General features: G+C 28.7%; 5 protein-coding genes across 5 annotated transcripts; 4 read left to right on the top strand and 1 right to left on the bottom strand.

Moving 5' to 3' along the window:
* The first annotated feature begins 1369 nt into the window (after positions 1-1369).
* On the top strand, positions 1370-4700 carry LOC124941458 (pectin acetylesterase 12-like). Its single transcript, XM_047481791.1, has 12 exons — positions 1370-1811; positions 2072-2154; positions 2244-2373; positions 2455-2528; positions 2766-2852; positions 2925-3049; positions 3127-3187; positions 3337-3390; positions 3480-3557; positions 3638-3743; positions 4150-4295; positions 4363-4700. Exons 1-12 carry the CDS (start codon positions 1601-1603, stop codon positions 4471-4473), a joined length of 1266 nt encoding a protein of 421 aa, XP_047337747.1. The 5' UTR covers positions 1370-1600; the 3' UTR covers positions 4474-4700.
* Positions 4701-7664: 2964 nt separating this feature from the next.
* LOC124941459 (transcription factor MYB61-like) lies at positions 7665-9247 on the bottom strand. Its single transcript, XM_047481792.1, has 2 exons — positions 8789-9247; positions 7665-8705 (listed from the first exon to the last, which is right to left on the bottom strand). Exons 1-2 carry the CDS (start codon positions 9049-9051, stop codon positions 7970-7972), a joined length of 999 nt encoding a protein of 332 aa, XP_047337748.1. The 5' UTR covers positions 9052-9247; the 3' UTR covers positions 7665-7969.
* A 10680-nt stretch (positions 9248-19927) lies between these two features.
* LOC124942441 (hydrophobic protein RCI2A-like) lies at positions 19928-20825 on the top strand. The gene is made up of 3 exons (XM_047482955.1): positions 19928-20104; positions 20191-20311; positions 20564-20825. Exons 1-2 carry the CDS (start codon positions 20024-20026, stop codon positions 20272-20274), a joined length of 165 nt encoding a protein of 54 aa, XP_047338911.1. The 5' UTR covers positions 19928-20023; the 3' UTR covers positions 20275-20311; positions 20564-20825.
* A 497-nt stretch (positions 20826-21322) lies between these two features.
* On the top strand, positions 21323-21916 carry LOC124941551 (agamous-like MADS-box protein AGL80). The gene has a single exon (XM_047481891.1). The coding sequence runs from the start codon at positions 21323-21325 to the stop codon at positions 21914-21916; it is 594 nt and encodes a 197-aa protein (XP_047337847.1).
* Positions 21917-26888: 4972 nt separating this feature from the next.
* On the top strand, positions 26889-27450 carry LOC124941552 (agamous-like MADS-box protein AGL80). The gene is made up of 2 exons (XM_047481892.1): positions 26889-27098; positions 27169-27450. Exons 1-2 carry the CDS (start codon positions 26889-26891, stop codon positions 27448-27450), a joined length of 492 nt encoding a protein of 163 aa, XP_047337848.1.
* Positions 27451-72089: the final 44639 nt, after the last annotated feature.

The following is a 72089-nucleotide window of genomic DNA, read 5'->3' on the forward strand; positions in this document are numbered from 1 at the left end:
CTATTCACGAGAATACTGATTTGCATTAAATAACTTCAAGGCTCTATTTTAGTTGTTAGGTTTGTTTGATATGAATTATTTGAAATTGTTTTTCAATAATTTACTAGCTATCTACCAAATTATTATGTACTTCTTTCCCTTACATATAAAAATAAAATATACATATCAAAGCCTTTTCCATTATAACATTATTATTTATTTTGGTTTGTTATAATATATTTTAAAATTATTTGATTAAAATATATTTAAAATAAAACTAATTCAAACAAGACTTTAAATAAAGATATTTTAACTTAACACATAAACATGCATTTAAAATTAATAATTGAATTTAGAAATATATATATATATATATATATATGAAACTCAAATCAATATGTTTTTATAATATTCAACTACACTATTATTTTTGTTCGTAATTCTAATATATATATATATATATATATATTTTTTTTTTTTATGTTTTTAGACAAAAATATCTTAATATTTTATCATTTACAAAAATTGATATTTAAAATGTCGAATTATATATATATATTTTTAAATTTAGTAATTAACATTTTGAAATCATATTATCTTTTATTAATTTAGATAGTTAACATTTTGATCCGACTTTTTTTTTTAAATATTAATATGATAAATCAATATTTTTTAATTTAATAAGTTAATATATCGAATTAATATTTATTTTTCTTAATAAGAATCGATCATTAAACAAAAGTTCTAGACATTTAAACTATTCTAAAAAAATGTTACAAATCAATATTTTTAATATTTTTAATAATATAAATAATATATATTTAAATTATTTTTTTTATATATATTTTTTTTAATTGAAATTATAATTTTAAAATATAGTGATTTTATTGTATTTCAATATAATTATAATAAAATTATAAATATAATAAAATTATAATTATATTTCTAATGTTAATACCAATTCCAATTTCTAACTATCAAATAAGGGGATATAATAATTTGTTTCCAAATCTCTTTTACTCATCTTAATTGTTTCGACAGTGAGGGACAAAACAGTCCTTTTACAAAATAAAATAAAATAGTAATTACACTTTTATCCCAAAAATATAGAGTGGATGATTAAACATAAACTAAATAAAACATATCCTTAATCATATTTAACTAATGAATAAAAAAAAATGACTCAAATCTAGTTTTGTGCCTAGAGAATATAAAATCCTCTTTTTATATGTCTGGAAAACACTTTATGGTTGGTACTTTTTCACACTTTAGAAATCCAATAAATAACATAATCAATTCATCATCATCATCATCACGCGTTCTTGGCTCGGTGACACATATTCGAAACGTGAAAACACCGTCATTATAATCTATCAAAACCATTCCAAACAGTAAAAGAAAATACCCTTTCTTCAATTTCACCCAGATCCCCCTCTCTCTTGAAAGCTACCTCATTTGTCTTCATTACTTCATTTCCCTTCTTCCCCACCTTTCCTTTTTATGTTGTCTCTTCTAATTTCTTCATTCCCATTCAGTTTAGTATTTCTGTTTCCTCATTCAAATGCACTTTGATTCGTCTACATCTGCATAAATCTAGTGAGGATCTGATTCATCAGGGGAAATGGGGAAGAGGGTTGTTTTCAGTTGCTTATGGGGTTTATTGATTGGGTTTTTTCTCAGATTTGTTAATGGGTTTCAGTATACTAATCTAACAGAGCTTACATTAGACCCTTTTCATGGCGGCTCTGTTTACTCCGCCGCCGTTTATGGCGGTGGAAATCCTCTAATGGTGGGTCTTACTCTCATTCAAGGTGCTGCTTCTAAGGGCGCTGGTAATATTTCTCTCCTGTTTGTATATCTGCATTAGATTTGATCTACATTTGAGATTTCTTCATTGTGTTCTTGAAGATTAATGAATTATTGATGTTTTGGCATTGCATGTACTGTTATTGGTTGTTCTTAGTCACTTTCAGTTTAAATTTCTCACTACCCACTTGACAATAATTGATCTTATTACTGTAAACAGTTAAAAAACCTGATTTGGAAACCTATTCAATTATTGATAAATGATAATAGATGCATATGTATGCAGTTTGTTTGGATGGTACATTGCCTGGTTATCATATACACCGCGGTTATGGATCTGGTGCAAATAGTTGGCTTGTTCAATTGGAGGTTAGTTAGTTCAATTTCGTGTTTTAAAAATGTTTATAAGCCTCTTTGTTTTGTTTTCGTAATTGAGAATGAATCTTTGAATGGTAAAGGGTGGTGGGTGGTGTAACACCATTAGAAACTGCGTTTATCGAAAGAAGACTAGGCGTGGTTCGTCGAATTATATGGAAAAACAGTTAGCATTTGCGGGAATTCTTAGCAATAAGGCTGAAGAAAATCCAGGTCTTTTGTTTTTGATGTCCTGGTTTCAACTGTTAGTTAAATCTATTAGTTTGTTTTGTCTCAATCTGTTTTTTTCGACAGATTTCTTTAATTGGAACAGAGTAAAACTTCGTTATTGTGATGGCGCTTCATTTGCTGGAGATAGTGAAGACAAGGTTGGTTACCTCTTGTTTCGATGTTTGTTGTAGATTACAGTTATAAATATGTAATGAAAATAAAAGTATTTAGGTATTTTCAGATCGAGATTTTTGATTTAGTTAAGCCCTATGTCGGTTTCTTTGTTATCATGTTTCTCATTTTTTATTCTCATTAAGAACACCCCTTAAGTTTAGTCGTGCTAGTTTCTTAAATTAAAAAAAAAAAATCGGTTAAATTACAATTTGTTTTTTCAGGCTGCACAATTGCAGTTTAGAGGCCAACGGATATGGTCGGCTGCCATGGAAGAATTGATGTCGAAAGGGATGCGTTATGCCAACCAGGTTAGGCCTTCAATTTCGTCGAAATTATCATTTATTCTCTGATTTATTTGTATTTATTTTTCATTTTTTCAGGCTCTTCTTTCGGGTTGTTCTGCTGGTGGACTATCGGTTGTGCTACATTGTGACGAGTTTCGCAATTTATTTCCTAGAAATATTAAAGTGAAGTGTCTCAGCGATGCTGGCTTATTCTTGGACGCGTAAATATCTTTTTTATCCTTAAATCTTATGTAATTTATCGTAAATCATTTATGTTTTAACTGTTTTGAATTTGCAGAGTTGACGTTTCTGGTGGTCGAACTTTAAGGAACTTCTTTAACGGTGTAGTTAACTTGCAGGTATTCGAAATTCCAACACAAAAAGAATAATAATACTATTTCAATAAACTTTTCATTTTGTAAATGGTCCGGATGTAAAGACTCGAACACATTACCTGAGGACTTACCAATATTTCAAATAAACTAATCGATTTTTTCGCTTAAAACAGGGAGTGAAATATAATTTGCCTCGTGGTTGCACTAACCATCTCGATCCTACTTCAGTAAGCCTTCCATTTCTCGAATTGATTCCATTTCATTGTCTTATTTTCAATCCTCGAATATTTAGCGATGTGTTTGGTTTGTTTTCCAGTGTTTTTTCCCGGAGAACTTGATTAACAACGTCCAAACCCCACTTTTCATTCTCAATGCAGCCTATGATGCATGGCAGGTAATAATGAATGGTAGAACCATTTGTTGATAATAGTTTGAATTGTTTATTTGAAAACCTCGTTCTTGAATCTTGATCAGATCCAAGCTAGCTTGGCTCCTTCTTCGGCCGACCCTCGTGGCTACTGGAAATATTGCAGGCTGAACAATGCTCGTTGTTCATCATCACAGATCCAGTTCCTACAAGGTTATATTGCGCTTGTTTATATTGGTATTTTAGTTAATAATTTGATTTATACAATATTTTCAAATAATCCAAACCAAACTAGCAATACAAAAGTACACATTTTGCATTTGGTTTGTATAACAACTTTGAATTAGCAACCAAAAAAAATCAAAGTTGAATTTGTGTTTCGTCAAAAAAAATAATTTCATTAATTTAAAAAGTTATATTTTTTTTAAAATATTTTATTTGGATATTGATTTAGATGAAATAATGGTACGAGTAACGAGATATACTTTAATTATGTATATATTTTAACAAATTTAATAACATTTGTCCGTTCAAACTCAGCTTCACTTCTTCAACTCTCGATGTCTCAGTTGTTATTTAATGAATTAAAACCATTTTTTTTTGTTGATGTCCTATACAGCTTTCAGGAACCATATGTTGAGTTCGGTAAAGCGCTTCTCGTATTCGAGGCAAAATGGTTTGTTTATCAATTCGTGTTTTGCACATTGCCAAACCGAGAGACAAGACACATGGTTTTCCGATAACGCCCCTCTCATTGGAAACAAGGTATACCCTTAAACCCTAGGACTTACCCTTTGTTTTGGTTTCTGATTCGGTTCAAACTTATTTGTAGGGGATTGCATTAGCAGTTGGAGATTGGTATTTTGATAGGGCAGGATGCAAAGCAATTGATTGTCCATATCCATGTGACAGAACTTGTCACAACTTGGTTTTCAAATATTGATCCCCTCAAATTTCACTTTTTTTTTTTTTCAATTTGGACATTTTATTTATCAATTGGCTCAATTGATATATTACCATCTTATTTATAGAACTGATTCTATTGAAATTTGAAGCCAATAAAAACAACTATTGGCTAATATTTTGAATTACAGAGTTACTATACTTGTATTGGAATATTAATTATTATTGTAAGCTTTTAATATGCCAATGGAAATTATTTCTTTAGTATACTTGCAACTTTATTAATATTACAATTCAATATAATTATTGCAATAAGTAAAGTGATTAAATTAATTATCGTAACTTAATTTAAAAGAAAGAGATTGAAGTGAGTTGCACGTCAGGAAAAAAAGAATTATCGGGTCCCATTTCGGCCTCCATATTTGAATTTTGAAATATTGGAATTGCATTTGAATCTTATAATGTTATCTTTTTGAAAATTTGAAATAAGTCATTATAAATATTTAGATCTTGTTCACCAAATAAGAAAGTCTAAACTAAGTGCCAGCCCACAAAATAAATCAGATGGAGCTTGTTTTAATGTCAAAATCATTAGTGTTCCAAAGTCACATTATTATTGTTATTTTATATCAGTTAAATTCATAATTTAATTTTTAAACTAAGCTCATAAAGTCTTTAGGCACATTCAATTCTAATTTCTGAATAAGTCCCGATTAGGGCGACAAATGAGTCAAGTTGTTCGTAAACCATTCAGTCAAAACTCAATTTGAGTTTGACTTTAACCAAGTTCCAGTCGAGTTCGAGCCGACTCGTTTAATATTCGAGTCGAGCTTGAGTTCATATTATACTTGTTCGGTAACTTTCGAGATTTTTCAAACATATAATAAATAATATTTTTTTTATTTATTTATTTTAATATTAAAATTTAAAATAAATATTTTTTTTTTATAAATATTTAAAAATTTAATTTTAGTTCAAGTTTTTCGAGTCGAGTCGAACTTGTAGGTAAATAGTTGAGTTGAGCTCAAACTCAAATTTATAAACTCGTTTGAGTTCGAGTTCGAGCTGAGATAATAAATATTAGTCGAGCTTGAACTCGACTCATTTACAACCCTAGTTTCGACGAATGAATTCATGTTCTATATGTGGAGGACTACTGAAAGATGTATGAAACTAATATTTTTTTTAATAACTAATTTAAATTATTAAATATTTACAATAGAATGGTTGAAAGTTGAAACATGACCCTACACATATTTAATTTATTCATATTGAATTTAAGCTATTTAAAACATGAAACATAATTATATTTAGGTTTTTAATTAGATTGTTATTTAGATACATTATGTTATGTTTATTTAACATTTTATTTTTTCAAATGTTAGCCTTAAATGATCAACATGTATCCCTTAAAAGGGTCCGATACTATGTTGACCCGCCCGAAAAGAGTCCGGTCGGGTTTAGGCCTGGTGTTTTATGGGCCGACAAAGACATTGATTGCTTTGTCTAATTTCTTGACAATTATTTAGAGAGAGAAAGAGAGTGATCCTCTTTTTGCTACTTGCTCCGGTCACAATCTACTTGTCTTTCTCATCCTCCGTACGTTTACTTATTACTTTAATCTCTCTCTCTCCCTCTCTCTCTTCCTAGGATGTAAAGAATACTTGTTTTTTTATGCGTCAATTTTGATTTCGACACTCTTTTTGAGTCATAATTATACTTGTCTGTAGATTTCCCTTGTTAAAATTTAAGAAATGTGTAAAATTTCAGTTCTTTAGATGATTGCCCATTACCTATTTGATAAAATGCCTACCTGAAAAAAGAAAAGAAAATACCCATACTTGTATCAGTTTTATCCATCCATGGTTTGTCTTGAAATGAAACCTACCCTGTGTTCTTGGCAGGGATTGATTTGAAAATAATTTTTTTGATAATTTTGAAACCTACCCTCTTTCTCTGTCACCATATAATGAATTGGGGATATGATTTCTGTGAACATGTGCCAATCATATAAGCATGTGGGAGATCGGTTGCTTTGTCTCTGTTCACAGTCCTCTCATTGAGCAAATCATTTGCCAACTTAGCAAATCAAGTGACCTCAACCGCTTCCAGGCCCAACTAGTTAAATACTTTGTTCAAGATAAGATCGATATCATCTTGTAATATATAATATGACCTATGACCTATGATCTGACCCCCCCTCCCCTCATCCTTCCCTTCATAATGACACTACATTTGGTCCCATTTCTTTCTACCCTCAAAAAGTCAGACTCTTGTTCTTATTTGAAAACTCATAAAAACTTACATCAGTTCTCATGTTCTTATGCTACCATTCTTCCAATTAAGAGTTTCTTATGCATTTTGTAACTAATCACTTTAAAACTAAGTCTTTGCATTCATAGTATTGTTTCCGGTCTAGTTCTGTATCTTTTAAGGTTTAGGGACAGAGTGTCATAGTCATAATTCTAGATTATAATGTTGAAATCTCTGTTATCTGATTTGCTCAATAATATTCTCTCTTCATGGTGGACGTACCCAAGTTTATCTTGGTGAACCACAATAAATCCGTGTATTTCTTTATTGTTGTCACCTTCTTTTACCATCCGTTCTAACACATTCATTTACATGTTATGGAAACAAATAGATTTTGTTTATTTAAAATGAGATATGGAGACTATTAAGAATTGAACTTAATAATATGAAACTCACCATCCTGTTTGCTGACATCTCATCATAGAAGATTAAATGTAGGGCCTAAAGAAGAGTGTCTAATAATTTGCTTCACATGCATCCACGGTTGATACAACCATTCTTTTATATTTGTTAAATGAGTTTTCTTCAACATATATATATTCTATAGCTTTGCTCAACCGACATTCGAAGAGAGGTAAGTGATGATGGTAAAATTTTCAATTAATACACAATATTCCATTCTACTTTTATAATTAACAAGTCTTGAATTTTTTGTTATTTTTCTACAATGATATGATTGAGATATTTTCTTTCTTTATTTATTTATCACTAGAATACATGAATAATTTTCTTTGCCATCTCTTTCTTAAGTATCTGCATCAGCATCTCCCTATCATGGGGACCTCTGAAACTATATGCTCCCTTCCCGTTTATGGTAAAAGTTTAGTTTTTTAGTGAGAAAACACAGTAAAGTTCTTACTCACAATTATGAAATATTCCCTTCACATGGAATTTGAATTTGTTTAGGGTTATGACATATTTTACATAATTGAAAAGTAGTTTGAAGGTTTTCCCATGGCTCTACAACATTACAAAGAAATCGCAAAATGTAACACAACTTATCCAAATTTACAGAGAGAATTACAAACCTCACAAATCAAAAACAAAGTAGAAAATGTGATATGTGAAAACAGAGTTTAAACATGACTTTATTCTGAATTTTCTCCATGTCCATTCCTATAGCAACAAATGATGGATGGTATATATGATATATATACGAGAAAGATGGAGAATTTTTGTATCAGGATTATCTACAGACTGGAGAAGAACACCATGGAAACCAGCTAGGAATATTGGCCATATGTTGTGGCAAGTCTATTGAATTGCTTATTAAATATGTCAATTGATTGTTGCTGCTCCACGACTGGCCAAATATTACTTGATCCATGTATGGTTGATTGTGTTTCTGGTTTATCTCCGTTATAAATATCTTGAGGAGCTTGATTTTGAACTGCAGTTCCCAGTAAAAATGGGGTTTGGAGATATTCAGACCATTTGATGTCTTCTTCTTCGTTTTCAGGTTTTAAACAGTCTGCTGTCACAGTCCATGAGAAAGCAGCAGTATTGCTGCTACTTCCATTGCTGCTTGTACTGTTCCAATTTGGAACACCATTAACACTTATGGACCCCAATGAGGTAGTTGTAGCAGTAGTAGTAGTAGTTTCGGATGGAATTGTAGAAGGGAAAGTGAAGTCAGTAGAAGATGTGGAATTCTGATTGAAGAACAGGGTTGTGTTTGGATTCATGGAAAGTCCAATATTTGATTCATAATTGAACTGTTGTGGAATAGAGAAGAAGCCTGGAAAATCAGTCGCAGGAGATGACTTTTGAATGTCCACCACCGGAGATGGGTTTGTTGATTTCTCTAATAAATCATTCTCAATTAACTGATCAGAAATTGGCTTGTGGGTATTTGGATCAATTCCTCTTTGCCTGAGTTTCTTCTTGATAGAAGAATTCCAAAGATTCTTTATCTCATTATCAGTTCTTCCAGGCAATTGAGCCGCAATCTGAGACCACCTGAAAAAAAAACAAAAAAAAAATTAATCAAAGTTGCTTTCCTGCTCCTGCCAGCTTATATTATTAAGAAGAAGAAACAATACCTGTTGCCAAGAACAGTATGGAGTTCAATAATCTGAGTTTCTTCTTGTTGGGAGAATGTTCCTCTCTTTAAATCAGGTCTGAGGTAATTAATCCATCTTAATCTGCAACTTTTGCCACATCTTTGTAAAGCTGCAAGTTTAGGAACAGAGCTCCAGCAACCATGGCCGAATTTGGTTATGTGTTTTATAAGTTTCTCATCTTCTTCAGGAGACCACAGGCCTTTCCTTAGCTTCTGCTTGTAGCAACAAGAATGTCTGCCCATGTGGAAGAAGTGCAAATATTCTCACTATGGCTGACTGATTACAATGCTGGAAAACCAAAAGTGGAGATTCTTTGGAAATTCTATCTGTAGTAACTGTCACCAATGAAAGAAAAACAGAGGTCCCCTTGAAGAAGAAGGGGATTGAGAGAGAGAGAAAAAGAAGATGAAAATGAAGAGAGAGATTGGTGGAGATAAGGAAGGCTTAGAAAATGAAATAGCAGCCTTATAAGAAAGAAAATCAATTTATTAGGGAGGGAGGACCCTAAGCAACAATCCCTATTTGAAAAATGATTTTTTTTTTTTTGGTGATTGAGAATGTTATGATAGAATTTGGATTTGAATGGTTAAAATTTAAATTATGATTCTTATTGAAATCACTCTGATTAAAGTGTGAAATCTTGACATAGATTTCATCAAACAAATCTAACAATCTCCCCCATTATAAGAGATTGGAGAATCAAACTACTCCTTAAAGCTTCTTCCATTATGGATTATTTCAAATAAATTCTTACTAGATAGTATACATGTACCTATCCAAGGATAATTGGAATGCCATCACAAAAAATTTGGATGTGCCTAACAAATAAAATAAAAGAAAATTGTGAATGAAACCGTTGAATAAATATGAGCTCCTCCATTTGGTGAGAATAGGGAATTAAATTTTAAAAAGTATGAAATTAGGGAGATCAATTATAATCCGCCCCTTTCTATTAGAATTTTTTATTAGAATTTTTTTTTAGTACCGATAGTTGACTGGGATAGGGGCAGGTGATATTTGTGTTCCACTCCAATCTCACCTCGATTTCGATTTGGCCCTGTACACTATAAATCTAATTAAATATATAAAATCACAAATATATTTATTCGTTCTTTATATTTTATAAGAATTTTAAATTTATTTCTTTATAAATAAAAAATTCCATCAAAAATCTCGTTTTTTGGTTTGGAAGCTATTAATGGAGGAGTTTTAACAACTAACAAATTGAAAAAGAAATAATTTTATCTCGCTGGCAGATGCAACATTTGTTTGAAAAATGAAGAATTCATTAATCACATTCTTCTACATTGTGACCTTGCCAAGAGCATGTGGGCTCTTCTGCATAATCTTTTTCAATTTCAATAGGATACACCATCAAAAGTCGTTGATTTTTAGGTCAAATGGATTGAATTGTGCTCTAGCAACAAAATCGCGGACGACTGAATATCAATTCCCCTCATCATGTGGTAGACAATCTGAAAAGAAAGAAATAAAAGAGTTTTCGAAGGGAAAAATTATGGATACGAGCGTCTCAAAGGATTTATGTTATACACGTTCGTCTCAATCCAAAAAAGAGGAAAAAAGAGGAGCATGTACGAGATGCGATTTTTTTTTTATCTTATTGATATCTAAAATTCTTATGTTGTTTTCTTATTTATTATTTTATTTTTTACTTTCCTTTTGTAACACTTGAACGCATTTTGCGTTCTTTTTAATAAAACTTGACAATTTAATAAAAAAAAAGATTTTCAATATATTACGATATATATCATATTAAAAATTCGTTTATATAATTTTGTACTCTTTTATAAAATATGATATTAACGGTGCCTTGTAGAGATTTTCAAAATTGAATGGAACGAGTTTGGTAGTAAAAAAATTTTCCAAAATAAAACAGGACAGATAAATGTATTTTCCTCCCGACTAGTTTCATTGTTATCCCTATTACTAATGTTATCTTTTTAAACAGTTAATTTTTTTCAGAGTTGCTAGAGTTGCTAGTGTGGGGGAGTATTAACAATACTTTTTTAACCTAAGTCCGTGAGTACATTGTTAAAGTAAATTTGAGTTATTTGTATGTACAAAGTAAATAATTTATAAAGAAAAAATGATCCTTTTTTTTTTATTGACGAGGAGAATTAATGTATGATTAGAGTAGACTTTAAGATTAATTTCAAGAATAAAGTGTTTAAGACGTCTCTAGAAGTGGTCAACTTCTTAAATTTCAATAATCATTCATTTTCCTTATATTTAGTTTTGATAAAGAATTTTAACACGTGATGATTCATTTTCCTTATATTTAGTTTTGATAAAGAATTTTAACACGTGATGGTAATTGAAAATTGTCGGCTCAAGAGATTAAAATGTCGCGGATTTGATTCCCACTAGAAGCGCTGAGGATGAAAATAGAGGCTAAAGACTACGAAGATAATGTTAATTCTCCTTATTTATTTATTTTTTACTTTAATTGGGGGATGTTTCAACTTTCATGCCAAGATTCCTTGGAGCAAAATCAGCCCAAATATATGTAAAGGATAAAAGACTCCTTGAATGGTTGAGGGTTCTCATTAAATCTATTAATAATTAGTTTTACATTTATCAAAAACAAACTTGTGATCATAATATTAATGTTAATAAACTTTAATAAAAGACAAATTTTATGGTCTTGTTTAAAATACCATTTTTGTCGTCTAAGATAGAAGGATCATTCGGAGTGATAAACTCGAATTTGACAAAATTATTGGCGATTTCAATATGAAAATAATTGGAAATTAATAAAAGGAAAATAAAATAAGAGTATATATATGAACAAGCATGTATAAGACAAGGACAATAATCGTGCTAGCTTACTTTGGAATACATTCCTTAATATGGACGAATTTTTGATAAATAATAAATATGGATTTATTATTCTGTATACACAAAATAAGATATTAATTTTTTTTTTGATGTTAAGTAACTAGATTGACACCTATTATTATTTAAATTAATTAATTGGCAAACTTTGGATCTTCATCGGTAACTAAGGGCTTGTTTGGTTTTTTCAGGGTTTTCCTAAAAAATCTTATTTGGTAAATATTTTTAAAAAACTATTTTTTTGAGTTAAATTATCATCATATCTAGAGCCGTCAATTTGGGTTAGGCCCGTTGGGTTAGACCGCTCGTCAAACAATTTAGACGGGTTGAATGAAAATATTAGCAACCCATTTGGAAGTGGGCCTACACGGGTCAGCCCGTTCGGGTCGCGGGCCTAGGCGGGTCGGGCTTGGGTTGGTCCGCGAGTTGGCAAAAAAAATACGCATTATTCTAGTTTTTTTTTTCTCCTAGGCAGCATTACAGCAGTCAATACTCAATATTTTGCACATCGGCCACCGACTACTTATTTGTTCCGTCTTTCTTCTCTTCGTTCTCGCCATCAAGGGTTCGTGAATTCAAACTTGATTCCAGACTGCAGCAGTCAATACTCAATACATCGCTCATTGGCCGCCGACTACTTATTTGTTCCGCCTTTCTTCTCTTCGTTCTCGCCTTCAAGGGTTCATGATTCAAACTTGGTTCCAGTTTCAGAAGCTTCACACTGAAAGTCTGAAACTTAATATTCTGTTAAATAACAAATTTATTTTCGAAATGGACTCCTCTCAAAATCAAGGTATTAATTTGGATGTTGATGAATTTGAAAGTGCTAAGCATGACGAAGAATAAAAAAAATTGGTACTCAAACCTTTCACTTATGGCATGTGATATTTTGGCTATTCCTATAACTATGTTGCATCAGAATCAGTTTTTTCCATTGGTGCTCGGGTGCTTACCAAGTATAGAAATTTCACTTTTCTTGAAAATGTATAAACTCTTATTTGTACTCGTAATTGGTTACATTGATATGCTATCAATAATTTTATTTACAAAATTTTAATTATATTCTTGATTTTTTTTGACTTGTGACTTCATATATTAGTTTATTTTGATTTAAATTTTTAACTACCTTCATTTTTGTGTATTTTATATGTAGATAAAAATCAAGAAGGTAACGTAATAGTTACATCAATATTGTTCAAGTAATGATCAAATGTTCTAGAGGATGCTGATGCAGACATTGAAGAGAAATGCGATAAAAGAGAATGATTTGACATGAATTATATCTTGATTGATGATTGATGATATTTAAAAATATTGACTTTACTGAAATTTATATTTTATGAAATTTTCAAATTTTAGTTATTTTGTTGAACTATTTGGTTAATTAATGTGTAACTATAGACAAGAGTCTTGTTTGGTATGTATTATGACTATTTGATCATGTTTTTGAACTCTTATTTTCTAAAACTATTAATTATTTTATTTATTTTTATTTGTAGTGAGACAACCCGCGGGCTGACTCGCCTAACCCGCAACCCACATTGGGTTGGGTTGGGTTGAGAATTTTCAGCCCGCCGGGATTGTGGACCGGCCCACCGTCGACCCGTCAAATGATGAGTTTTGGTGGATAGACCCGTCCCACCATGGGTTGGCCCGTCTGACCGCTCTAATTATATCCTTATATTTTAATTTATTTATTTTTAGAGTTAATAAAAAATAATTTTAATATTTTAATATATAAAATGAGTGATTAAATTGTTGAAATAATAATTAATTTTTGAGATAAATCTTAAAAATACAAAAAAAAAAAAAAAAAAATCACACATCAAAAGGGTAATTAATTTTTCATTCATGCAATACAAAAGAGTGAATGAGTGACTATATGGTATTTTAAAATTGATTTTTATAAATAAAATACAAATGATCTCGATTTAACTCTTGCCATCTTAAAAATAATGATTTTAGCCCACATTATTATTATTATTATTATTATTATTATTATTATTAGTTGGACAATTCAAACCTCACTTATATATAAAATTCAGGCTAAAATCTAACATAATATATTTATTTGTAATTGATAGAAACTAAATTCAATTTAACCCAAAGTAATTAATATCACATATTTCGATTTTAGATTAAAATGATATATAAAAAAATTTAAATCACAAATTCACTTACTAAAAAACTTAAAAAAATAATGAATGAGTAAATAAGAAAAGAGAACCACAAAACTTTATAAAATAAAATTATAAACGGAGTCATTTAAGCTCGACCCAATTTTAATACTTTTCTTAATAATGTTAAACATGTCGGCCTCATTTCGATTCAATCCCAAAATAGATGACCCTAACCAAATTTTTTCGTGTTTTCATATTGAGTTTGAAATTGCCTACCCTAATCATGACCTTTTTAAAAAGTTTGTTCTTGCCCATAAAAAAAAATTATTTTATGCTACACTTGTTTTTGGTGGAAATATATAATTGCTAAAGTCCAATAAATAGTAAAATATTTGTGAATATAATAATGGGTATTTATTATTTAATAGTGTAATTGTCATATATATATATATATTTATTAAATGACAAAAGGCCCCATTGAGGAGATTCATGTAACAAGTTATTGTCATCTAATAATATATGAGCTGTTCTTCTTCTTCAAGTCAACTGCATCCATGTCTTTCTATAAAAAAAAAAATAATAAAAAAAATAAACAAAAAAATAAACGAAAAAAAGGTTTTTTTAATTTTGTGATATAGTATAGTACTGGTTATTTAATAATCTGTCGGCTATTGCAAGCTGTATAATATACATTATTGCATTGTATATTTTCAAATATAAATAAATATATACTTGTAATTTCATCTAATTAATTATGGTCATTTTTTATATTATCTAAATTTATTATTATATTCAGAATATCTGAGACTTCAATTATTTAGAGATTTTTTAAAGTAAAAATCATATACCTTATTTTTCTAATGACTTAATTAATTAAAATATATTTAATTTATATATAAAAAAATATAAAAAATCCAAATAACCCAACTTTAAATTTGTATAAACATAAAGCAATAGTATCAATGTATCATTCACTAATTACTAAGTTATCATATATTAATATAATTGTGTATTAATGATTCATACTTTTCTAGATTATTACAAATTTTAATAAATATAATAATGTGAAATTTTGTTCATGGATAATAAACAACTTATACTTAATTATTTTAACTTGAGAAATAAAATAATATTTTCATTAAAAGAACTAAGTTTATGATAAGGGCTGGGTCCCTTTTGTCCCAAAGTTGGAAAAAGGCATGAAAATGTAAGTAGGCTTATTTCTTTTGAAAGCTAATAAAAAAAAATCATTTGTACATTTTTTTATTTTATTTTAATCACTTTTTAGGTATTGAAAAAGAACATTATATGTACACGATATAATTCTTTCACAAATAATAGTTTAAATGTAAAAAATCTTGCTTAAAAAATAAAAGATATCATGATTTATTCACACTAAGAACTCGAATGTTCAAATGTTCGATTTTAATTGAAAGTGTTTTGAGTTGAAGCAGAGTTATGACGGTGGATGGTATGTTAATTCGACTTTTTAATTAAAAACAAATTAATAATTTGAATGTTACAAAAATAGGTCAACTTACTAATGCAAAATTAATTTCTTTTTTAAATATTTGATGAGTTGGATATATATCTCTAAATATATTGAATTTATTTGAAAATATGTCATATTCATGCATGTAATATAATGAATTTTTTAAAATTGGTTAAAAGTCTAAAATTCAATTCTCTTTCAAAAATACCTATAAGATGAACAACAAATTATAAATATTAAAAAAAGAAAGTTGAACAATTTAATATTCATCTTATAAGCTCATTAGTCATTATACTAGCTCAAGACCTTTTCACAAATAAAATATTTATTTATTGTTGTATTAATAATTAATCTATAGATAAGTGTGTCTTAATTAATTCTATATAACCCATAAAATAAAATAAAAAGATGAGATATGAAGAAATTGAAATGGACTTAATTATATAATAAGAGTTGATTATGGTCCATGAAATGACTTTAATACATCTCATTCATTTGAACCAGGGAACATAATCACATGAAAATATATAATGAGATTCAAGTTAAATCACATTGCTAATCAAACTAATCTTTTTGTCTTGTCAACTAATGATCCATCATTATACATATTGTGAGAAATTAGGTCACAATTCTCTTTTCATTTTCTTTTTTTAAATGTTAAAGTTTTTATTAAATGAAACTAGCTAGCTAGTTATGCCTAATAATTCAATGAAAATTCCAAAGGACCCTATAACAAACAAGAAAAATAAAATTAATTTAGGTATTGACTTTATGTAAGGGGTTTAAGGTCTTGTTCGATTGAAATTATTTTAATAACACAACCTTATCAAATATTATTTCATCATCTTTTTCATATATATATCATATCACTTAATTCAATAATTAAAATATTAAATACATTCTATTTAAAAAAACTAAAATTTATTTTATTATTATGTATTAATAACTTTTAAATTATTTTACCAAAAAAAAAAAATTCAAAACTTCTTCAAAATCAACATCCATCAAATAACTTCTGAAAAAATCCTAAGAAGAAAAGTTTTTATAATTAAATAATGAGTAGCTTTAATACAAGAAATAAGAAGTTATAAAAAAAAGCTTGTCTGGTTGAAATTATGTGTTTGTCCCCCTTTCAACTTTTCCTTTTGTAATGAAATGGTTTTTTTTTTCTTTCTTCCACCATCTTCATCATCATAACCACCAAAACCCTCCAAGGAAATGGAGAAGATTAGAGACAGAAATAAAGGTTTACCTTTTATGATCAAATAGTTTTAGATTCTAAAATCAATTTCCAAGGACATGTGTCGATTCCACATTGGATTAAAGTTGGATTGATATTTTCTTTTCTTTAAATAAATTAGCAAAAAATTAAATAACAATTTTTGAATTGACAATAAGATTTAATTATTAATTTTGATTTACCTCGCATTCAACAAATTAAAATTGACGAGAAAATATTATTTAATTAAGATTATATTATATAAAACATAACTCGTTCAAATGTAAGTATAGATTCCTAATAGAAAAAATATAACGGATTCAATTCACACTTAGAACGCCTTAAGTTGAAAAGGATGTCATAACGTGTTATGCTATATACTTTTCGTTTAAGTAACACCCATTACCTACCTTTTTTTTTTTTTTTTTTTTTTTTTTTTTTTTCTATTTTGAGATTGATATTATTTTGATGCTACAAATATAAAAAAATAGTTGAATATTAGCTTATCCACTCTAATGTAATATATATATAACATAAAACATGAAACATTCTAATACAAATTAATAAAAAAAAATTCACCTTTTTAACAAAATAGAATAAACAAGTAATAAATTAGTGAGATTGGAGATTTTGAAATTTTTTCTAATGGATTTAATATCATCATGAAATAAAGATTTTCAAAATACAGAATACTTTGGAATTCGGAAATTTAGTATTTGCTTTTGATTATAAGGGCTGTTTTCAACTTAGAAGTCAAGTCCAATAATTGAGATAATAAATAGGCCTGTATAATATATTATATGGGCCAAGAGGTCCAAAATAAACTTATTAGCCCATATATGATTATGTGGGGTTTAGAAAGCTCAAAAGCCTTTTCTTATAGTAGTTTGGCTTTTTTTTTAAGATAATCTATTTTTTTAAAGTATAGTTGGACTAGAAATTATTATCACTTTGCTAAATATTTCCTTGAAACAAATTTTAATTTTGATTTAAATCAAGTTTGGAAACACTAAAATTGGATATGAGTTTAATAAATATAAATTTGTTTTTATAAAATAGTGTTATTAAATTATATTATAAAATATATATTAATAATATTTAAGTCACAAAATTTGATCTCACTTAAATCAAAATAGTCATAATTGAGAATTTACTTAAAATTATTTTCTAGTTGTAAACTCGTAAAATCTATAGTTTAATTTGAAAAATATTAATTATTTATTATTATTATTTATATATATAATTAATTAATTATTTTATACCTAACTAATTTTATAAATTTATATATTTAAATATAAAATTAATTAAAAATTAATAATAAATAAATAATACTAAAAAAATTATATTTATAAAATTAATTATATTAATTTATTTGAATAAATAATATGTATATTTTTAATTGCCCTTTTTAATTTATAAATAAAAAATTATTTTTATTAATGTAAAATTGTATAAAATCATAAAATCAAAATTATTTATAAACTCATAAAATTATAAAATTTTATTATCGTAATTTTAAAATTGTAAGAGTTTATTTAAAATCAGACTAGTTAACTTTTTATAAAATCGTAAAATTGTAAGAGATTTAAAACAGAAATTTGGACTACTTATTAGGATAATTGAGATTTAGACTCTTGAATTTTATAATTATAAAAAAATAAATTTTGTAAATTTCAAATAATAATATTGACTTATTACCTACCTGTATTGATAAATATATAAATAAAAGATTAATATCACTAATTTTTAATTTTTTTTATTTAAATATCTGAGTATCGATATAAATAAAATAATGTTCTAAAATACACTTTAATTATGTATTTATTAACAAATTTAATAAGTTTATTCAACTGCACTCCAACTCTAGACGTCTTTAAATTGACACAATATATATTTTTATTTGACAAAAATAGATAACTCCCATTTTATTCAAATAATTATAATAAAAATTCAAATAAATTGATTTCCTTATTCTTTAAACAAATAAATAAAATCATTTTTCCTTTCGAAGAAATGAAAAGGAAAGAGTCCGAAAGAACGCGTCAGAAACACACACGTGAGTGGAGGGATCTAGCTTCTTCCTTTGGCATCTACAAGCACGTGGCACTCTTATCCTCCGTTGGCAATTAACGTGGGCGGGACGTGTTTTCATCCGTTAGATTGCAACTTTATGTCGGCAAGAAACCGCAGGCTTACACGTGTCATCCTGTCTTTATTTTATATTAAATTATTTTTTCAACTCTCCTGCTATTTTTTATTGTATTTAAAAAAATTCAAATACATTTATATTATTATTTATTTTTTTTACTGTAAATTAAAGAATTTTTTCAGTGGACTTAATTTTTTTAAATAATTACCCATTAAATATTATTATTTGAAATTTTTGAATGAATATAAACTAAAAAATAATATATATATATATATATTATATATATAATGTTCACATACGATCTCTCAAACAAGATAATATATTAAAAAAAATAAAACGGATGATAACTCAAATATTCAAATATGTATGTTTGCAATATCGGTCGCAATCAATTCAACCTTTTGAACAATTACTCAAAGATTCGGGTATCACCCAATGAACTCTATAATATTTCACAAACGACTCGGTCTAGATATTATCTACCCCATCACAATACAAAAGTAAGTGAGTTACCGATTTAACATTATCGTGACACATACCACTAACATAATACAATATTTCTCCATACAAATATCAATCATTAAGAATTCTACCGTGAATAAAATGATGGCCTACCATTTATATTTTATTATTAATTAAATAAAATAATAGGTAAGTTAAATCAATTAAGCAACAATAGTGACACATCAATTGTAAGTCAAACCTAACAAACTTAAACCCTAACACAAGATTATTGAATTAGATGGATGAACACCACCCCCACATGCTTTTATTTAAACACATGGAATTAGAGTAAAATTGAGATTAAACATATTAAATTTATTAATATATACATAGTTAAATATTTTTTTTATTCTCAAACTCAGATCCAGTTCCGAACAAAGGCTTTAACAAATGGGGCATTTTTTAAAACTTATAAAATTAAAACTCATAAAATAAAGGTGAATTAAAGTATATATTAAATGAAAGTTTAAAGGGAAAGATTGAAGGGACCCTTATTATAATATGGTATGAGCTGTTCACATTTCTCTTTAATTGATTGATAACAAAAGATTATTCTAGGAGAAGAATCAGATTTAAAGGTATCACAACTAAGCAGAATATTATATATTATTATTTAAAAAAAATTAAAGTTTCTTTTTCGGAAAGGGTAATTTGAAAACTAACTTATATGTTACTTTTAGATATGGGAAGTTATCTATATAGTTATTAGAGAAACGAATAGTATATCTCCACGTGGCACACGTATCAATGGAGTTCTATAAATGTTCAGTTTCTTTACATCAGTTTTATTATTATCATCTTCTTCTTCCTTTCTTCATCTTCTGCAAATTCTAAACCAAACCAGTTTCTGTAATCTGAAGAAAAGAAAACAAACATGTCGACAGCAACCTTTGTAGACATACTTTTGGCCATTATCTTGCCACCTCTTGGTGTGTTCTTGAAATTCGGTTGCCAGGTATTTCATTTGTAATTATTATTAATGTTTGTTTTGATTTATATATGATCATGGGTTTTTCTTAATTTGGTGTTTGAATTCATCAGGTGGAGTTTTGGATATGTCTTGTGCTCACTTTCCTTGGATACCTTCCTGGAATTATATATGCAATTTTTGTTCTTACTAAGTGATCTTCAATCTTATAACTCTTCAAGTCAGACCATTTAGGTATGCCATTTTTCAGTAGTTTTATTTTGAAAATGATCGAAATTTGAAAACTCGAATTCATAACTTTATAAACAGAACTAGGGAAGTATTATGAGTATATATGTTGAAGATTTTAGGGTTTACTATAACATATGACATAATTTAGTGTAATATGTTCTTTCTTTTGTTGAAAAGGAAGATTTTTTTTCTTAATTTTTTTTTAGGGTTTGGTATAAAATGGGACATAATAATAATATATAATATTATTGACAGGTGGGGGAGATAGGATGGGGACAACCATTTTTGGAAGATCATCTATTTTGTTTTCCTTGTAAAGTGGACATGATTTGAAGGAGTTTTACAACTGTCTGTTTTAATTATTTAATGGTGGATATTGTTTGTGTTAATTTGTTTTTAATTAAATATTAATGTTTGTTGGGTGGTTTCATTTGAAATTTAAGGATTTTGTGAAGTATAAGTATCATATGTTAATAATTTTCTTATATTTAATTAATTATATAAGCTTGTTTGATAATTGAGTACTTTTTATTTTTATTTTAATGTGGCTTATGAGTTAAGATATTTGGTTTTATTTAATTTTTAAAATGATGTGACACTTTTTATTAAAAAAGAAAAATAAATTAAGATTTTTTTTAACCAAATGGGCTAAAGTTAAAAGGACCCATTGGACTGGTTCATTTTAAATACAAAAGTAGTGAAAAACTTTATTATATGAGAAATTAAATTTTTTAAAATTACTGTAATTTTCATTATATTGAATCTCTTCAATATATTTTTAATAAAAATACCTGAAGAATATATATGTGGTAATTAATCTTTGAGGTAGTCAATTTATAATTACATATTAAAATTTGGATTAAAATCTGGAGGAGATGTATTACCATTATCGTCATTGAAAACGTTATTTAGTTACTAAAAATGACCAATCCGTCGATGGTAGATGTATAAATGCTTGTTATCTTTTCAAGTCCATAAATATATTCGGAATGCATCAGAACAATTCATCCAACCATGAGGAGGAAAATGCATCTCGCATTCATTGAACATAAAAATACAAGGAAGGCGATTCTCAAGAGAAGGAGGAAGGGATTGATGAAGAAGATGGATGAAGTCAATACCCTTTGTGGCGTTGACGGATGTGCAATTGTATACTCTCCAGATGAGGCGATTCCCGAGGTTTGGCCCAATGAGGCAAAGGCTGAGAGTGTGGTGGCTCGATTTAACATGATGCCATATGTGAATCAACACAAAGGGATGAAAAATCAGGAGGTATATTTTAAAAAAGCAATTTCTAATTTAGAGGGTAAACTGAATAAACAAATAAAAGCTAATTATGAAAAAGAAATTACTTTGTTGATGTATCGTGATCTTAATGGAGAAGTGAGTCATGAAAGAAAATTGAAAGTGGATGAGTACCACAATCTTAATAGGGTGATTGATCAAAAGTTGGAAGAAATTAATGAGGGAATGAGAGCGCTCTCTGGGAAATCAGCTTTCAGTTTGGTTCAAGATTCAATTAATCGAGATGTAGCTGAATGCTCGAGGAGTCGTATGGGCTTGAAGGACGATGATCTTGTGATTCCGATCGAAGAGAATGATGATTAATCCAACAAGTCATTCAAAATAAGTTTTTGTTTGCCATGTTTGAATGATTTTATTTAAAACTTTGTTGGTTGGTTGTTGGTTTTTGGTTTTGTGTTAAGGATACTTTAAATTATTTTTTCTTTTTAATAAGTTTACTTAATAATGCTTTGTTGGTTAACTATCTTACTATCTTATATTCAAGATGTTTTAAATTGTCAATGATATACTCACCTTATTTGATTTGCAGGTAGCTAGGAAGTTAAATTTTTTCATTCTTTTAATTTGATATTGGTTTATTATTTTGTATAGAGTTATTGGATTTTTAGCCGTTTTTTCCGGTTCACTGGATGATTTGTTTTCATGTCTCTTTAGGTTTTGTTTTTTTAGCATTAGTGGTGATTAGCGGATCAGATTTTGCTGGTGCTCTTTGAAATTGTGTGATCATATTCGATTTTTCTTGACTGAATATGGCATGACGACAAACCATTTTTTGATCGACGCTTTAACACTTTGTTTTCATTTTCTCGGTGTTGCGGGACAGCGTTTATTTGGTCTTCACTCTTGCCCGATTGTTTTGGGCTATAATTCTTTTGGTAGACATACACTTGGTTGGGTGTGTGACTTGACCATCATTCTTTTCTTATTGGGACAAATTTTATTTTGTATAGAATATTTGAATATGTTAGACTTGGATCTCTTGTTTGGATGTATTTTTTGGATTTAAAGAGTGAAATTGTATTATACATTTAAAAGGTTTTTTGAATACAATTTTTTTGAGATTTGGGGGCATAAATGGTATATATATATATTGTTAGTTTGAAAATTTTGTAGTTATAAATTATTTTGTCATTTTTGTTAATATTTTGTTTGACAGTGTTATGTTTTTGAATTAACTTTTTGATCTTGTTTCAATTTTCTCATTGCAAAATATATAATGAACCTTTCTTAGTCTTATATATTATAACCTGGTAGATTTTTGCACCATAATGTTATCTTCTCAATAAACTATGAAATATTTATTGGATTATATACTTGTGAATACATTTTATTTTTTTTGGAAGGAACTTCTCAATAGACTCAAAATGTTTGCTTTGGATTGCTTATTATGATGGATGGTAATTAAGTTGATGGTAATATAATTCCATACAACCTCAAAATAGAAGTTATTTTTAATTATACTTTTGTAATTTCTTACCCAAAGAGATTAAAGAGTGGTTGATACACTAAAAAAACACTGCCTTTAGAATTCAAAATTTATGGCCTCACACTTTTGACATTTAATGTAAAAAAGACTAGATACATTAATATTTTTAATTTCCTTTAAGCACAATTCATTTTTATTTAATATGAAATGGTAAAAAAATAAAAAGAATAGAAGTTATGAACCACTTATCTATTTTTCTTACATAAATCTTTTTTTGCAATGGGGACCTCCAAGCATTAATCATAAAAATATTATGTGAGCATAAAAGTGCATACATCACTACCAAGTTTGGCACTAATATTGCTCTCAATTGTGTGTATTATTCAATCTCTCATTTTATATGTATGATTTTTAATTTATTTTTTCGTGAAAAAATATTATATCTAGATTCAATTTAAGGGGATTTAAATATAAATATATTTTACATTCATATTATTTAATATAAATATATTTTAAATTGTACACTTTTATAATTTTAATCTTTAGGAATCATTCTAAGCAACTTATTTATGACAATAAAAATCATAACATTTATTTAGTAACAATAGAATAGCTCACAACTTATATATATTATTTGATTAACATACATTCAAAATATTATTTTCTTATTTATTAATCAATATAATGTATTTTTATTAAATAACATTGTGACACTTTATTATTATTTTTAATTATGATATCATGAATTTTTACCTCAATATTGACTGCTTTTATGCAAAAAAACAAAAACATAAAAAATAGTTGAATATTAATTCATCCACTCCAATTTATTCCATGTGAAACATAAAACACAAATCATTCAAATACAAATTAATACAAAAATCACTTTTTACCATGATAGAAGAAACAAGTAATGAATTAATGTAGTTGTAATAGTTTATTACTTATTCTCGGTGTCCCACTCCACATCTTATTATGATCTTCGTCTACCCAAAGGGGAAACACATGTATTGTTCCACATGATTTAATCGACATTTCGTTGGTGTGAATCTATAAACTTCTTAATGTAAGCATCTGCTTTTTTGTTGATCAATGAATCAGCTACATAATATCCTCTATCTTCATCGCTTGGCCACACTTTGTACGCATTGATATTATGTCTGTCATCCCTGCTTGACTCTCCTTTTCTTGATTTCTTGAACTTGAAGATATTAAAGAATGAAAGAGCCGATGAAAAATTCTTTGGTTGGTTGTTATTATTTTTGCCTCTCATAACTAATAATACAGTATTATTGTTGGTTATGAGTTTTGTTTTTGGATGGTGAAAGATGAAAGGAGAGAATGGTTTGAAGTTAATGTGATGAAGGAAAATTAAGGAGAATGATTATATTTATAGTGAGAGGATTGTTTGGATGTTTTGGTGGAGAAGAATCAATAGGGTTACAAAGTTTTATTTTCTTTTAGGTGCACATTGTCACAATACATGCATGTTTACTAATTAGATAATAAGTATTGCCCATTCTTTAAAAGAAGCATATTTCCTCTATTTACTAAATTCATTATAGGCCCTTACTTATTTTCTTTTCCCCCACTTTATTTCATTTGACTATTTTCTTAAATTATGAGAACAAAGTTTCTAGTGTCTCCTTTGATTAATCAAAGTGGTTAAGTGAATAAAGTTTTTTTTCTTCTTAAATTTATTGAAATATTTTATTTTTAACAAATGAGTAGAAATGCTAAAGAAAGAAAAAGTATGACAATTGAATGGAAAAAAATGCTATGACAATTGAATGTAAACTTTCTTCAAAGAAGTGAAATAGCATAGTTTTGATATTTCAAAACCTAGCATTCTAAAAGAAAAAAAACAACCTCCATAATCAAATTAAATAGCCTAACAAAATTTTTTCCAAAGAAGAATCAATACACCTAACCTAACTCTCTATAAAAAAATCATTAAAATTGATCTTCAAGAGTCCATTAATTTCTCTATGTTTTGCCTTTTCATTTATTGTTTCTATTCTATTATTTTCTTTGTTTACTAATATGTTCAAAATTTCTTTTAAATAACTTAGAAAGTTTAGAAATTTCTAATTAGATAATCAATATCATTGATCATCACCATCCATTTTAAGTATTTAACTATATAATGAAACTCATTTTTTTTTTATTATCATTTAGCAATATATATGTATATATTATCTTAGAAAAATAAATAAACACCAAAATCGTAAAAATACTTAATAGAATATAATTTAAAAATACTTTAGCAAGAAAAATATAATAAATTTTTAAACAAATTTTTAACTCAAAAAAATAAATATATTATAATAAATAAATAAGGTCCAAACAAAATAGGATCATCAACCTAAAAAAAAATCAAACCTAAAATAATTTTAAAATATTGAAATAAATCAAGATTTGATGAGTAATTTTTTTAGATTAGACTTAAAATAAGAGATGTAGCAACCTGGTCATCTATTATGATTTTTTATGATTAGACTTAATTATTTAATATTACTATAAAATATAAAAGCTCACTTTTTAAATATTCATGAAATATGTAGAAGGGTCCCCAAAATTAAAGACCACATGCAAAAACAAAAATTGTGGTCCACAAAGTTAAAAATTGATACTAAATAATGCAACAAAACCAATTAATTTCTAGTATTTCAAATATAAATTGTTCACTCTTCTTTTAATATTAAAATATTACAAAATATCAATATTTTTAATTCATCTTAGAACTATTTCAATATAAGGTGTTAGTGTACTATGCAATTGGGGCTCTTTGCATAGGTTGTCTTTTATCTCTTTCTGGTAGGCTGAAATAAAATTGAGTAGAATGGACAATCTCTTTAATTTAATTGTATATAAAAGATAAGTTATGAAAACATCTCAATTAAACTCAGATCAAATTCACCTAAAAACTTTATTTTCAAATGATCCAATATTTATAATAAATATACACAACTTTATAAAGACCCAAAAAGTAAAAAAGTTGAAAGGGATCAAATTGAACATTTCAATGTCCGGTTCAATATTTGAGTAAAATTATATAATATTATTGACAAGTGGGGGAGATAGGATGGGGACAACCATTTGGAAGAGCATCAATTTTGTCTTCCATTGTAAAGTGGACATGATTTGAAGGAGTTTTACAACTGTCTGTTTTAATTATTAATGGTGGATATTTGTTTGTGTTAATTTGTTTTTAATTAAATATTAATGTTTGTGGGGGTTGTTTCATTTTGTTGTTTCATTTCAATTTAAGGATTTTGTGATGTATAAGTATCTCATGTTAATAATTTTATTATATTTAATTAATTATAAGCTTGTTTGATAATTGAGTACTTTTTTTCTTGTAATGTTGCTTATGAGTTAAGATATTTTGTTTTATTTAATTTTCAAAATGATATGATACTTTTATTAATAAAGAAAAATAAATTAATTTTTTTTTAAACCAAATGGGCTAAAGTTGAAAAGGACCCACTTGGGCTGATTCATTTCAAAATACAAAAGTAGTGAAAAACTTTATTACATGTGAAATAAAAAATTTATATTACTGTAATCTTCATTATATTCCATCTTTGTCACATGAAAATTACGTTTTTGAGGTACTCTTTATTATATATTTTTTTTATTAAAATCTGGACGAGATGTGTTACCATTATCGTCATTGAAAACGTTATTTAATTACTAAAAATGATCAATCCGTCGATGGTAAATTTCTTACAATAAATGTTTGTTATCTTGTCAAGTCCATAAATATATTCGGAATGCACAAGAACAATTCATTCAACCATGAGGAGGAAAGTGCAGCTCGCATTTATCACAAATAAAAATAAAAGGATGGCGACTCTCAAGAAAAGGAAGAAGGGATTGATGAAGAAGATGGATGAACTCAGCACCCTTTGTGGCGTTGAAGGATGCGCGATTGTATACTCACAAGGAGAGGCAATTCCCGAGGTTTGGCCCAATGAGACAAAGGCTGAGAGTGTGGTGGCCCGATTTAACATGATGCCAAATGAGAATCGACACAAAGGGATGGAAAATCAGGAGGTACATTTTAAAAAAAATAATTTCTAATTTAGAGGGTAAACTGAATAAACAAAGAAAAACTAATCTTGAGAAAGAAACTACTTTGTTGATGTATGGTTACCTTAATGGAGAAGTGAGTCATGAAAGAAAATTGGAAATGGATGAGTACCATGATCTTAATAGGGTGATTGATCAAAAGTTGGAAGAAATTGGTGAGAGGATGAGAGCGCTCCCGGTGAAATCAACTTTGAGTCTGGTTCAAGATTCAATTAATCCTTCAAGGGTTAACGAGGATGTAGCTGAATGTTCGACGAGTCGTATGAGATTGAAGGATGATGAATTTGTGATTCGGACAGAAGAGAATGATGATTAATCCAATAATGCATTCAAAATAACTTTGGTTACGTTATGTTTGGCGTTATTTTAGTTTGAACGATTTTATTCACAACTTTGTTGGTTGTTTATCTTGTGTTAGAGATATTTTAAATTGCTTTTTTAAATGCTTTGTTAGTTGACTGTCTTGTATTCAAAATCTTTTAAATTGTCAATGATATAAGCACCTTTTTTGATTTGCAGGTACAAAGGTAAAATTTTCATTCCTTTAGTTTTTATTGGTTATTATTTTGTATAGAGTATTTGAATATGTTAGAATAATTTTGGATATGTTTGCCTTGGATCTCTTGTTTGGATGTATTTTTGGATTTAAAGAGTGAAATTGTACTAAACATTTTAAAGGTTGTTTCCTTTATATTATATATTTTGTTAGTTTGAAAATTTTGTAGTTATAAATTATTGAGGGTAATATGTCCTATATATTTAATTTAGTTTGAAGTATATCCTCAAACATAATTTTGTTTGAAATTCTTGTACATTTATTTTGGTTTGATATTGCTTTTTTTTTTTTATATTTATTTTTGTTTGAATTTACACCATAAATATTTAAAACTATTTAAAATATTATACATTGTTAATTTATGTTAAAAAAATGCACAAATTCCTCTTATAGGTGTTATATCTATTTTATTTTTATTTTATTGTCATAATGAAGGCAAAACTTTTACTTTCTTCAACTTAATTCTTAAATAACAGCGCATCTGTTTTGTTCCATTTTAGACAAAGTTACATACTAAGGTGAACAAAGTTATTACTCATTCATCTATATTTAAATATTGTGTGTTTATGTACCATAATTATATTTAAAAAATATTGACGTTGAATGAGATGTTTGATAATATTATAATTAAAATATAAATAATATAATAGAGATTACGAAATATAAAATAGGATAAGTGTAATATAAAATTTGTAATAGATTTGAATTGGTCAACTAAGCATGACTTACGTAAAAACGTGGCTATCCTCTTATTGAGAATAAATATAATTAAATATAAAAACGAAATAAGTTTATTAGTCAAAAATAAGTTTTAATCCAAATCTAAGAAACACAACTTAGTTCGAACTTTAGACGATCAATGATTTTAAATTAGTTATCAAGATGTTTAAATTTCAACCATACAATCAAATTTCGTACTTGGAGTCATGTTATTGAATTTGTACTATTTGAAAAAAATTATCTATTTCAAACAAAAATATAAATGTACAAGTAGTAATTTTAAATAAAACAAAATTTACATGGAACAATTTCAAATAAAATTATTTATAGGGATATATTTAAAATTTAATTAAATATATAAGGAGATTATACCTATTATCCTTAAATTATTTTTCATTTTTCAGTTAATATTTTTTTACTATATTTTTGAATTATTTTTTTTGTTTATTTATTTATTTATTTTCTCATAGCCGAATATATAATGAACCTTTCTAAGTCTTATACAGTGCCGGACCTGAGATTTCGAAGCCTGAGGCGAGCACAAAACTTGGTGCCCTCAAAGCTTAATATTCATACATATATTTTTTATCGAACCAAAATCTCACCGAAATCGTAGGAAGAACTCTAGTGGGCAGTAGCGCAGTGCCGAGAAACAAGATTGGAACGAGCGAAAAAGGCCCAAGAGCTCGGGGAAGGAGACGGCCGAGTTTTCTGCTCCGATTCCGGCAAGTTGTAGGATCGACGACGAACTTGGGGTTTGGGGGAAGTGTTTCCTTTTCTTTTTTCAGAATGCTTGTTCTTATTTTTTTTCTTTTTTCCTTGATTTTGTTGATAAATGGGAATCGTGCGATTCTTTTCTCCAAGTATGATAGTGTTTTTTATTTTTATTTTTTTGGATACAAATTAAGTTAGGGCTTATCATTCATAGGTTATCAATTATTATTTATGGGCTTTTTAAAAATAAGCCCATGAACTTATCATTATAATTTTTTTTTAAGATTTTGGTGCCCCAAAAATATTTGGGCCTGAGGCAATTGCCTCACTTATTACACAGCCTCACTTATTACACAGCAGGTCCGGGCCTAATCTTATATATAACTTGGTGGATATTTTTATCCTAAAGTATATTCCCAATAAACTATGAAATATTTATTGGATTATATACTTGTGAATACATTTTAATTTCACTAGAAGGTCTAAATAGACTAAAAATGCTTGCTTTGGATTGCTTATTAAGATGTTAAGTTGATGGTATTTTAATTCAAAATAACATTGCCTTTAGATTAAAATGTTAAGTTTGACTCTAAATAGAAATTATTTTTAGTTATAGTTTTGTAATCTTTTACCCAAAGAGATTAAAGAGACTGTGTGGTTATACTAAAAAAAATAACATTGCCTTTAGATTAAATTCAAAATTTATGGCCTTACACTTTTGACATTTAATGTAAAAAAGACTAGATTCATTTATCTTTTTTAATTTTCTTTATGCACAATTCATTTTTATTTAATATGAAATGGAAAAAAATAAATAAAAAGAATATTAAGTTATGAACCTCTTATTTCTTTTTCTTACATTTTTTTTTGCATTTATTCAAATGAATCAATGGGGACCTCCAAGCACTATCCATAAAAATGTTATGTGAGCATAAAAGTGCATACATCATTACCAAGTTTGGCACTAATATTGCTCTCAATTGTGTGTATTATTCAATCTCTTATTTTATATGTATGAATTTTAATTTATTTTGTCATGAAAAAAAATTATATCTAGATTCTATTTAAGGGTATTTAAATATAATATATTTTACATTCATATGATTTAATATAAATATACTTTAAAACGTGAACTTTAATAATTTTAATATTTAGGAATCATTGTAAGCAAATTATTTATGACAATAAAAATCATAACATTTATCTAGTAACAATATAATAACTCACAGCTTAACATTCAAAATATTTCTTTTATTTTTTTAATCAATATAATCTCTTTTATTGAATAACATTGTGACACATTATTATTATTATTTTTAATTATGATATCAATAATTTGTACCACAATATTGAGAGTTTTTATGCAAAAACAAAGACATAGAAAAACAAACAATTGAATATTAATTTACCCACTCCAATTTGGTCCATATAAAACATAAAACACACAAAATTCCAACACAAATTAATAAAAAATAACTTTTTACCTTGATAGAAGAAACAAGTAATGAATTAAAGATATGATATAATTGTAGTTGTACTAGTTTAACACTCAATCTTGGTGTCCCACTCCACACCTTATTATGATCTTCATCTACCCAAAGGGGAAACACATGTATTGTTCCTCATGATTTAATCATCATATCGTTGGTGTGAATCTAGAAACTTCCTAATGTAAGCATCCGCTTTTTTGTTGATCAATGAATCAGCTACATAGTATCCTTTATCTTCATCGCTTGGCCACACCTTGTACGCATTGACATTATATCTATCATCACTGCTCGACTCTGCTTTTCGCGATCTCTTGAACTTGAAGATATTAAAGAATGAGAGAGCCGATGGCAAATTCTTTTGTCGGTTGTTATTATTTTTGACTCCCATAACTAATAATATAGTATTATTTTTGGTTATGAGTCTTGTTTTAGAATGATGAAAGATGAAATTAGGGGAAGAATTGTTGAAGTTAATGTGTGAAAGAAAGTTAAGGAGAATGATTGTATTTATAGTGAAATTAATTGGAATTGTTTAGATGTTTTGGTGGAGGAGAATAAATAGGGGTACAAAGTTTGATTTCCTTTTTTTAGGCGCACATTGTTAAAATACATGCATGTTTACAAATTAAATAACAAGTATTGATGATTCTTTAAAAGAAGCATATTTCCTCTATTTACTAAATTCATTATAGGCCCTTACTTATTTTCTTTTCCCCCACTTTATTTCATTTGACTATTTTCTTAAATTAACGAGCACAAAGTTTCTAGTGTCTCCTTTGATTAATTAAAGTGGTTAAGTCAATAAATTAATTTCTTTCTCAATTTTATTCAAATAAAAATGTATAAAAAATGCTAAAGAAAGAAAAAATTTCAAGGTAAAAGGAAAAAAAAGACTAGACAATTGAATGGAAACTTCCTTCAAAGAAGTGAAATAGCATAATTTTGATAATTCAAAACCTAGCATTCTAAAAGAAAAAAATAACCTCAATAATCAAATTAAATTGCCTAACAAAATTTTGTCCAAAGAAGAATCAATACACCTAAGTCTCTATAAGAAAAAATAATCATTGAAAATGATCTTAGTGAGTCAATTAATTTCTCTATGTTTTGCCTTTACATTTATTGTTTTTACTCTATTATTTTCTTGTTTTCTTTAAACATCTATGAAATGATAAGTTCCAAATTTCTTTTAATTAACTTAGAAAGTTTATAATATTCCAATTAAATAATCAATATAATCAGTACCATCCATTTAATTATGTATTTAACTATATAATGAACTACTTAATTTTCAATGCATGCAAGCTGTCTCTCTTTAGGGATTCCCTCAAGCTAGTACCACCCATACATGTTATTGAGATCTAATTAGTCATATCTTCTTTATTGTCCTTTCCCATGCACTTTCTATTTTGTACCTAGCTAGAAACCACATAAAGGCTAACTTGTTCTTAATCTTCTTAATTAAGCCTCGAATTAAATAACAGTCTTATGATGTGTATTCATACTTACTAATTTGATCTAATTACTAAATTATTTTATAATAATTTTATTAAGACATCTCTGATAAGATGACAATGAGTACCAGTATATTCGATACCCAAGAGGTCAGGAATAAGAAGGATAGAAGGTTGCCCGATCGAGTTTGGGGTTGAGTAGTGTGCCAAACTTAAACCTGACTATATTAATATTAATATATATATTTTGTTAAAGATGTGATCACTTCTCAAATTCTTAATCATTATAATTACTATATTTAATTATAATTACTATATTTATTACTGGTTACTATTAATCTATACATTTTTTTTAACAAAAAATTATATTTGCCTCTCCTCATTATTTATCTTAAGATTATTATCTTAATTTTTTAACATTATTCTCTCTAACTAGCATGCAGCATGTGCATTTGTACGAGTTATGATATAAAAAAATTGTTAAAAAAAAATTACGATAAAAATGTGATAACATTTTAAATTTTATTTTTAACTTTTTTAAGTTTATAGGCGGGTTAACCCACAATCCGACTCAAGTATCCATTCATTCTCACACATATATCCAAATTAATCATAGCTCTCGATCCGGCAATCCAGAAACTTTGAAAATCAAGCATCATTATATATATATATATATATATATATATATATTAATTAGTTAAAAAGTTAAACTTATATTGTTAAAATATCTCGTGTTGGTGTTGAATTTAAAATATAAAATTTTATTAGCCTAGTTGGTTAAAGGGTTGTACTTGATTGGTTAGGTTGCAAGTTTGAAACATACCTATAATATTTTTAATTTTATTTTTAATAATTTTAAATTTATGGACGGATAAACCCGTAATCCGACCAAAGTATCCATTTACTCATATATATATATATAATATATATATAATATATATATATATATATAATATATATATATATATATATATAGATTTTTTAAACATTTATTCTCTTATTTTTTTTTTCAATTATAATAATAATAATAACAATAATGTTGTTATATTCTTTAATCCCTGCAATTTAAATATGTAAGTATTGTTTTTTTATATCATTAGTTTTAAAGTTATATTTCTTATTTTTTAACATTTAAAATTTTATAAATATTTAACCGGGTAATGAAGTATCCGTAGAGGACCGGGTATCCAACTAATCGGTGATGGAAAAACAAATAAACTCGTCGAGTTCGGGGTCGTGTAGTAAAATAAAAATCGTGTTTGGGATATATACTTCACTACCCTGCGGGTAATCTCTAAGGTTTGGTAGTCTACTTGGTTTGGTTTAAGTCACTCTACCTAACATAAAGTTTAGTATAATTAATTGTTTAGAAGAACTTTTGTTAATTTGTTAGGTAACTATATATTAATTTAATATGAAATGGGAAAAAATTAAAAAGAATATGAAGTTATGAACCACTTATTTATTTTAATTACATAATTTTTTTTTTTGCATATATTTAAATGAATCAATGGGGGACATCCAAGTACTAACCATAAAAATATATCTATGTGAGCATAAAAATGCATACACCACTACTAAGTTTGTCACTAATATTACTCTCAATTGTGTGTATTATTCAATCTCTCATTTTATATGGGTCACTTTAAACTTATTTTGTCATGAAAAAAAATATTATATCTAGATTCTATTTAAGGAGATTTAAATATAAATATATTTTACATTCATATTATTTAATATATGTATATTTTAAATTGTAAACTTTTTATAATTTTAATCTTTAGGAGCTTATTTATGACAATAAAAATCATAACATTTGTTTAGAAAGAGTAGAATAGATCACAACTTATATAATATTATTTGTTTCACATACATAAAATGAGCATAAATATTAAAAATGAAAAAAATCGTTTAAGAAAAACAACAAATCATGTCATGAAAAAAACGTTTCTCAATAAGTTATCGAGCTCATAAATTTTCGAGAAGAACGATTAACTCCCCAACAGACTATACTAACTTTCCTAAACGAATATTAGAGAGTATCATAATAATAGTATTATGAATGATACACATTGGATGACTAATTAAGATTATTGAATGTTCGATGATTTCTCTCCAACCAATCGGTCCACCAAAAATAATTGGGATGGTAACCCAAATATGTAGGTCTGCCATATCAACCGCATCAATCCAAATTTCCTAGCAATTACTCAAGGAATCATACATTACTCAATGAATCCCAATAATACTCCACAAAATACCCAAATACTAGTCACCTATCGACAATGCAAAAGTAAGTGAGTTTCCAATTTAACCTTTTGTGACACATACGACTAGTCATCATACAACATTTTTGCATGCACATATCATACTTTATATCCACTGTGAATAATGCTTCATTCAAAAAACTAGATCTTGGTTGGAATCTTTGACTCCCAAAGTTTTTCCAACAAAAGTTATATGGAATCACCTTAGAGAAACACTTTTAACAATTCCCAACATGTCTATCCATATCTTGCAAACGCATAACGTCTTGTTTAGACGGGGACACTTGTTTGCGTCCTACCAAAAGTAAAACTCTATTATGAGATGAAGTCTCCATAAAATTTAATCTTCTTTTATATCTAATTCGGCTAGAGAAACCACTAGACCGATGATCAAACATGTCCTTAACTGTGTCGTTTCTACATATACACTACAACAAAACATACTTTCAGCGACCCTTATATGCAAACCCATATTAAGCGTGGGTAAAAATTAAAAGAAAAAAACTTTTGCCAACCTTTATATCTATACCACCACCTTTATTGTTTTTATATACCAGCTTTGTAACTTTGTAACTTTGTTAAAATCTTTATAATTTAAATATTCTAAATTTTAATAATTTTTATGTTTTATTTTTAAACTTTTTGTAAATATTTTATTTTAATTTTTTAATTTTTTTAAAATTAAATTTGACTTAAAATTTTGTTAACATTAAAATTTAATTAATATTTTTTATATAACATAATTTTTAAACTTTTTATAGTATTATTAATATATGTCTTTTATTTAATTATTATTTAAATTTAATTAAATTAAAAGTAAAATATGAGAGAGTTCATTAGTAGTGTATGAAGTGTTAATATGACATTTATCCCACATTGGAGAAAAAGAAGAAGTTTTTGGTATATAAAATATGAGAGAGTTCATTAGTTTCTGAAGTGTTTTTAAGGTTATAATGTGTTGGAATATGAGTTTGGGGGTTATGTTCATTAGGTACTTGAGAGATGAAGGGCAAATGTGATAATAGTAGAGATAAAAAAAATAACAACTAAAATGAAAATAGAAAAAAACAAATTTAAAAAAAAATAGTTTAAAAATAAAATAGACTTTTAGCGACGTTTTTTATTTTGCCAACGCTTAAATAAGCGTCGTTAAAACTTTCGCCTTTCGGCAACGCTTGTACCGACCCTTAAATAAGCGTGGTAAGAACTTGCGCCCACCCTGCTTCTGGCGACGCAAGAATAAGTGTGGGTAATGTTTTTGGCGACGCTTTTAAAGGTTGGGAGAAGTCTTTTTAAGCGTCGCCGAAAGTCATTTTTGTTGTAGTGATAACAATGGAAGAAAACTCAAGATACGTTGTAGTTAGACTTTTTGTTGAGAAAAAATAACAGAATAAAAGAAGAAACGTAAGAAAGAACACACTAAGAATTTGATAACGAAGTTCAGCCAAAAATTGTCTACGTCTCTGAGTACTAAGACTATCAATTAATAAGGAAGAAGAGATACAAGTATTAGTTGAAATAAATCAAAGGGGGAGAGATTCTTTTATAGATTAAGAAACTTCCCCCACTCCAATCATCTTTTGATGTGGGATTCTATTCTAATTGTGAATAGAGTTTCTTTTATATACTAAGAAACTTTTTTAACTCATATCATCTTCTAATGTAGGATTCTAATTGTGCCAAAAACAACACTTTTGACACTACAACAAATCTCGTCCCAAAATATAATAAAAAAACTATCCCCACAATGAATCTAGACTGCTCACAAATTTATTTTCACATAGAATAAATTCCCCTTCAAATGCTACACCTCGCCGGATAATTAAAATTTTGGTGAACCAATAGACCAATCATTACCATACTTATATCTGATTATCGATGCCTAAAGTCTATTCGACTTGCAAATCTACTGCACCATTTTGATAGAATAGCCTTATTAAAAGAAATAAGATCTCGAATATCTAGACGTCAGTGATTTTTAAAATATTAAACCTCATCTAAACTAATTAAATGACAAAACAATGAGTTAGAAGATCCCCATAGATATTTACACATTATTCTCTCCATTTTCACCGTATCATTTTGGGGATAATGAATAACGACATCATATACGTAATTATAGATGACAACACACTCTTATTAGGGATTAACCAACTCCATTCAAAATTATTTTACTTTTCCATACAATTTAAAATTTAATTAGCATACATTATAAATATTATTCTCTTATTTTTTAATCAATATAATATATTTTATTAAATAACATTCCGAAACATTATTATTGTTTTTAATTATGATATTGAGTGCTTTTATAAAAAAAAGAAAAAAAACATAAAAAATAGTTGAATAATAATTTACTCACTCCAATTTAATCCATGTAAAACATAAAACACAAATCATGACAATACAAATTAATAAAACAAACACTTTTTACCATGATAGAAGAAACAAGTAATGAATTAAAGAGATTATATAATTGTAATTATAGTTTTAATGGTTTATCACTCATTCTTGGTGTCCCACTCCACACCTTATTATGATCTTCATCTACCCAAAGGGGAAACACATGTATTATTCCTCATGATATAATCGTCATTTCGTTGGTGTGAATCTAGAAACTTCTTAATGTAAGCATCTGCTTTCTTGTTGATCATTGAATCAGCTACATAGTATCCTCTATCTTCATCGCTTGGCCACACCTTGTACGCATTGATATTATGTCTGTCATCGCTGCTCGACTCTCCTTTTCTTGATTTCTTGAACTTGAAGATATTAAAGAATGAGAGAGTTGATGACAAATTCTTTTGTCGGTTGTTATTATTTTTTCCTTTCATAACTAATAATATAATATTATGGTTGGTTATGAGTTTTATTTTTGGATGAGAAAGGTGAAAGGAGAGAATTGTTTGAAGTTAATGTGATGAAAGAAAATTAAGGAGAATGATTGTATTTATAGTTAGATTGGGGATTGTTTGGATGTTTGGTGGATGAGAATCAATATGGTACAAAGTTTAATATCCCTTTTTAGGTGCACATTGTTACAATACATGCATGTTTACTAATTAGATAATAAGTATTAATGATTCTTTGAAAACAAGATATTTCCTCTATTTACTAAATTCATTATAGACCCTTACTTATCTTCTTTCCCCTACTTTATTTCATTAATTTGACTAATATTTAAATTATGAGAACAAAGTTTCTAGTGCCGCCTATTATTAATCAAAGTGGTTAAGTCTCAATAAACTTTTTTTTTCTCAAATGTATTCAAAGAAAAAAATGTGTAACAAATGAGAAGAAATGCTAAAGAAAGAAAAAAACTTCAAGCTAAAAGAAAAAAAAAGATTATGACAATTGAATGGAAACTCCCTTCAAAGAAGTGAAATAGCATAGTTTTGATATTTCCAAACCTAGCATTCTATAAGGAAAAAGCAACCTCCATAATCAAATTAAATTGCCTAACAAAATTTTGTCCAAAGAAGAATCAATACACCTAACTTCATTATGAAAACAATTATTGAAAATATCTTAGTGAGTAGATTAATTTCTCTATGTTTGCCTTTTCATTGATTAATTTTATTATATTCTTTCTTGTTTTCTTTAAACCTCTATGAAATGATAAATTCAAAATTTCTTTTAAATAACTTAGAAAGTTTATAATATTCTAATTAAATAATCAATATCATCAGCACCATCCATTTTATGTATTTAACTATATAATCTAATTAATTTTCAATGCATGCAAGCTGTCTCTCTTTAGGGATTCTCTCTAGCTAATACACACTCATACATGTTATTGAAATCTAATTAGCCTTGCCCACTTTCTATATTAATGTACTTATATAGAAATTAACCACATAAAGGTTAAATTGTTCTTAATCTTGCTAATTAAGCCTCTAATTAAATATCATTCTTTTGATGTGTATTCATACTTACTAATTTAATCTCATTGCTAAATTACTTTATAATAATTGTATTAACTATTAAGGCATCTCTAGGCTTAATTTGGTAGTTTTGGTTTGGTTTAAGCCACTCTAGCTAACATAAAGTTTAGTATAATTAATTGTTTAGAAGAACTTTTGTTATTTTGTTAGGTAATTATATATTAATTTAAATTATGATGTTAAATGTTCTCAAAAAAGACAAAATAATGTTCACACTTATTTTTATTTTTAGAAAATATACTAAATTCATTTGAAAGTAAATTGTATAAAGTGCAATATATAGTTAAATGTGAAGGTATATATCTGGAAGAAAACATAAAATTTAGATTTTATCTTTAGATGTATAAATGCACCATAATGAAAAAACGAAAAAAATGCAGTAAAGAAACATGTATTTTTTTTTAAATGGTCAAAAGTTAAGTCAGTTTTCTTTTCAACAATAGAGAGGGATTTCAGCTAGCTCTTGTTACATTATAAAAATACATTTTTTCTTTAGATTTCATTATTGAATGAATCATAATTTTTAGATTGAATTCAAACATTTACGGCCTAATTACCTTTTAAAAGTTGGCATGAAAAAACATATTGTATAAGTTTTTCTTCTCGAGAATAATGTTATTCTTGTTTAAAATACTAATTTAATCAATTCAAAAAGAAAAAGGATTATTGTGTTTGCTAATCAAACTTGTATTGGTTTAGTTATTGGAGAAATGATTTCAATCTTTTATAATATTGATTAATTGCGTTCATATTACTTTTATTTTCATTTATAATAGAAATAGAAAATGATTAAGAGGAATATGAACCTAACTAGTTAATTAATTGAATAAATGGGGGGACCTTCAAGAAAGCACTAACCCTAAAAGATTATATGAGCATCAATGTACATATTACTAATTTTAGCAATTAATTACTGTAATTGTTCTCATTTTGAATTTATTGTACAAATTTAAGGCATGGGTTTTTTAAATATATTCTCATATGAACATATCTTATTGAGATTCTATTTAAAATATTTAAATAAGAATGTATATATTTTTTTCTTATGATGCCTCAAAATCTAATTCTCAAAAAGTATATTAATTTGTAGCCTTAAAATTTTTAAAGGTTTGTAAGGATATTTTCTGATAATTGGTATATATCAGTTTACAAAAAAAATTAACTACAATTAGGTATTTTAATGAACTAAATGCAACAAAAAAAAATGTATATATATATATATATATATATATATATTCTTAGAAAAATAAATAAACATCAAAATTGTGAAAATACTTAATAGAATATAATAGAAAAATACTTTAGCAAGAAAAATATAATAAATGTTTAACTAAAAAATAAATAAATAAAGTGCAGACATAGTATATATGATCATTAACTCAAAAAAAAAAAAACAAACCTAAAATAATTTTAAAATATTGAAATAAATCAATATTTGATAAGTATTTTTTTATATAATGTAACAACCTGGTCATAAATAAAATTATAATAATAAGTGTGACATACATATATCCTTCCGAGAATTCTTTTAACACGTTAAAGAGTTTGTTCCACGGTGACTTATTTTTTCCATGTGGCGGTTAATGGGCATCTATATATATATTAATTATGTAACATTATTATTAAATATAAAAAGCTCACTTTTTTTAAATATTCATGAAACTTGTGGAAGAGAGACCTAAATAAAATTGAGTAGAATGAATTATGAACAATCTCTATAATTTAATTAAGTGTATATAAAAGATAAAAGTTATGAAAATATCTCAATTAAAGTTTCTCTCATAAACTCATATAAATTCACCAAAATTAATAAATTTAAATGAGTCCAATATATATAATAAACATACACAACATTAAAAAAAACTTTACAAAATAAAGATTTTAGCTGATTAGTTGGATAGTGGATTGTGACACAAATGAAATATATATATATATATATATATATATATAATTAATATATTTTAAATAATAAAATTTAGATTGAAATGTATTAAATTTCTTAGACTTTAGAGTATAATTTAAATATATTAAATAATTATATTAAAAATAAGAAGTAAAAAACAACAAATTAAAAAGTTTTTATTATTATTTTTTGATAATGTCGGACACGGTACAACGACAAACGAGTCATTGTCTGCCAAATTGTAAGTGTGAATAATACACCCACAAGATGTTAAGCCGAGTCACGAAAAGTCCCTACCTTATTACTAAGAAAATAGGAAGATGCACAACAATAAAATTTTAAAAAGATTATGAATTCTTCGAAGAAAAAATATATAAAAAATTAAAATTAAAAATAAGAAACCAGTGGTAAAAATGGGTCAAAAGCCCAACAAGGTTGAAAAATGGACAATCTGAATAACATTTAAGAGAACATTTTCAACATTCCTAATTTTAGATTGATATTATGGTAACAAAATATCTTTCAACAAAACTATGATATATCTATTCTTAATATGGAAACATGGTGTGTATGTCCAAGCCTGCCCAGCAAGCCAGTCCATCTCCGGGGCAGCCCATCTTCGGGATAGCATATTGGTTTAAGATGAAAAAGAATAATTTGTATTTAGTTATAGATTCAATTCTCATAAAAATAATTTTTTGAACAATGTTTTTTAAAATAAAATTAGAAAAATTATATTTTTTTCACGTTTTTTCTATCCTAGAACTGGGGTAGCACAATTCTCGGGCCGACACTGTGTAGGTCGGAAAAACTTTGACTGAAATAAAATGTATAGAGTATATATAAATATATATATTTAAAGAACATTAAATTGGTCAAATAAAAATAAATAGTTAAATATTAATTTACCCACTCCAATTTAATTCATATAAAATAAAAAAATACAAAACATTAATTCCAATACAAATGGTTCTGGAAAGCCCGTGAAGCCTGCTGGAAGATATCGCTTCTCTTGAAAAAAAATGGTGCAGATTAATTATTTTGTTATACACTGAATATTGTACCTAAAATCAGAAAAATAAAAGATAGTTTGATCCCTAAATCACTGTATGTCTTAACATTGTTATTTAACCATCTAAATTATATTACTTTTTTAAATAATATAAATTTAGTACATTTATTTAATAATATATAAAATAGAATTATTTTAATTAAAATATAAGAATAAATTTTTTGATTAGGACACTCCAATCCTAAGACGCTAAATCTTGGTGTTCCACTTCACACTTTCACACTTTATTATGATCTTCATCTACCAGAGGGAAACCCATATTTAGTTGTTCATAATTTAGTTGTCAATTTGTTGAGAATCTAGACCCTTCCTAATGTAAGTATTCCCATGTATTAATTGTTGTTCATAATTTAATTTTCTTTTTTGTTGAGAATCTATAACCTTTCATAATGTAAGTATTTGTTTTCATGTTCATTAATGAAATAGCTACTTAATATTCTAGAACCTTCATAATTATATAAATATAAGTATTTGTTTTCACTATCTTTTGTTTATATTAGGACTGTCATATGCTCTCGACTCTTTGTCTCGCGATTTTTGAACTTGAAAATATTAAAGAATGAGGAAATCGATGACAAATTCGCTCATATGTAGGTTGTTATTATTTTTGCCTCTCATAAATTTTTTTCTTTTAAAAATGGTTCATGTATATTAAAAATGATAAAAATCGTTTAAGCACAATAACAAAAATGATATGAAAAATAAATAAATAAATTAAAAATTAAAAACAAAAAATTAAAAACGTTACTAAATAGATTATAGAGCTCGTATGTTCTCGAGAAGAACGATTAACTCCCCGACGGATTCTACCGACTTTCCAGAATGAATCTTAAAAAATATAATAATAACATTATGAATGATACGCCGGACAACTATAATCAGTAAAAGTTCGACAACTTCTCTCGAACCAGATAGTCCACCAAAAAATAATTGTGATGGTAGCCCAATTATGTAGTCATGTGATATTAACCGCATCAATCCAAATTTCCCAACAACTACCCAAAGACTCGGCCATCACCCAATGAATCCCATTGATACTTTACAAAAGACTCCAGATACTAGTCACCCCTCGACAATGCAAAAGTAAGTGAGTTGTTGATTCAACCTTCTCGTGACACATACGTCAACGACTAACCATAATATAACTTTTTTCATACACACATCATCCGTAAGATTTCCATCGTGAATAACACTCCATCCAAAGAACGAGATATTTGATGAAATCTTTGACTCCCAAAGTTTCTATCAACAAAAATAATATGAACTCATTTTAAAGAACAACTTGTAGCAATGTCCCATAGAAAAACTATCCATGTATTTCAAACGCATAACGTCTTGTTCAGATGAGGACACTTGTTTGCGTCCTATCAAAAGTAAATTCTATAATGAGACGAACTTTTCATAATGTTTAATCTTCTTCTATATCTAATTAGACTAGCGAAACTACTAGATTGAGGATCAAACATGTCCTTAACTGTGGCATTTCTACATATAACAATGAAAACAAGCTCTAAATACGCTGTAGTTAGACTTTTGATACTACACTAACTATTTCCCAAAAATTGATTGAAGAACCATCCTCCACAATGAATCTAGATTGCTCACGAATTTTTTTTTATATCGAATAAATTAAGAAAATTAAAGAGAATGATTGTATTTAGAGTGAGATTATGAATTTTTGTGGATGTGTTTGATTCCTTTTTTAGGTGCACATTTTTAAAACACATGCATGCATGTTTACTAATTAATTAATAAGTATTGGTGACTTTTTTTAACAGAAGCATATTTCCTCAATTTACTAAATTCATTATAGGCCTTATTTATTTTTATTTTTCTCTATTTTATTTCATTTGACTAATTACTTAAATTATGAGCACAAAGTTTCTAGTGTTTCCTTTGATTAATCAAAGTGGTTAAGTTAAGAAATTTGTTTTTCTCAAATTTATTCAAAGAAAAAATGTATATATGATTATTAATGTTTGTTTTGATTGACGATCGATCATAGGTTTAATTTGGTTTTTGAATGTCTGGTGCTGACCACTTGGATACATTCCTTGAATTATATATATGCACTTTATGTCATTATTAAGTGATCATCGATCTTTTATTACTTTTCAATTCCAGCCATTTAAGTACAATAATTATTTCTTTGATTTTTTTTAATGATCTGAGTTAAGATTCCAAGAACTCATAACTTCATAAGTCTGAGTTATTACGATGAGTCTCTATATTCTTTACTTAATTCAAAAAAAAATAAAATTCACTTTTCTTAGGGTTTAGTTTATATAGGCCATAATGTACTGTATTTTTTATTTATTAAAAATATATAATATTATTGACAGGTGGGAGAGATAGGATGGGGACAACCATTTGGATGAGCATCTATTTTCTCTTCCTTCTAAAGTGAACATGATTTGAAGGAGTTTTACAACTGTCTTTTTTAATTATTAATGGTGGATATTTGTTTGTATAAATTTGTTTTTATCAAATATTAATGTTTGTGGAGTGGTTTCATTTTGTTGTTTCATTTGAAATTTAAGGATTTTGTGACTCATAGTATCTTATGTTAATAATTTTCTTATATTTAATTAATTATAAGCTTGTTTGATAATTGGGTACTTTTTTTCTTTTAATGTTTCTTATGAGTTAAAAGAGAGATTTTTTTTTATTTAATTTTCAAAATGATATGTCACTTTTTATTAAAAAAGAAAAATAAATTAAGATTTTCTTTAACCAAGAGGGCTACTTAAAAGGACCCATTGGACTGGTTCATTTTAAAATACAAAAGTAGTGAAAAACATTATTATATGAGAAATAAAAATTTTCAATTACTATAATCTTCATTATATTCCATCTTTGTCACTTAATTTAATTTCTTCAATTTATTTTTAATAAAAATACCTTAAGAATATAAACATGTGGACATTATATCTTTGAGGTACTCTATATTAGAATTACATATTAAAATTTGAATTAAAATCTGGAGGAGATCTGTTACCATTATCATCATTGAAAACGTTATTTAGTTACTAAAATTGATCAACCCGACGATGGTAAATTTTTTAGATTAGGTAGTGTCGTAACAAAATAATAAGTATTGTTGATAATTCAATTAATTAAAAATCTTTAAATAATAAATGTTTCTTATTTTGTCAAGTCCGAACAATTCATTCAACCACGAGGAGGAAAGTACAACTCACATTCATCACAAATAAAAATACAAGGAAGGCGAGGGGACCGGGGTCCGGCTAAAGGTAGATCGCTTATAAACATCACTCACAAGAACATTAATCTTCAAAACACTCAAGCAAGATTATCTAAAAACATGAATACCTCTCTCTCTAAGAAGATCCTTCTAGCAGACTTTGAATTCATATACCAATATGAAGACGATGGTATTAAGAGTCTATTTCTTTCTCTTGAAAGATCCGGCTTAAGAGGATTCTTAGAAAATCGCTTCATCATCGACTACCTCGTAGTCGATGAACTCTTTGAAACTGCGAAGGTGATACACCGAGATATCATCCTTGCGCAAGTCTATAATCAATCCTTCCTTTTCAGCGAGACGGATTTCGTCGCATACTGTGGACTACCAACTGAGGGGTTCACCGACCTTACCTATTCTTCGGTGGTCATCGAAGAGATGTGCCACCTCTTCTCAAGCTCTAATATTCCGGTTAACACCTGGGGTCCTAAGAGCCACCTCTCTCACAAGTACCAGATTCTAAGCGAGATTCTGGGAAAATCTGTCCTAGCTAGGGAAAACACTCAGTCTTACACCCAACAAGTATTTGAAATGATGGTTGCCATCACGGATGGTACCCCGGTGAACTGGTCCCGGATTATCTTTGATAATCTGAAAGGGATGATCACCGCCAATAAAGGGAAAACCGGCTACGCTCCTCAGCTGAGCGGTTTCTGCGTCACCCTTGACATTCACTCCGGCCCATGCGTCACTCTCCACCCGAAGCAGGTGCTGACCAAGGAGAGAATCCAGGAGCTCATTGACCGGTGGAACAAGGCCATAGAAAGGAAGACTCCGGCCATTGGCCCATCACATTATAGGTTCTAGGATCTCTTTTTTTTGTTTAAGTGGTAAATTTTGTCTTCATACCAGTTACACACTCCTTCTCATCAATCCGATAATTTTGCTATAATATCGGCCTGACCTTGCATTATTCTTATTGAAATCTATTTTTGTCTTTATGTTTGTAGACACACATTTTTTACCCCCAATTTTATAGTTTATGCTTTTATTAAATCTGAGCCTATAAAATATTTTGAATTCATTCACGGGCTCATTGCACGATTTATTTTAAAGATGATTATTTTTAGAACAATTGAAATTTTTAAAAATAATTGATTTTGGATTCTTAATAAGTTAAGGTAATAATTTGTCTATGTTACAACACTTAGGGAAGTTATTATACTTAGAATATTCAAGGTTTTATTTAATTAATTATGTTGGATATTTAAAAAAAAAGAATTACGAAATATATATTAACGTTTTTATATAAAGTCGATAGTCATATTTTGTGTATTTTATTTAGATTAGTTTTCTTAATTTGTTAGATTAATTGTTAGATTAGTTTTGAATAAGTTAGTTATCATCTTATTTATTAATTAGAATTATTCCTTAAAAATAGAAATAATTAAAAATAAAATTGCTTATTTTTTTTGTAGGATGAAGAGGTGTGCAAAGGAATAACGGTGCAAAAATAGAAGCACCCTAGGTGAAAGAAGAAGAAAAAAAAGAAGAATAAAGAGGTTGGTAAAATAAAGGAAGAAGTTGGCAGTGAAAGAAGAAGAAAAAAAAGAAGAATAAAGAGGTTGGTAAAATAAAGGAAGAAGTTGGCAAAGGAAGAATAATTCAGCCGTTTGTTGGAGAGAAGCATGAAAGAGCTTGGTTAATTTTTTAATTAAAAATTAAAATCACCAAGTATTATATATTATTATTAAAAGCTTAAATTTTATTGGATATTACTTGACATTAGGTGACATGTCAAGTGGAGATTGATCAATTTTTTTAAACATTTGTATATGTTTAAAAGAGAAATCTCATTCCAACTGTCAAATGTGTTAAATGGGCCTTTGGGCCCTAGGGTTTCATAGCTTTGCCTATAAATACCTCTCTTAACACCCTAGCAAAGGACTTTCAACTCTCAACCTTCAACTTTCACCTTCTTCTCTCCTTTTTTCATATTCAAGTTCCCTTAGGCTGCCTATTTGAAATTTCTTGTTAAGTTGGTCATAAGATTTTCTTAGGAAATCTTAGATAAAACACCACCCTTAACATCAAAAGAGCAGCCCATTGTAAGCTCTTTGTCTTTTTTTTTCTTCTTAGATTGAAATTTGAATTTTGTTTTTTTTTTAATTACATACATTATTGTTTCTTTAATCTCTATTTTGATAGGCGTGTATGTTTTATTTTTTGTATCTTAATAATGTAAATAGGTAGAATAGAAATAACATGTAAATAAATGAAAACAAAAAAAACAAAAAAAGACAGAATTTTTTTTTCAAGAACACTACAAAATAAAAAATATATAAAATCTGCCTATTTTGTATAGTTTATTTTTATTTTATTTTTGAATAATTAGATCTAGGTTTTCTGTTTATATAAAAGTTTAATTATATTATAAAAATGTTTCTGGAAAATTTCATGTTAATTGGGATCCATTTGGATCACCAAATAAGTGTTTATCTAGGATTAGGTGAAAACCCAACTCTTTCTAGACGACGTTTGCCTTGCTGCAATTGCTGCTGAACCAGGTTACCGACGCTTTTCAGACCACGCTCCCTCTGCTGCCAGTGGCGGACCCAGAAATGTTTTCTCGGGGAGGCCAAATACATAGTAACGTAACATTTTTTTGCGATCAAATAAATGCATTTTCTAATTAAAATTTTACTTAGTAATTACATAAAAATACTAACAAACACAATTACAAAATACTAATAAGCACAATTACTAAATTATTCTTGTCCATGAGTCGGTACAAAATAAGACAAATTTATTCTATGAGATTCAATTTGTTGAAAATATTGCAATATTGGCTCATTTTCAATTGTTGAAAAAATATCTTTCTCAACATATACAACTAAACTATCATTCATCCATTCATCTCCCATTCGATTACGCAAATCAGTCTTCACGGTCTTCATTGCAGAAAAAACTCTTTCAACGGATGTCGTTGCAACTGGTAAAATAAAAACCAACTCTATCAATCGATAAAGCAATGGAAAGACTATATATTTTTTCTGTTGCAACCAATTTTTGAGAAAAAATTCCCAAGTCTTCAATTGAAGAAAATTGAGGATCATCCCGCAAATTAAATAAGTAAGCCCGAAGTTGTTGTTCCAAAAATAAATAATCACTATCTGTAAAATCTTCGGAATAAAGTTTGGCAAGACAAATGAGTTTACGAATATCAAATTTGGAGAATGAATTTTTGGGATGAAGACATGATATGCAACCAAGTAATTATGTATTAACTTCTGAAAAACGATTATTCATTTCTTGCATAATCAAGTCAACAACCTAGCATTAAATAATAAATTATAACTATTAATAGATAATAGATAATAAATTATAAGTATTAATAGATAAGAAATAATATTTATTATACTTGACAAAAGATTTCCACACGGTAATGATGAATATTAGTGATGAGTTCCCCTTTTCCTCTTCGCCTACCATTGCTTTCAATTATCATATGCTCATTCATATCAAGTATTGAGATCGAGTGTAATTGACAAAAACAGTTAACTTGTTCCAAAATATCATGTCATCCATCTTCTCTAAATTTTTGTAATTGATTTTTTGAACTCGCAATCAATGACATGGCTCAAACTATATTTTGATCTCCTCTTTGTAGGCAAAGTGATAACTCACTTGTAATTCCCAATAAAATTTTCATCAAATGCAACACAAAAACTAATTCATAAAATACGAACAAAAATATAAAAATTTAATTTAATAGATTTCAGCCTAGTTTTATGAGAATATATAAAAAAAACAAAAATATAAATAAGAACAAAAATAATAAAAAACGTGATAAACATGTGAATAGACACTCGAGATAACGATTATAGAATATTAATGCATATAAAAATAATATATCAAATTCTTTATTTAAATACCGAACAAAACCAATGTAACTATTTTAATTTATTTATTAATTTTAATTTATATTTTCTTATAAATTTTTGAAATAGTTTAAAATTAATAAATATAAAACACTATTATTATTTTAATTTATATTGTTAATTATATTGAAATAAATAAAAAAAGTATAATTATTATATAAATATAATTTTTAAATAAATAATATTATTATAAATATTTGTATATTAGAAAATATTGTTAGTATAAAATAAAATATTAATAATAATTATTTTAATAAAATTAAAATTATGAATTAGTTTATAGATAATAATTATTTTAATAAATTTAAAATTATGAATTAGTTTATATATAAATTATATTTTAAAATATAATAAATAAATGGTGAGGCCAGAGTTTGATCACTAAGAGTTACTTGTTTATTATTATTATTATATATATATATATATATATATATATATATATATATATATATAAACAAATTATTTTAACGGGGGAGGCCCGACCCGACCCCAAGGCCCTCCTTGTAGGTCCGCCACTGTCTGCTGCAACTGCTACTGACGGCGTTTTTTTTGCTTTTTTTTAATTACATACATTATTGTATTATTGATTCTTTAATCTCTATTTTGATAGGCATGTAGGTTTTATTTTTTTTTATCTTAATAATGTAAATAGGTATAATAGAAATAACATGTAAATAAATGAAAACAAAAAAAAAGCAGAATTTTTTTTAAATAACACTACAAAATAAAAAAAATATAAAATTTGCTTGTATAGTTATTTTTATTTTTATTTATTTTATTTTATTTTATTTTTGAATAATTAGATCTAAGTTTTCTGTTTATATAAAAGTTTAATTATATTATAAAAATGTTTTTAGAAAATTTCATGTTAATTGGGATCCATTTGGATCACCAAATAAGTGTTTATCTAGGATTAGGTGAAAATCCATTTCTAGACGACGTTTGCCTTGTTGCAATTGCTGTCGAACCAGGTTACCAGCGCTTTCCAGACGAAGCTCCCTCTGCTGCAACTGCTGCTGAACAAACCAACCTACTGACGCTTCCCAGACGGTGCTTATTCCAGATTTTCAGCTTCTATTTCTTTTTATATATATATTTTTTGCAATTTAGATTTAGTTTTTTCTTCTTTTTTTTAGTTAAAGTTTATGGCTTGTTTGATCCTAAACTAGAACGATATTTTAAAATCAAATTTTTAACTAAAATTAAACTTAGCCCTAACGTAGACTTAGGATTATTTTTATCTTATGAGTTCTTTTGAACTACAATTTCTTATAAAACAAAAAATAAGTTAGATCCTTTATATAATTCACTTCAATAAATTTCTTTAAAAAACTAATTTAGACTTAGACTAATTAAAATTTTGATCAATAAATTGTTTAGTCTTAATTTTTTTTAGAAAATTTTTATGCGTGGATTATTTTATTAGGTTTTCTTGTTTCTTTGTTTATTCATTTTATTTTATTATTTATCTCTCATGCAAACCTTTTTAATGCTTAAAATGGAAAAATTATAAAATGTAAAGTGTAAGAAATTTAAAAAAAGGCCAAAACTAATTAGTAGAGACCTTATGGGCGTTGTGGGACATAGCGTCTAAAAAACCCTTTCCACATGTAACCAAACCCCGAACTCACATCTCTTAATTTTCTAATTTTTGAAATTAGGTGGCGACTCTCTAGTCGTGAGGTTAATTAATATTGAAAAAAAGTTAAAAAATGCCTATGACATTAATATGTTTTAAGTATTGTTTTTTTTTATATCATTAGTTTTAAAGTTATATTTCTTATTTTTTAACATTTAAAATTTTATAAATATTTAACCGGGTAATGAAGTATCCGTAGAGGACCGGGTACCCAACTAATCGGTGATGGAGAAACAAATAAACTCGTCGAGTTCGGGGTCGTGTAGTAAAATAAAAATCGAGTTTGGGGATATATACTTCACTACCCTGCGGGTAATCTCTAAGGTTTGGTAGTCTACTTGGTTTGGTTTAAGTCACTCTACCTAACATAAAGTTTAGTATAATTAATTTTTAGAAGAACTTTTGTTAATTTGTTAGGTAACTATATATTAATTTAATATGAAATGGGAAAAAATTAAAAAGAATATGAAGTTATGAACCACTTATTTATTTTACTTACATAATTTTTTTTTTTCATATATATGTGAGCAAAAAAATGCATACACCACTACTAAGTTTGTCACTAATATTACTCTCAATTGTGTGTATTATTCAATCTCTCATTTTATATGGGTCACTTTAAACTTATTTTGTCATGAAAAAAAAATATTATATCTAGATTCTATTTAAGGAGATTTAAATATAAATATATATATTTACATTCATATTATTTAATATAAGTATATTTTAAATTGTAAACTTTTTATAATTTTAATCTTTAGGAGCTTATTTATGACAATAAAAATCATAACATTTGTTTAGTAAGAGTAGAATAGATCACAACTTATATAATATTATTTGATTAACATACATAAAATGAGCATAAATATTAAAAATGAAAAAAATCGTTTAAGAAAAACAACAAATCATGTCATGAAAAAAACGTTTCTCAATAAGTTATCGAGCTCGTAAATTTTCGAGAAGAACGATTAACTCCCCAACAGACTATACTAACTTTGCTAAACGAATATTAGAGATCATCATAATAATAGTATTATGAATGATACACATTGGATGACTAATTAAGATTATTGAATGTTCGATGATTTCTCTCCAACCAATCGGTCCACCAAAAAATAATTGGGATGGTAACCCAAATATGTAGGTCTGCCATATAAACCGCATCAATCCAAATTTCCTAGCAATTACTCAAGGAATCATACATTACTCAATGAATCCCAATAATACTCCACAAAATACCCCAAATACTAGTCACCTATCGACAATACAAAATTAAGTGAGTTTCCAATTTAACCTTTTGTGACACATACGACTAGTCATAATACAACATTTTTGCATGCACATATCATCCTTTATATCCACTATGAATAATGCTTCATTCAGAAAACTAGATCTTGGTTGGAATCTTTGACTCCCAAAGTTTTTCCAACAAAAGTTATATGGAATCACCTTAGAGAAACACTTTTAGCAATTCCCAACATGTCTATCCATATCTTGCAAACGCATAACGTCTTGTTTAGACGGGGACACTTGTTTGCGTCCTACCAAAAGTAAAAATCTATTATGAGATGAAGTCTCCATAAAATTTAATATTCTTTTATATCTAATTCGGCTAGAGAAACCACTAGACCGATGATCAAACATGTCCTTAACTGTGTCATTTCTACATATAACAATGGAAGAAAACTCAAGATACGTTGTAGTTAAACTTTTTGTTGAGAAAAACTAACAGAATAAAAGAAGAAACGTAAGAAAGAACACACTAAGAATTTGATAACGAAGTTCAGCCAAAAATTGTCTACGTCTCTGAGTACTAAGACTATCAATTAAAAAGGAAGAACAGATACAAGTATTAGTTGAAATAAATCAAAGGGAGAGAGAGTTTCTTTTATAGATTAAGAAATTTCCCCCACTCCCATCATCTTTTGATGTGAGATTCTATTCTAATTGTGAATAAAATTTCTTTTATATACTAAGAAACTTTTTTTTAACTCATATCATCTTCTGATGTAGGATTCTAATTGTGCCAAAAACAACACTTTTGACACTACAACAAATCTCGTCCCAAAATATAATAAAAAAACTATCCCCACAATGAATCTAGACTGCTCACAAATTTATTTTCACATAGAATAAATTCCCCTTCAAATGCTACACCTCGCTGGATAATTAAAATTTTGGTGAACCAATAGACCAATCATTACCATACTTACATCTGATTATCGATGCCTAAAGTCTATTCGACTTGCAAATCTACTGCACCATTTTGATAGAATAGCCTTATTAAAAGAAATAAGATCTCGAATATCTAGACGTCATTGATCTTTAAAATATTTAACCTCATCTAAACTAATTAAATGACAAAACAATGAGTTAGAAGATCCCCATAGATATTTACACATTATTCTCTCCGTTTTCACCGTATCACTTTGGGGATAATGAATAACGACATCATATACGTAATCATAGATGACAACACACTCTTATTGAGGATTAACCAACTCCATTCGAAATTATTTTACTTTTCCATACAATTTACAATTTAATTAGCATACATTCTAAATATTATTCTCTTATTTTTTAATCAATATAATATCTTTTATTAAATAACATTCCGAAACATTATTATTGTTTTTAATTATGATATTGAGTGCTTTTATAAAAAAAAGAAAAAAAACATAAAAAATAGTTGAATAATAATTTACTCACTCCAATTTAATCCATGTAAAACATAAAACACAAATCATGACAATACAAATTAATAAAACAAACACTTTTTACCATGATAGAACAAACAAGTAATGAATTAAAGAGATTATATAATTGTAATTATAGTTTTAATGGTTTATCACTCATTCTTGGTGTCCCACTCCACACCTTATTAGAATCTTCATCTACCCAAAGGGGAAACACATGTATTGTTCCTCATGATTTAATCGTCATTTCGTTGGTGTGAATCTAGAAACTTCTTAATGTAAGCATCTGCTTTCTTGTTGATCATTGAATCGGCCACATAGTATCCTCTGTCTTCATCGCTTGGCCACACCTTGTACGCATTGATATTATGTCTGTCATCGCTGCTCGACTCTCCTTTTCTTGATTTCTTGAACTTGAAGATATTAAAGAATGAGAGAGCTGATGACAAATTCTTTTGTCGGTTGTTATTATTTTTTCCTTTCATAACTAATAATATAATATTATTGTTGGTTATGAGTTTTATTTTTGGATGAGAAAGGTGAAAGGAGAGAATTGTTTGAAGTTAATGTGATGAAAGAAAATTAAGAAGAATGATTGTATTTATAGTTAGATTGGGGATTGTTTGGATGTTTGGTGGATGAGAATCAATATGGTACAAAGTTTGATATCCTTTTTAGGTGCACATTGTTACAATACATGCATGTTTACTAATTAGATAATAAGTATTAATGATTCTTTGAAAACAAGATATTTCCTCTATTTACTAAATTCATTATAGACCCTTACTTATCTTCTTTACCCTACTTTATTTCATTAATTTGACTAATATTTAAATTATGAGAACAAAGTTTCTAGTGCCGCCTATTATTAATCAAAGTGGTTAAGTCTTAATAAACTTTTTTTTCTCAAATGTATTCAAAGAAAAAAATGTGTAACAAATGAGAAGAAATGCTAAAGAAAGAAAAAAAACTTCAAGCTAAAAGGAAAAAAAAGATTATGACAATTGAATGGAAACTTCCTTCAAAGAAGTGAAATAGCATAGTTTTGATATTTCCAAACCTAGCATTCTATAAGGAAAAAGCAACCTCCATAATCAAATTAAATTGCCTAACAAAATTTTGTCCAAAGAAGAATCAATACACCTAACTTCATTATGAAAACAATTATTGAAAATATCTTAGTGAGTAGATTAATTTCTCTATGTTTGCCTTTTCATTGATTAATTTTATTATATTCTTTCTTGTTTTCTTTAAACCTCTATGAAATGATAAATTCAAAATTTCTTTTAAATAACTTAGAAAGTTTATAATATTCTAATTAAATAATCAATATCATCAGCACCATCCATTTTATGTATTTAACTATATAATCTAATTAATTTTCAATGCATGCAAGCTGTCTCTCTTTAGGGATTCTCTCTAGCTAATACACACCCATATATGTTATTGAAATCTAATTAGCCTTGCCCACTTTCTGTATTAATGTACTTATATAGAAATTAACCACATAAAGGTTAACTTGTTCTTAATCTTGCTAATTAAGCCTCTAATTAAATATCATTCTTTTGATGTGTATTCATACTTACTAATTTAATCTCATTGCTAAATTACTTTATAATAATTGTATTAATTATTAAGGCATCTCTAGGTTTAATTTGGTAGTTTTGGTTTGGTTTAAGCCACTCTAACTAACATAAAGTTTAGTATAATTAATTGTTTAGAAGAACTTTTGTTATTTTGTTAGGTAATTATATATTAATTTAAATTTTGATGTTAAATGTTCTCAAAAAAGACAAAATAATGTTCACACTTATTTTTATTTTTAGAAAATATACTAAATTCATTTGAAAGTAAATTGTATAAAGTGCAATATATAGTTAAATGTGAAGGTATATATCTGGAAGAAAACATAAAATTTAGATTTTATCTTTAGATGTATAAATGCACCATAATAAAAAAAAAACGAAAAAAATGCATTGTAAAGAAACATGTATTTTTTTTAAATGGTCAAAAGTTAAGTCAGTTTTCTTTTCAACAATAGAGAGGGATTTCAGCTAGCTCTTGTTACATTAAAAAAATACATTTTTTTCTTTAGATTTCATTATTGAATGAATTATAAATTTTAGATTGAATTCAAACATTTACGGCCTAATTACCTTTTAAAAGTTGCATGAAAACATATTTAATGTTTTTCTTCTCGAGAATAATGTTATTCTTGTTTAAAATACTAATTTAATCAATTCAAAAAGAAAAAGGATTATTGTGTTTGCTAATCAAACTTGTATTGGTTTAGTTATTGAAGAAATGATTTCAATCTTTTATAATATAGATTAATTGCGTTCATATTACTTTTATTTTCATTTATAATAGAAATAGAAAATGATTAAGAGGAATATGAACCTAACTAGTTAATTAATTGAATAAATGGGGAGACCTTCAAGAAAGCACTAACCCTAAAAGATTATATGAGCATCAATGTATAGCATACATATTACTAATTTTAGCAATTAATTACTGTAATTGTTCTCATTTTGAATTTATTGTACAAACTTAAGGCATGGGTTTTTAAATATATTCTCATATGAACATATCTTACTGAGATTCTATTTAAAATATTTAAATAAGAAAGAATATTTTTTTTCTTATGATGCCTCAAAATCTAATTCTCAAAAAGTATATTAATTTGTAGCCTTAAAATTTTTATAGGTTTGTAAGGATATTTTCTGATAATTGGTATATATCAGTATACAAAAAAAATTAACTACAATTTGGTATTTTAATGAACTAAATGCAACAAAAAAAATGTATTATCATTTAGCTATATATATATATATATTCTTAGAAAAATAAATAAACACCAAAATTGTGAAAATACTTAATAGAATATAATAGAAAAATACTTTAGCAAGAAAAATATAATAAATTTTTAACTAAAAACTAAATAAATAAAGTGCAAACATAGTATATATGATCATCAACTTTAAAAAAAAAAACCTAAAATAATTTTAAAATATTGAAATAAATCAAGATTTGATAAGTATTTTTTTTATATAATGTAACAACCTGTTTATAAATAAAATTATAATAATAAGTGTGACATACATATATCCTTCCGAGAATTCTTTTAACACGTTAAAGAGCTTGTTCCACCGTGGCTTATTTTTTCAACGTGGCGGTTAGTGGGCGTCACACGCTATATATATTAATTATGTAACATTATTATAAAATATAAAAAACTCATTTTTTTTAAATATTCATGAAACTTGTGGAAGAGATACCTAAATAAAATTGAGTAGAATGAATTATGAACAATCTCTATAATTTAAGTGTATATAAAAGATAAAAGTTATGAAAATATCTCAATTAAAGTTTCTCTCATAAACTCATATAAATTCACTAAAATTAATAAATTTAAATGAGTCCAATATCTATAATAAATATACACAACATTAAAAAAAACTTTACAAAATAAAGATTTTAGCTGATTAGTTGGATAGTGGATTGTGACACAAATGAAACTACACATCTGGTTTTAATAAATATATATATATATATATATATATATATATATATATATATATATATATATATATATATATATATATATATATAAAATTAATATATTTTAAATAATAAAATTTAGATTGAAATGTATTAAAATTCTTAAACTTTAGAGTATAATTTAAATATATTAAATAATTATATTAAAAATAAGAAGTAAAAAACAACAAATTAAAAAGTTTTTATTTTTATTTTTTGATAATGTCGGACACGGTACAACGACAAACGAGTCATTGTCTGCCAAATTGTAAGTGTGAATAATACACCCACAAGATGTTAAGCCGAGTCACGAAAAGTCCCTACCTTACTACTAAGAAAATAGGAAGATGCACAACAATAAAATTTTAAAAAGATTATGAATTCTTAGAAGAAAAAATATATAAAAAATTAAAATTAAAAATAAGAAACCAGTGGTAAAAATGGGTCAAAAGCCCAACAAGGTTGAAAAATGGACAATCTGAATAATATTTAAGAGAACATTTTCAACATTCCTAATTTTAGATTGATATTATGGTAACAAAATATCTTTCAACAAAATTATGATATATCTATTCTTAATATGGAAACATGTTGTGTATGTCCATGCTGGCCCAGCAAGCTAGTCCATATCCGGGGCAGCCCATTTTCGGGATAGCATATAGTTTAAGATGAAAAATAATAATTTGTATTTGGTTATAGATTCAATTATCATAAATTTTTTTTTTGAACAATGTTTTTAAAAATAAAATTAGAAAAATTAGATTTTTTTCACGTTTTTCTATCCTAGGACTGGGTAGCACAATTCTCGGGCCGACACTGTGTAGGTCGGAAAAACTTTGACTGAAATAAAATGTATAGAGTATATATATAAATATATATATTTAAAGAACATTAAATTGGTCAAATAAAAATAAATAGTTAAATATTAATTAACCACTCCAATTTAATTCATATAAAATAAAAAAAATACAAAACATTAATTCCAATACAAATGGTTCTGGAAAGCCCGTGAAGCCTGCTGGAAGATATCGCTTCGCTTGAAAAAAAATCGTGCAGATTAATTATTTTGTTATACACAGAATATTGTACCTAAAATCAGAAAAATAAAAGATAGTTTGATCCCTGAATCACTGTATGTCTTAACATTGTTATTTAACATCTAAATTATATTACTTTTTTAAATAATATAAATTTAGTACATTTATTTAATAATATATAAAATAGAATTATTTTAATTAAAATATAAGAATAAATTTTTTGATTAGGATACTCCAATCCTAAGACGCTAAATCTTGGTGTTCCACTTCACATTTTATTATGATCTTCATGTACCAGAGGGGAAACCCATATATTGTTGTTCATAATTTAGTTGTCAATTTATTGAGAATCTAGACCCTTCCTAATGTAAGTATTCCCATGTATTAATTGTTGTTCATAATTTAATTTTCTTTTTTGTTGAGAATCTAGAACCTTTCATAATGTAAGTATTTGTTTTCATGTTCATTAATGAAATAGCTACTTAATATTCTAGAACCTTCATAATTATATAAGTATTTGTTTTCACTATCTTTTGTTTATATTAGGACTGTCATATGCTCGACTCTCTATCTCGCGATTTTTGAACTTGAAAATATTAAAGAATGAGGGAATTGATGACAAATTCTTTCATATGTAGGTTGTTATCATTTTTGCCTCTCATCAATCTTTTTATTAAAAATGATAAAAATCGTTTGAGCACAATAACAAAAATGACATGAAAAATAAATAAATAAATAAATAAATAAACAAAATTAAAAATTAAAAACAAAAAATTAAAAACGTTACTAATAGATTATAGATCTTGTAAGTTCTCGAGAAGAACAATTAACTCTCCGACGGATTCTACCGCTTTCTAGAATGAATATTAAAAAATATAATAATAACATTATGAATGATACGCCGGACGACTACAATCAGTAAAAGTTCGACAATTTCTCTCTAACCAAATAGTCCACCAAAAAATAATTTGGATGGTAGCCCAATTATGTAGTCATGTGATATTAACCGCATCAATCTAAATTTCCCAACAACAACCCAAAGACTCGGGCATCACCCAATGAATCCCATTGATACTTCACAAAAGACTCCAGATACTAGTCACTCATCGACAATGCAAAAGTAAGTGAGTTGTTGATTCAACCTTCTCGTGACACATACGTCAACGACTAACCATAATATAACTTTTTTCATACACACATCATCCGTAAGATTTCCATCGTGAATAACACTCCATCCAAAGAACGAGATATTTGATGAAATCTTTTACTCCCAAAGTTTCTATCAACAAAAATAATATGAACTCATCTTAAAGAACAACTTGTAGCAATGTCCCATAGAAAAACTATCCATGTATTTCAAACGCATAACGTCTTGTTCAGATAAGGACACTTGTTTGCGTCCTACCAAAAGTAAATTCTATAATGAGACGAGCTTTTCATAATGTTTAATCTTCTTCTATATCTAATTAGACTAGCGAAACTACTAGATTTAGGATCAAACATGTCCTTAACTGTGGAATTTCTACATATAACAATGAAAACAAGCTCTAGATACGATGTGGTTAGACTTTTGATACTACACTAACTGTTTCCCAAAAATTGATTGAAGAACCATCCTCCACAATGAATCTAGATTGCTCACGAAAACTTTTTTATATCGAATAAATTAAGAAAATTAAAGAGAATGATTGTATTTACAGTGAGATTATGAATTTTTGTGGATGTGTTTGATTCCTTTTTTAGGTGCACATTTTTAAAACACATGCATGCATGTTTACTAATTAATTAATAAGTATTGGTGATTTTTTTTTTAACATAAGCATATTTCCTCAATTTACTAAATTCATTATAGACCTTATTTATTTTTATTTTTCTCTATTTTATTTCATTTGACTAATTACTTAAATTATGAGCCCAAAGTTTCTAGTGTTTCCTTTGAGAGTGGTTAAGTTAATAAATTTGTTTTTCTCAAATTTATTCAAAGAAAAAATGTATATATGATTATTAATGTTTGTTTTGATTGACGATCATAGGTTTAATTTGGTTTTTGAATTAATTAGGTGGAGTTTTGGAAATGTCTGGTGCTGACCTCTTGGATACATTCCTTGAATTATATATATGCACTTTATGTCATTATTAAGTGATCATCGATCTTTTATTACTTTTCAATTCCAGCCATTTAGGTACAATAATTATTTCTTTGATTTTTTTTAAATGATCTGAGTTAAGATTCCAAGAACTCATAACTTCATAAGTCTGAGTTATTACGATGAGTCTCTATATTCTTTACTTAATTCAAAAAAAAAAAAATTCACTTTTCTTAGGGTTTAGTTTATATAGGCCATAATGTACTGTATTTTGTTTTATTAAAAATATATAATATTATTGACAGGTGGGAGAGATAGGATGGGGACAACCATTTGGATGAGCATCTATTTTCTCTTCCTTCTAAAGTGAACATGATTTGAAGGAGTTTTACAACTGTCTTTTTTAATTATTAATGGTGGATATTTGTTTGTATAAATTTGTTTTTATCAAATATTAATGTTTGTGGAGTGGTTTCATTTGAAATTTAAGGATTTTGTGACTCATAGTATCTTATGTTAATAATTTTCTTATATTTAATTAATTATAAGCTTGTTTGATAATTGAGTACTTTTTTTTTTAATGTTTCTTATGAGTTAAAGAGAGATTTGTTTTTATTTAATTTTCAAAATGATATGTCACTTTTTATTAAAAAAGAAAAATAAATTAAGATTTTCTTTAACCAAGCGGGCTACTTAAAAGGACCCATTGGAGTGGTTCATTTTAAAATACAAAAGTAGTGAAAAACATTATTATATGAGAAATTAAAAATTTCAATTACTGTAATCTTCATTATATTCCATCTTTGTCACTTATTTTCATTTCTTTAATTTATTTTTAATAAAAATACCTTAAGAATATAAACATGTGGACAATATATCTTTGAGGTACTCTATATTAGAATTACATATTAAAATTTGGATTAAAATCTGGAGAAGATCTGTTACCATCATCATCATTGAAAACGTTATTTAGTTACTAAAATTGATCAACCCGACGATGGTAGATTTTTTAGATTAGGTAGTGTCTTAATAAAATAATAAGTATTGTTGATAATTCAATTAATTAAAAATCTTTAAATAATAAATGTTTCTTATTTTGTCAAGTCCAAACAATTCATTCAACCACGAGGAGGAAAGTACAGCTCACATTCATCACAAATAAAAATACAAGGAAGGCCAAAGGTAGATCGCTTATAAACATCACTCACAAGAACATTAATCTTCAAAATACTCAAGCAAGATTATCTAAAAACATGAATACCTCTCTCTCTAAGAAGATCCTTCTAGCAGACTTTGAATCCATATACCAATATGAAGACGATGGTATCAAGAGTCTATTTCTTTCTCTTGAAAGATCCGGCTTAAGAAGATTCTTAGAAAATCGCTTTATCATCGACTACCTCGTAGTCGATGAACTCTTTGAAACTGCGAAGGTGATACACCGAGATATCATCCTTGCGCAAGTCTATAGTCAATCCTTCCTTTTCAGCGAGACGGATTTTGCCGCATACTGTGAACTACCAACTGAGGGGTTCACCGACCTTACCTATTCTCCGGTGGTCATCGAAGAGATGTGCCACCTCTTCTCAAGCTCTAATATTCCGGTTAACACCTGGGGTCCTAAGAGCCATCTCTCTCACAAGTACCAGATTCTAAGCGAGATTCTGGGAAAATCTGTCCTAGCTAGGGAAAACACTCAGTCTTACACTCAACAAGTATTTGAAATGATGGTTGCTATCACGGTTGGCATCCCAGTGAACTGGTCCCGTATTATCTTTGATAATCTGAAAGGGATGATCACCGCCAACAAAGGGAAAACCGGCTATGCTCCTCAGCTGAGCGGTTTCTGCGTCACCCTTGACATTCACTCCGGCCCCAGCGTCACTCTCCACCCGAAGCAGGTGCTGACCAAGGAGAGAATCCAAGAGCTCATTGACCGGTGGAACAAGGCCATAGAAAGGAAGACTTCGGCCATTGGCCCATCACATTATAGATTCTAGGATCTCCTTTTTTTTGTTTAACCGGTAAATTTTGTCTTCATACCAGTTACACACTCCTTCTCATCAATCCGATAATTTTGCTACAATATCGGCCTGACCTTGCATTATTCTTATTGAAATCTGTTTTTGTCTTTATGTTTGTAGACACTCATTTTTTACCCCCCAAATTTTATAGTTTATGCTTTTATTAAATCTGAGCCTATAAAATATTTTGAATTCATTCACGGGCTCATTGCACGATTTATTTTAAAGATGATTATTTTAGAACAATTGAAGTTTTTGAAAATAATTGATTTTGGATTCTTAATAAGTTAAGGTAATAATTTGTCTATGTTACAACACTTAGGGAAGTTATTATACTTAGAATATTCAAGGTTTTATTTAATTAATTATCTTGGATATTTTAAAAAAAAGAATTACGAAATATATATTAACGTTTTTATATAAAGTCTTTAGTCATATTTTGTGTATTTTATTTAGATTAGTTTTCTTAATTTGTTAGATTAGTCGTCTTAGTTGCTAGATTAGTTTTGAATAAGTTAGTTATCATCTTATTTATTAATTAGAATTATTCCTTAAAAATATGAATAATTAATAATAAAATTGCTTATTTTATTTTTTTTAGGATGAAGGGTGTGCAAAGGAATAACGGTGCAAAAATAGAAGCACCATAGGTGAAAGAGAAGAAAAAAAGAAGAATAAAGAAGTTTATAAAATAAAGGAAGAAGTTGGCAAAGGAAGAATAATTCAGCCGTTTGTTGGAGAGTAATGAAAGGGCTCAGTCAATTTTTTAATTAAAAATTAAAATGATCAAGTATTATATCATTATTATTAAAAGCTTAAATCTTATTGGATATTAATTGACATTTAGGTGACATGTCAAGTGGTCAAGTGGAGTGGAGATTGATCAATTTTTTTAAACATTTGTATATGTTTAAAAGAGAAATCTCATTCTAACTGTCAAGTGTGCTAAATGAGCCTTTGAGTCCTAAGGTTTCATAGCTTTGCCTATAAATACCCCTCTTAACACCGCTCTACACCACCCTTAACATCAAAAGAGCAGCTAAGCTCTTTGTCTTTTTTTTTTCTTCTTAAATTGAAATTTGAATTTTGCTTTTTTTTAATTACATACATTATTGTTTCTTTAATCTCTATTTTGATAGGCATGTAGGTTTTATTTTTTGTATCTTAATAATGTAAATAAATAATGTAAATAGGTAGAATAGAAATAACATGTAAATAAATGAAAACAAAAAAAGGCAGAATTTTTTTTTCAAGAACACTACAAAATAAAAAAAATATAAAATCGGCCTATTTTGTTTTGTTTATTTTTATTTTATTTACTTTATTTTATTTTTGAATAATTAGATCTAAGTTTTCTGTTTATATAAAAGTTTAATTATATTTTAAAAATGTTTCTGGAAAATTTCATGTTAATTGGGATCCATTTGGATCACTAAATAAGTGTTTATCTAGGATTAGGTGAAAACCCAATGCTTTCTAGACGACGTTTGCCTTGCTGCAATTGCTGCTGAACCAGGTTACCGGCTTTCAGACGACGCTCCCTCTGCTGCAACTGCTGCTGAACCAGCCTACTGACGCTTCCCAGAAGGCGCTTATTCCAGATTTTCCGCTTCTATTTCTTTTTATATATATTATATATATATATATATTTTGCAATTTAGATTTAGGTTTTTTTAGTTAAAGTTTGTGGCTTGTTTGATCAGAACGATATTTTAAAATTAAATTTTTAACTAAAATTAAACTTAGCCCTAACGTAGACTTAAGATTATTTTTATCTTATGAGTTCTTTTGTCAATAAATTTCTTTAAAAAACCAATCTAGACTTAGACTAATTAAAATTTTGATCAATAAATTGTTTAGTCTTGATTTTTTTTAGAATAATTTTATGCGTGAATTATTTTATTAGGTTTTCTTGTGTCTTTGTTTATTTATTTTATTATTTATCTCTCATGCAAACCTTTTTAATGCTTAAAATGGAAAAATTCTAAAATGTAAAGCGTAAGAAATTTAAAAAAATGCCAAAATTAATTAGTAGAGACCTTAGGGGCGTTGTGAGACATAGCGTCTAAAAAACCTTTTCAACACACCAAACGCCGAACTCACATCTCTTAATTTCCTAATTTTTGAAATTAGGTGGCGACTCTCTAGTCGTGAGGTTAATTAATATTGAAAAAAGTTAAAAAAGGCCTATGACATACTTTCCATTAAAAAACTCTCAATCTCTCACAGATTCGACGGGAAGGTAAGATATGGAGCTGTCTACAAAGCCTTATTTTTAAAACTTCAATTTTTCAAACATTAAAATTAATTCCCCTCACATTTTCAAAAAATAAATTTTTTAAAGAGTGTCCCAGAATTTTCAAACTAGTCGATCAAAATATTTTTTAAAAAAAAATCGATCACAATGTTTCGGTTTAAATATTATAAACTCAAACTTTCATCGTTCACACCGGGCATCATCCCAGGGAGAAGCTACCGCTTCTCTCAAACCAAAATAATCCAAGTTAATCAAATTCAAATTAAAACATTGGGAAGGGGCGCTCTTAAAGGTCGTGCCTACTCTACATCGTACCTTATCAAGATATAATCTTGAAAATGTACAAAATATTCAGAATAAACATCTAATGCTATGATATGACAACACATAACGGTTAAAAATATTTTCATTTAATGAATCTCATTAAATGACAAGTAATCGTTCCCCTATATAAAGAACCTTTCTCTTCACAAAATAAAATCACAAACTATTTGCTTCCTTCTCTCTAAAAGCCTAAAATCTTTGTGCCCCATGAACCTCCTCAAGATATATGCCCAACTCCGAAACTCAATCATCATCGATTTTGAATATGTTCTCAATTCTAGATTCTTATCCGACCATTAGTCGAATCCGGCTTGCAAACTTTTCTTGAAGGATCGGACTCTATCATCGAGGCGGAGGTAACCAAGTTCTTCAACAAAGTAGAGGTGAGAAGTGATGGTAGCATCACCACCTACATCGATTGCGAATTCTATCGGCTCACTAAAGAGTCATTCGTAGATTTCTTCGATCTTCCTTCCGAAGGATTTTCGGATTTCCCCACTCCCTTCATTCGAGCAAATGAGCGTTACTCGCTTATTTTCTCCGGTAATACCCATTTAGTTGAATGCCACGGTCGGAAAGATGACATGGCCCCTCATTTTCAATTATTCTAGGACCTCATCCAGCGGTCAATCCTGGAACACATGCCGAATCAACACTACACTCGCCAAGTGTATGACCTCATGATCTCACTCACAAAATTCTCACCCATAAATTGGGCCACATTTCTCTTCAACAATTTGAAGGACCATATCACGACCTCTAGAAGGAGAATCGGCTTTGCTCCTCAAATCACCCGATATATCCGCTCCATCATCCCCAATCTCGGACTAGGAGTCTCGGTAGGCCCGGCTAACACACTAACCGACGACATGTTGGAAAGCTGGATTGAAAGAATCGAAGACCGGACCGGCTACACCGCGAAGGAATGGATCTTGAAAATGGAAGAAAGAAACTTTCTATAAAAAATCATGTTTTAATCGTATCTTTCAATTTCCGGTCATCTCGGTCTTTTTGTTGTACGACCGGTTGACCATTCTATAAAGACGCATGTTTGAAATTCAATATCTCAAAAATCGGCTAAAACTTTTTACAGTTAACTTCAAACTTCGGTTAACCTCATAATCGGCTAACTTCAATATCGACTAACTTTAAATTCCGGCTAGCATAAAAAATCAAGTAAAATGTCAATCCGGCTTAAAAATTCATAAATTAGCCGAAATAGCCTCCCGCCTCTGGTTTACCGCACAAGGTTTATGCCCTGGTTTACCGCCCAAGGTTTACCGCCCAAAGTTACCGCCAACAATTACCGCAATAACTTTTGGAGGGAAAATTTGGCGCCAAAATCCAGAACGACGTGACGACTCGGTTCCTTAACCGCCAAGAAACCGCTCCCTATATAAAAAGGGAAGTTGGATCATTCATCCTTTTACGCCTTCTCTCTCTAAAAATCTCAAGTCACTATCGCGTTCTATCTATCAAAATCTCTTAATCTTTCTTCGAAACTCTTTTCCAATCCACCATGGGACGTGATAGCGCACTGTTTACACATATTTTGCAGATCGATTTCAAGGACATTTTGGAGAACGAAACCAGTGATTACAAGACCTTGATAGGCTCCATCAAAGACTCTGGTTTAGAGACATTTATGGGTGGTCCGTTTGTTCTTCATCAAAATGAACTTCTAGCCTTCTTCGACCAGACAAGTGTGAAAAAGAGGGTTATTACTACGACTGTATGCGGCATAACTTTTGACATCAACGAAGAAATATATGCTGTGGCTCTTGGACTACCTATTGAGGGACGTGACTTCCAAACTTGCTTACCTGAAGCCGATGCTGCGGCGGCTCGGTAGGCCATATCAAATGACCCGGCTGACTTGGCGGATTACACCAGCAAGAAAAGCAAGTTGAAACCGGAGTTACGTTGGTTGATAGATATTATCTCCAAGTCTCCATAGGGGAAAAGAGGAAATTTTGACAACCTGACTCGGCTGAAGTATGAAATAATGATCGGAATAGTTAAAAGAGACAAAATCGATTGGGCCGGTGTGCTCTTCGAGCAATTGTGCGAGGTGGTTGCTGGAACAAAAGACCGGGTTCTAGCCTACGCCATGCCGATCGGGAAAATTCTACGCCACTTACAGATCTCAATCGGAGAAGGTACCCCCCTATCACCTTCTAAAATCACGAAGTCAGAGAATATCAAGGCCATAACTGAGAAACCTCCTAAGGAGAGAGCTCCAAAAGTTAAGGCTTCTAAAGAGGCCGAACCGAAAGTCCCAAAAGACAAAGGTCCCAAAGAAGACGAGACAAAGGCTAAAAAGCCTAAGGCCAAAGAAACCGAAGTCAAAGACAAGGAGCTGAAAATCAAGAAAGCGACTAGGAAGAGAAAGTCGGCTGAGAAGAAAACGGCTAGCGGGTCTCGTGATTCTAAAAAGACACCATCTCCCACGCCATCCGACCCAGTTATTGTAGCAACTCCAATTAATGTGGTGATTCAAATCCAAGTCCCATCCTCTTCTCCTGTGAAAGAGAAGGAAGCAGCCAAAACAGTTCCTTCTTCAAGGCAAGCTGAATCCTCGAGGAGCCGAACCACCAAATTTTTACCAAAGGAAGATCAAGCTAAAAAGGTTAGTACCCATACTCTTCTCATTAATCCTGAAATTAGGAAATCCCCTCCTAGAACAGTTGGGGATACAATAGAGAAAGTCCGCTAAGGACTTCAGACGTGATAATCAATGTGGTGAAAGAAGTCACTGGGGCAAATGATGACGAGACGGCAAGTAAAATTGTGGAAGTCGGTCAGGCTGCTGATACTGACCGGTTAGATGATGATCCGGCTAAAGAAATGGCCAATGATGAAGCAGAAATATAGGCTGATATTCCTCCGGTGCAAGGAGGCAATGACACAGAAAGAAGTACCACAAGTCCGGTTGGTGGAAATCCTCTCCCAACCGAACATGCATCAAATTCGGCACATGTGGAGCAGATTACTCCTAATATTACACCGGAATCTCCAAAACCGGCTCATGAAGAAGAAGAAATCGCAGTTGAAAATCCTCCGCTGCAGGGAGGCAATGCCACGAAAAAGAGTTCAACAGGTCCGGTTGGGGATGATGCTCTCCAAACCGAAAACGATCAAAATCCGGCTCATGTGGAGTCGGTTATTCTTGACACTCCACTAGGACCTACAAAGCCAACCTACCAACCCATCGAGAATACAACCGATAACCACATAAGAAAAATTCTCAAAATGGTGGGGGAACGGACACTCGAAATTTCCCATGCTTTCTACGATTGGTGGAATATCAGAAGTGAAGTTCCATTCGAGAATATGATCAAGGATCCTTCTCAAACCGAAAAGTGGTTGAGGCTAGTAGACCTAGAACAAACGGGTTTTCAGCTGACCAAATCGAAGTACATTCCTCTAGTTATGTTCAGATCTGAGCTAGTTGAAAGAAACACCAAAGTATGTGCGATAACCGAGTTATTGGAGGTATCTAAAGATATGGTCCTAAGTAATGAAGAAATGAGGGCACGAGAATCTCTGTACGGGATCATTACTAAGATTGAAACCGATATATCTGCAATAGAAAAGACAACGACGGAAGAGACCAATGAACACTATAAGTTTCCGAGACCTGACAACTACCAATTGCCGCTTGCCTCGCGCAAATTCGAGGTCGGTCAATCATCCAAACATCCTCTATCTCAGCCGGAAGATGGTCCAAATTCTAATCCGGACAAAGAAGATGGTCGTACGGTCTCTCCCTCATCAAGTAAGTCTCTTATGCACATTAACTCTGAAAATGTTAACCCAATTAATCGGGAACACCTGGAAAGATCAATGTCGGTTCACACTCCTCACACGGTTGTTCCGGTTTCGGACGAGATGAAAGATCTCATTGAGGTTGTGGTTGAGAGCTTAATGGCCAAGTGGTAAGCCAAATTCGAGACGAGGGCCTCCTCATCAGACAATAAGATCGAAAAAGTTGAAAATAAGATTGAGAAAGTTGATAACACCACTTCCCAGATGCTGCAAATGATGCAGATCTTGACTGTTCAAATTGGAGAAATAGCAGAAGTAAAGGCCATGGCAACCGAGGCCCAGATCCGAGCCGACGCCGAAGCAGCTACAAAGTTCTAAGCCGACGAGGTCGAGAGGGAAAAGCGGTTGAAAGAGTTGGAGACAAGTGATATCCATCTAGCCTCAGAACTTGTAGAAGGTGAAGCGACCAAGGAGAATGAAGCCGAGAAAGCCAACGCCGCTGCGGCTAATGTTCATCAATAACAATTTATTTTGGAAACGACACACGAGGACAGAAATGTCAAGAAACGACCTCCCCCAGGAGTAACAACAAGGGCCCAAGCAAGTAAGAAGAAGAAGAAAGCTTAAGTAACCGAGCTGATAAACCAGATCACCGATACGAATGTCCAAACGGCTGCGACCCGAGTCGGTAGCCAAATTCAGCCAATAGCCGAGACAAAAGAAGAAGATGAAATTCCTCTCAACCCTAGAAAACGCAAAGCCAGACCAGAATCATCTTCCTCTATTCAAGAAGGCAAGAGGCCGGGTTAGGAGTCTCATGAGGAGTATATCCACAACTTCATCCATAATACCCCAACCAGAGGTCTTGCTCCCCAAACGACACTCAGTTTTTCGGCCGGTTTCTCAAACTTCGAGCGCTCTGCCGGACGTAAAAATTTTATAGACAAGGTTCTCATGGACATGGATATAAGGGAAGAAGAGCGGAAGGAACAAGAAAGGGAGCGACTCAAATGCCTAAAACAGCAGCTTGATAAAGAACTGGAGCGTCGTGAACAAGAAGAGCAAGACAAAGGATGATCATCGAACCCTTAAAATATCATTTTTTTAACTTTGAACTTATTATAGCTTATTATACTTATGCCTTTTTGAATTTTGATTTTGAAAATTTCAAAATCTCAAAACCTATACTATTATATGATTTTTCTTCTCCAGTTAATAACATAACTGGTTTTGATACTTTTCGGTTAAAAGTACCAAAAAGGGAGAAACTGTTAAACCATTTTCCAAAACAATTCTCCAGAAAAACGGCCAAATAAAGTTAAGTTCTTTCAAACCAGTCAACAATTTTGAATATTTATTCTAAATAATCAAAAAGGGAGAAATTGTTAGAAAAATCAAGTAAGTTAATTTTAAAACGGCCAAATAAAGTTAAGTTCTTTCAAACCGGCCAACAATTACAAGTTTTGAATATTTATTCTAAATAATCAAAAAGGGAGAAATTTTTAGAAAAATTAAGTAAGCAAATTTTAAACCGGCCAAAGAACTTAATCAGTCGCAAACTTTCTTGTGCAAGTACAGCTCAAGCCGCACCGGACCGGTTGAAGCATTCTGTCTCAAGGATCCCAACATAATCAAGTGAACCGGCCAAAATTAAGTACAACTCAAGCCGCACCGGACCGGTTGAGGCATTCTGTCTCAAGGATCCCGACATAATCAAGTAAATCGATCTAACTCCTCTCACCGGATCGGCTGAGATGTAAACCGTATGAAGTATCATTTTCGGCTGGCTCAATATATCGAAGATCTTAAGGCCAACAAGAAATTACTCTCACCGGATCGGCTGAGATGTAAATCAAGTGATGAAATCTGTGAAGATGACGTAATAAAATGATGAAGATATTTCTTGGAAATATACAGAAGAAGGATCTGAATCAGAAGCATGCGGCAAAAGGAATGATTACTGATTATCCAAGATTACAAGAAACCTCTGACACAGGCGGTCGGCTAATGCATGTCTTCCATGTGTCCAAAATGGCAAGGCGTGCACGCTACCTGACTCTGACCGACACAGCTTCAAATGATCAATCCAATGGAAGGAGAAAAAATATGACCATTGTCATATTTTTTATAAATAGAAGCTCAAATGTGCTGAATTAGATAGTGATTTTCTACATACGCGTGACATTCATACGGATTTCCCAATTTTACAACGAGACTAATCTTACGCGCGACCCTGAATATCGATTGAAATCCTTGAAACTGTTTGAAATATAATTGCGAGAACTTTGCGATTTTACCTTGTGTAAAATTATTACATCATTTGTGAGTGGTGTAACCGAAGAGCGGTAAATAAGACTCGGTCGGAGTGTGTTTGTTGAATATTCCAATTAGTGAATATCCTTCTCACTGTTTGAGAAGAAGGGGTGACGTAGGAGATTCAACTCCGAACATCCATAAAAATATGTTTTGTGTTCTTCATTTTATTTTCCAGCTTATTTACTCTAACTAACCGAACCGAAATATCTATTATCTCAACCGAAATAACTTATACTCCCCTTAGCCGAACCGAATTTCCCCTCATTCAAACCGACTTCTCCTTATACCATCCAAACCGAATTATGTGAGTAGCCTCAGATTGAGACAGACATTTTCGTCCTTGAACTCAGTTCAAGAGTCTGTGACAATCTGTGTAGTGTTAAGAGCAGTTCTAATTTGTAACCGGATTAATACCAGTGTGTTGTGTGTTGTTTGTAAGCGATCTACCTTTAGTCGGACCCTGGTCCCTTATCGGCGATCCCGATCCTAACAGGATTGATGAAGAAAATGGATGAACTCAACACCCCTTATGGTGTTGAAGGATGCGCGATTGTAGACGAAGCAAATCACGAGGTTTGTCCCAATGAGGCAAAGGCTGAGAGTGTGGTGGCCTGATTTAACGTCAGATGTGAATCAGTCAAAAAGGATGGAAAATCAGGAGGTAAATTTTAATAAATTAATTTCTGATTTAGAGGGTAAACTGAATGAACAAATCAAAGCTAATAAAGAAAAAGAGAGTACTTTGTTGATGTATGGTTACCTTAATGGAGAAGTGAGTCATGAAAGAAAATTAGGAGTGGATGAGTACAATGATCTGTTATAACAGGGTGATTGATCAAAAGTTGGAAGAAATTGGTAAGAGGATGCGAGCGCTTTCCGGGAATTCAACTTTGAGTTCGGTTCAAGATTCAATTAATCCTTCAAGGGTTAATTGAGATGTAGTCTAATGATCGACGAGTCATGTGGCATTGAAGGATGATGAGCTTGTGAGTTTGATTGAAGAGAATTATGATTAATCAACAAAGCATTCAAAATTAGTTTGTTTACCTTCTTGTTTTCCATGTTTGACGTTATTTTAGTTTGAACCATTTATTTAAAACTCTTCTGGATGGTTTGTTGGTTGTTTATCTTGTGTTAAAGATATTTTAAATTGTTTACCTAATAATGATTTGTTGGTTGACTATCTTGTATTCAAGATTTTTATAATCACCTTATTTGATTTGCAGGTACAAATGTAAAAATTCCATTCCTTTAGTTTGTTATTGGTTTATTATTTTGTAGTATTTGAATATGTTAAGAATAATTTTGGATATTGTTTGATTTGGATCACTTCTTTGGATGTATTTTTGAATTTAAAGAGTCAAATTGTATTAGACATTTAAAAGGGTTTTTAATACAAATTTGTTGAAATTTGGGAGCATAAATTGTATGGGTTGTTTCCTTTATATATTATATATATATATATAAATATTTTGTTAGTTTGAAATTTGTGTAGTTATAAATTATTTGTCATTTTATGTTAATATTTCGTTTGATAGTTTTATGGTTTTGAAATAACTTTTTCTTTTTAGTTTTCTCATTTCAAAATATATAATCAACCTTTCTAAGACTTATATATAACCTATTGGATATTTGTACCATAAAGTACTATCTTCTCAATAAATCATAGTTTTAAACTCGGTCAGCAAACTCAGTGATTCAATTGTCAAAACGGGTTGGGTGGATGAAAAAATCGAAAATGATATCAACCAGTTAAACCCGGCCAACCCGCTGGTTGGAACGGAAATCTGGCAACACTGGTGAACCCAACATGATTTATCCTATTTTTTTCTCACTTATCAATCTCTCATATCAATCTCTCAGTTTCCCTCTTCTTGTTTTTTTGGTTCATATTGAGTTTACCTATTTTTAGTTACATGTGGGTAGATTACATATTTCTAGTTCCATGTTGGCAGATAACTGATTTCTATTTCATTTTCAATTTTTTTTTGTTGTAGATGC

This window comes from Impatiens glandulifera, chromosome 6 (genome assembly GCF_907164915.1).
Source record: "Impatiens glandulifera chromosome 6, dImpGla2.1, whole genome shotgun sequence".
NCBI classification, from domain to species: Eukaryota; Viridiplantae; Streptophyta; class Magnoliopsida; order Ericales; family Balsaminaceae; genus Impatiens; species Impatiens glandulifera.

Coding starts and splice junctions, on each gene's coding strand:
- LOC124941458 (XM_047481791.1), top strand. CDS start 1,601: ATGGGGAAGAGGGTTGTTTTCAGTTGCTTATGGGGTTTATTGATTGGG. Junction 2,374..2,454: donor TAAGGCTGAAGAAAATCCAG/GTCTTTTGTTTT, acceptor TTTTTTCGACAG/ATTTCTTTAATTGGAACAGA. Junction 4,296..4,362: donor CCCCTCTCATTGGAAACAAG/GTATACCCTTAA, acceptor ACTTATTTGTAG/GGGATTGCATTAGCAGTTGG.
- LOC124941459 (XM_047481792.1), bottom strand. CDS start 9,051: ATGGGCAGACATTCTTGTTGCTACAAGCAGAAGCTAAGGAAAGGCCTG. Junction 8,706..8,788: donor CATACTGTTCTTGGCAACAG/GTATTGTTTCTT, acceptor TTTTTTTTTCAG/GTGGTCTCAGATTGCGGCTC.
- LOC124942441 (XM_047482955.1), top strand. CDS start 20,024: ATGTCGACAGCAACCTTTGTAGACATACTTTTGGCCATTATCTTGCCA. Junction 20,105..20,190: donor TCTTGAAATTCGGTTGCCAG/GTATTTCATTTG, acceptor TGAATTCATCAG/GTGGAGTTTTGGATATGTCT.
- LOC124941551 (XM_047481891.1), top strand. CDS start 21,323: ATGAGGAGGAAAATGCATCTCGCATTCATTGAACATAAAAATACAAGG.
- LOC124941552 (XM_047481892.1), top strand. CDS start 26,889: ATGGCGACTCTCAAGAAAAGGAAGAAGGGATTGATGAAGAAGATGGAT. Junction 27,099..27,168: donor AAGGGATGGAAAATCAGGAG/GTACATTTTAAA, acceptor ACTAATCTTGAG/AAAGAAACTACTTTGTTGAT.